Here is a 72089-nt window from a genome sequence, read left to right on the forward strand (position 1 = left end):
TAAGGTGTAAATGACAGCAGACCAAATAGGGTCGTCACGTTGAGATTTGGCTAAATCTCGCAGGGAGAAGTTGTGAATTGCTGCAACAGCAACTATAGATATATTTCGTGAAAATGCATCAGCAACATTGCTTGCATGTCCTGGAATATGCTTAAAGACTGGATTGAACTCCTCAATAGTAAGAAACCATCTGTTTAGGTGGCCTGAAAGATTTTTGCCCTTGAAAAGTTACGTGACAGTAATGTTGTCTGTGTAAACTGTGATAGGATAACTAAAGATGATGTAACAAAAATGCTTTAGAACCCACACCACAGAGTAGCGAGACTCAGCATGATTGAGTATGCTGCTAGCATATGCAATGATATTTGGACAACGACCAGCTACTTGCTGCATTAAGACAGCTCCAATACCTTAACCAGAAGCATCAGTGTAAATGGTAAAAGGAAGACTATAATAGGGGAATGCCAACACAGGCGCCTGAGTAAGTGCATGTTTCAAGGAGTCAAAACTTTTCTGGTGAACATCATCCCACTGGAAGGAAGCATCATTTTAGAGGAGACGAGTAAGAGGGGATGCAATGGAAGCAAAGTATCTTACAAAAGCACAATAGTATCCTGCCAATCCTAGGAAAGAGCCTACTTGGTCAACTGTCATAGGTGTAGGAAAAATTCTTACAGCTTTGATCTTATCATTTGTAGTATGAATCCCATCTTTGTCTACCACATGACCTAAGAATTGGATGCTGGACTTAAAAATTAACATTTGGGTAAATTGGGCTTCAACCCAGCTTCAGAAAAACATTGCACTAAGGGCAACTTATGGAAGTGACTTTCCACATCCTTGTAAACTAGAATCAAGTCATCCTGATACACAAAAAGTTCATTACCCACTAGCCTATGAAAATCTGAGTTGGTAAGGCGCTGGCATGTTAAATGAGCATTCCAGAAACCCATACGGTAACGGAGCCATTCATAATAACTTGACGGAGTCGAGAAGGCCGTGATCTTACGAGACTTTTCTTTCAAAGGAATCTGCCAAAAGCCAGCCTTTAAGTCCAAGGTGGTGAACACTGTATTACCTGTTCCTATGGACTGAAGATCACTCAACACAAGCAAAGGGTAAAGATCTGGAACTGTGACATCGTTGACACGCCTATAATCCACAAGAGGGCGGAATGATCCATTCTTCTTGGGCGCAAAAAGGAGCGGGGAGTTCTACTCAGAACGAAATTCTTGGATGACACCCTCACTCAACAACTCGTCAACTAAAACCTGGGCTACAAGTCTACGAGAATGAGGCAACCTATAAGAAGGTATGTAGATTGGACGCACCCCTCGTTTAAGATCAATGCTATGGACAACACAATCCGTAACTCTAGTCGTTCCCCAGATAAGGCCAGATCTTGACGATGTCTCACTAATAGTTCAATGAGACAGTATCTTACCTCAGGAAAATCAATGTAACTTACATATGTCGCATATTGAGAGGCTAAATGTGCTGTGTCACTTGCATGTGTAGACGATTGAATAGAAGCTGCTGTAATAGGAGGTGAATCCTGGACAATCTCAACATCAACATCAAAAGAACCCAAATGAATACCAAAAGAGAGTATGATGGGAGCACCAGCAACGTTGGTTATCAGGGCCGTGGTAACATGGTCCTTACGAACAGTGGAAAGAATACCCTCCAACGCAAGATGTCTAACACAAACAGAGTCAGGTTGAGATAAGACGTCAGAGCCAATTGGAGCATTTGAAATGCGCACCGGGACTCGAACTGCACTAGAAGTACTAATACAGTGCTCGCCTACAATAACAGCAGCACAAGAAAGTACAAGTGAGCCTAAACAATTTTAACCCTTAGAAGATAACTGCCTGGGTGAGATATGTAAAGAAACTGGCCTGTCCATTGCAAAAATTACATTGTTGTCGAAAGTAACTGTACGGTGCCGAGGAGATATATCTATGGCATGAGTTGCTAAAGTATTAAAGCCTATGAGACAATCACACATAAGTATGAAATCAGAAAATACCACAAAATTAACATGAAACATTTTAGCATGGGAAGAAAACCTTAAGGGAATGCAAATAGATTCAATAATAGACATGGGAGAGCCTTGTACATTCTGTCCCAGTGTCTACCGTTACAGAGATAGATAACTGGTTCATGAACACTGAAAGGTAAGGAGTTGGGAAGAGACATTAGTCACTAAAGGGACGATCTTGCATTGGTCACTTTTAGTCAGCCTTTGGGATTTTCATATGGGTGCTTGTGAAAATGGGACTGAGTATGCCTGGGGATTGAACTATTTTCTGTTCTAAGCTCCAGAGTCTTGGAGCACCGATCAAAAGAATGGCTACACTGTCCATGGACAAGACAGTAGCTAGATTGAGGCTGAAATGACATTCTTGAAAAGTCATGTGTGATGCTAGAAGAGGAATTAGTGAAACGTCTACGTACAGGAGTCTGCTTAGAATTTTGCTCATGACGCTTACGAAGGAAACAGAAAACACTAGAATGACCTATTTTGTTACAATACGTGCATGTAAGCACGTTAGGTGTCGAAGACTGAGGAGGTGGTGGAGGAGGAATAAGAACCTCCGGAGCCTGCTGTGAATGACTAGGTAGTACAAGAGCTAGCAAGGCACGAGGAGGCAATTCTTTTAACCTTTTAGAAAGCTTTGTTACAAATGTTAGTAAAGACTCATCTGTCTGATAACTAAGAGAAGAGGCAATCCTTCGCTCATTTGGAGCAAGGAACTAAACGTAGAATAGGTACTCCAAAACAAGCCGGAATCTAATGAAATAGACTTTTGATCAACTCACTGTGAATGTATCAATGAATATAATGCTTCAGGGACCACTGTGCTGGTTCTAGCCTGAGCACGCATAAAATTTTCAGTGTACATAGAGGAAGAGAGTACGTCAGCCAACCTGAAGTACCAGACAAAATTATCACCTACTAGGTTTGCATCAAACATTTTAAGAAAATTCGTCCTGAAGGTGGTATAATCATAGTTTAAAGATCTAGGGCTGACGCATGAAGATGACATCATCTCAGAGGCTAGTGAGTTACGTACAAGTTGAGACCTTACAAAAGAATTTCTATCTAACCTTGTAATGACGTTAGTGTTGATGACATTATTCTCACGTTGTTAAACAAATGCAGATCCTGAATAATTAGGATCCTCACCCGAGAATTTTACAACGGAGGGGTCCTGGTGCAATAGAGTGACAGTGGGATGACTGATTGAGCCATGACTAAATCTGCCAAATGGTCACCATATAAAAATGAAGAAGCTTTGTCACTGGATATATTGAAAGAATCACTGACAGATATAGGGGCAGGTATGGTTCGTCCGCTCCTGAGCAACATATATATCAAATGAGAAAGACGTTATGTACAGGCCAGGGATAAAATACACATAAACTCTGGAATCGTCTGCTTAGAAAAGGGTATACTTGCGTCCTGAAGGAATACCTTTGTAAGGCAGGACAGGGGACCACTGAATGCAGTATGACTCTCATCCACACAGGGATTAGCTGCCGATCAACAGCTACGCACGTGATCCTGGCTCACACACATCTACAAAATCATAGAATTATAAGAAATTATATAAAAGGTCACTATTGTCTATGTGAAAATAGCCTCGGCACAGAATACGAAGAACGATAGAAAACATAAGTACTAAGAAAGGGGTGACCATGATATACATTAATGATAATATACACACAATATAGCGGAGAACAACAACACGCCAACTACGCTCTCCCACATGGACTCGGAAACAATATTCATCCGAAAACAGCCACGTGCACAATAAGGGTGTTGCTGGAATTACTGCAGCAATACGTTGAGAAGCCTCATAACACAGTGATGATAATAGTCTGGGACGATGTAAAGGTAGCTAGTGGCGAAGAGATGTGTCGGAGGCGAAATGGCACGAGTCGGTGTCCAACAGGATGATACTAAGCAGTCCACAAATTCTTTTTATTGCACTTCCGCAAGAGTCAATTCTTTGCAATCGCATGCACTGTAGGGTTTGAACCTAGCTGTAAGAATGAGTGAGAGAAGAAAGGAGAAAATATACGCGCCCAAATTCCCGCAAAATCATATAGTTCACTTGCGCACAAGTCACAAATAAATCGTCACTGAAATGTCTCACAAAGAAATATAAATTCTTTATCCGCTGCTACTATTTAAGAAAATATTGACAAGTTTCTTGTAAGAGTATTATTAATACAAAAGTATAGTATTAGGGAGAGCGACGTGTTCTCTCGCCTAATGCTACCGAAGAACTGATGCCACAAGGCGTCAGGCAAGTTCATTAGCGAGAACCCGCTAGATGGTTCCACATGGAAAGAATGAGTGAAGAAAGATTAGTAAAAGAGGTGTGGAAGGCACAGGTGTGGGGAGTGAAGATGATGGGGCGACCAAGGATGAGATAAAAGGATGAGGTAAAAGGGACATTGAGAAAGAGGGGAATATCTGTTGAGGAAGGAAAGGAGGAGACAGAAGATAGGGACGAGTGGAGAATAGTTGTGTATGAATGACGTTGAGATGCATGGAAGGGAGTGGGTGGGGGGATGGTGGGGAGGTAGTATGTTTGAATATTTTTTACGCAAACCGAAGGGACTTCTCTCCGTCTTCTCTTTTTTCTGCTTGAGGGGACGGAGAGGGGGGGAGGTCGCTGATTAAATGAAGCGACCTTGCTGTAGATGTGCCGTGTTTTGCTACATTGCCTCTAACCCAGTGCAGTAGGGGCGATGCAGAGATGACCTGTCATTCAGGAGGAGCCAAGATAAGAGGGAGGGAGGGGGTGAATGGGAGTGGAGTATGTGGGGATGGAATGGGTGGGAGTGGATTTTATGCCTTTGTCTTTTGGTTACCTCCTTTGTAAGGGGGGAAAAGCCGTTGGTATATGTATGTTCTGAAAAAAAAAAACTGCGAATCTAGTGAGCAGTAAACTCAGACTAAGACTCCTGTGTTCCCTGCTCCCACTTAAGGCGCGTTTAAACCGTTGCGCCTTGCGCCTAGTTGCCGTGCGGCTACGCATGCCTTTCCGCATGCAATACGCACCTTCACGCATGCCATAGCCGCATGCCTCTGTGCTCTTGCCTGTTTCTGTTCACTCCGAGAGTGAAGCAGTCGTCAACACGTCTGCTCTCGACCAAGCAGTTGCTGCTGCCGCAGCTGGTGTTATTTTAAGACAAAGACGAAATTTTACCGAATCCTTTTGATATTTGTAATTCTATATTTCATGTGTACATAAACATTAATAAATGTGACCAGTTCATTTCTCCCTGATTTGTAATTCAAAAACAATGTGCACTGAAAACTCACCGCACTCTCTGTTTTAAGACTGAAAGTTTCTTTCCCAGGCCTCTTTTCTTTTCCATCTAGAATGAACAGAAGATACTTGTAGAGGATCCAGGACGAATGTGGAACATCTTCAGCACCAGAACCGCTCTTCCTCTTGGTCATGTAGTCCTCGCATACTCGTGGGAAGTACGACCGAAAGCATTTTATTTTGTTTTGGACTGCCTTTGACGTCCCTAAATCACACTTAGCTTTTAGAAACAGCAGGGCATCACTCCGTTTGACCCTGTCTTTATAATTATCGGAGTTAGCCTTCCACAGACAAGTAAAGGAACGATAATCCTTAATAAAGTTAATATTTTTTTTCGTTTGACCAATCCACCATACTAGCAATAGACGTGTATATCGAATGGTGGCTGGCGTGCGACTGGCGACTGTTGCACGAGTCTCCCAATCTGGGATGAAGAAACACTTGCGCCTACGTGCGTGTCAGCACATTGGCCTGTGCGCACAGATTTGAGGCATGCCTCCCCTTGCGCAGAGGCATGCCTCTGTTTGCCTCTCCGTGAAATAGGCGCATGCCCCCTGTGCGCACGAAAAGTTGCACCGGTGTAATCTCGCCCTTAGGTCAACCTGTCACACATACATACATGGATATACCAAAGGTTTTTTTTCCTTACACGGGAGGTAGCCAAAAAGAAAAAGGCAGAGAAACCACTCCCACCCTCTTCCCTCCCTCCATTCCCAGATGTCTATTTCTCATTACACTTTTAATCCACCAAGGCATTTACTCGCTTCTCTCAATCTACATTCTACCTCAACCCCCACCCCTCCCTTTCCTGCCACATTCTCACCTAAGTATCTAAAACTATCCACTTCCTCCAGTCTCTCTCCCTTAATACTCACTTCCAGTCTGCTGCCACCCTCTCCCCTTGTACATCACATGACCTTATTTTTTCCCACATTTATCTTCAGCTTCCTTCTTTCACACACCTTCTCAAACTCTGTCACTAACTTCCTCAATCCCTCCTCCGATCCTGCTACTAGCGCAGTGTTGTCAGCAAACAACAACTGGCTTATTTTCCACTTTTCTCCATTTTTTAACCATCGCCAATTCCTGACCCACTACCCTTGCATTCACCTCTCACACCACCCCATCCATGTATAGTTTGAACAGCCAGGGCGACATAACACATCCCTGACGAAGTCCCACCTTTACCTCAAACCATTCACTCTCTATTTCTAATCCTAACACAAGCTCTTCTACTCTTGTAAACACTCCTGACTGCTCTTAACAGCTTTCCTCCTATCCCATATATCTGCAGTACCTCCTACAGTGCCTTCTTGTCTACCCTGTCGTAAGCCATTTCCAAATCCACAAAAGCCCAAAAAACATCCTTACCTGTTCCTATTGCTTTCTCACATATCTGTCTTACCACAAAAATCTGATCTATACATCCCCTAACTGTCCTAAAACCACACTGTTCCTCTCCTAATCCTCTCAATCAAGATCCTCCCCATAAGCCTTCCCAACTATTCTCAACAAGCTGATCCCTCTGTAACTACTACATTCACACTTGTCCCCTTTTCCCTTGTAACGAGGAACTATACAGGCACTCCTTTAGTCCTCCGGCACTCTTCCCTCTCTTAAACAAACATTAAATAACCTCAACAGCCAGTCCACCATAACTGTACCTCCTTTCTTCAGACATTCTGCATGGCATCCATCCAATCAAAGTGCCTTACCTGCTCTCATCATCTTAACAGCTGCTTTCACTTCATCTTTCCTTATTTCTCCTCCATTTTCCTCACTCATCACTCTCATTTTCTTAGCGCTTCCCACTGCAACTGCCTTTCCCTCCCTATCCTCCTTCACATTTAGCAACTCCCTAAAATACTCTGCCCACCCTCTCACTGCCCTATCTTCCATTATCTCCTCTCCATCTGCACCTTTTTACCTTTTCTTCTCTACTTGATTCGCCTACTCTTCCTCTTTTAATTTCTTTCCAGAACATCTTTTTATTACATTCAAAAATTTCTGTCATACTCTTACCCCATTTCACATCTGCTCTCCTCTTTGCTTCCTTTATCTTATGCTTAACTTCCCTTCTCTTTACTTTGTACCTCTCATACGATTCCCTCATCCTAATTTGTAGCCAATCTATGAAAGCCTGCTCTCTCTTCTACACCCTTCTTTGCTTCCTCATCCCACCACTCACTACCCCTCCTTCTATTTCCTCCCACCCTCCTTGTTCCACACACCATCTTTGCACACCTTATGACTCCCTCCTCGAACCATCCCCATTCCTCCTCCACTCCTAGTTCTACTCCATCCATCACTCCCTCCCACTCCTCTCTCAGCTTCTTCTTATACTCCTTCTCCTTTTCTTTCTCATTTAAGCAGTTCACTCCAAGTACCTCCCTACCTTCTGCCCTTTTCCTTTCTCCACCTATTCTCCACTCTCAATTTACCTTCCACCAGGAAATTATCTGATAGCCCCCCCACTCTCTCCCCTTAGAACATGTACATCCTTAACTCTTCCTACCATACTCCTGGTCACCACTATGTAGTCCATTAATGCTCTATCTGCCACCCCTCCATCCACCACCCTCTCCCATCTGTACTTATGCTCGACTTTCATCAACTCTCTTTCAAGACAAATATCCACCATCAATTCTCCACTACGATTTTTACCTGGAACTCCATACTTCCCAATCATTCCGTCTATTGCTTCGTTTCCTACCCTAGCATTAAGGTCTCCCAATACAACTACATTGACATTTCTCCCTAATCCCTCTATGCACTCACTTAAATCTACCCAAAAAGCCTCCCTTTCTTCTACACTCTTCTCACTACCAGGCCCATACGCACTTACAAAAACCCACATCTCCCTTCCCAGCTTCACCTTCATCCACATCAACCTTGATGAAACCTCCTTCCATCCACTACACGTTTACCTATCTCTTCACTTACTAATATAGCCACCCCTTCTCTCCCTCGTCCCTTCTTCACTCATGAGAACCTCCCAACTACACTCCCAAACTCACATTCGTCCCTCCCTTTCATTTTAGTTTCACTCAAAGTCAGCACACCCATCTTTCTTCTCACAAACATACTGCCTATCTCTTCCCTTTTACTCTCATTTGTACCACATCCACGCACATTAAAAGACCCAAACTTTAGGGTACTGGTTGGAAAACTCCCAGACCCTCTTATGCCTTTACTTTTTTTAGGAATATCCCCTTTGGGGCTACAGGTAGCAGGACTCCTAATCCCATCCCCCGCCCCCCCCCCTTTTTTCGCCTCTTACGACTCAAGTGGGAAGATAAGGTGGTAGCATTCTTTTCTCCCACCCCAGGGTAGACGAAAAAAGGAGATGAATATTCAGAGAAATGGTACAGGACAGTAACAAAGGGTTGGGGGACAGCATAACGGAGGGACAGTCGTAGTATAAAAGTGTCATCATTTCTCTATGAACAGTCTTCCTCTATCACAGACAAAATGATGTGTGGCTCTGGTCCGTAGGGGCGCCCCATATAGACCCTAAAGTATCAACTACATGCTATTTTGCCACAATAACATGCAGCCAATACCCCAGACGGGGATGTCATTATACATACATATATACATATATATATATATACATATATATATATATATATATATATATATATATATATATATAATGCATATATACATAAATACATATATGATATATATGATATATATATATATATATATATATATATATATATATATATATATACACATTATATATATATATACACACATATATATATATATACATATATATATATATATATATACATGCGAATAAATCACAAAAACACGTGATTCACAAAATGTGTAATAAAACCACTTGGAAAATAAAACGAAAAGTGACCGAACGTTTCCATCTATTTAAGACATTTTCAAAGGTACAGAGTAAGGAAATAGTGACAATATATATACAAAAGAAGCACACTAAGGGGGAATTAGGACAGGTTCATTGTGACCCCACTCTCTCAGCACTGCCGGACGTTTGAGCCGGCTACTCTCAAAAATTTTGTATGTTATGAAATTATCTAATTTATACATTCGCATAATCATATTCATGTTGTTCTCAAATGAAGCTTTTATATAACATAATTCCATGATATTCCTCTCCTTAATGACCTTATTTAAGACAATTTTCTTTTTGTTATCCCAATCAATGCAATGATTAAAATCCCTTAAATACAAAAACAATCCACTTGAAACTTGCCCTGTTCTGATGTTATATTTATGTTGGTTTATTCTCAATTTTAAATCCTTGCCTGTTTCTCCAATATAATCAAAGTTACAATTTTTACAAGGGATACTATAAACACAGCCTTCATTACAAGCAGGTGAATATTTAACCAACCTGTTTTTAACAGTGTTGTTATTTTTAAAGACAACTTGGACACCAAATTTATTAAAATTACGAGTTAAACTAACAAAATTCTTTTAAAATTACTAGTGAAAAGAAAAATGCATTTCATAAAGCAATGCCTGACGCAGGTTACACAATACACATGATGGGCCCAGCTTTTATCCTGGTCCCCCAAACGTATAAAAATCTCACGCAGTGTTCCCAATCGCTTGATTGAAATTTATCCCACGTAACACACGTAATGTAACATACCGTGGAACACAAAAACTGTGGGCGATGGAAAAAAAATTACATTATTTTTGGATTCTGCATGCAAAAACATACAAGATACAGCTACTGTTTTCCTTTTGACAAATTCTTTGTTGACCAGTGTTATCAATACTATTAGCATTACTATTTTCCTTACTATTATCATTACTATAATTTCCATTACTATTGTCATTACTATCACCATTATCATTACTATTACCATTATCATCACTCAATATTATCATTACAATTATCAGTACTATCAACATTATTATCATAATACTTGTAGACTCATTCGAAAGACAAACTCGTCCAATAGATTCTTTCAAATAATGATCACACTCTCGAGTCTATTCTGCACTATCAAAGATCTTGGTCAAAGAAATTTCAACGCCACGGCAAGTGATCCTGGGATCGCTATCGGAGAAGAGAAGAGAAAAGGAGAGAAGAGAGTAGAGAAAAGAAAAAAGGGAGAAGAAGAGCAGAGAAGAGAAGGGAAGGGAATAGAAGAAAAGAAAAAGGCAGAGAAAGGAAGAAAACGGCAGGGAAGAAAAGATAAAAAAGAGAGAAGGGAGAAGAGAAGGGAAAAAAGGGAGAAGAAGAGCAGAGAAGAGAAGGGAAGGGAATAGAAGAAAAGAAAAAGGCAGAGAAAGGAAGAAAATGGCAGTGGTGTTCACTTGATGCCACTGTTAGTAGTGGCGGTGCCCATAGGAGATCAGGAGTGGTGTGTGTGTGTGGGGGGGGGGGGGGTTGCAGCCCTCAACTTCAGGCGGCGCCAAGGGGAGAGTGTGCCACAAGAAACTGAGTGTTGCCTCAGAAAGGGAGACGGTGAGGTGCCGCGCCACCTCTGCCGTGGTGAGTGGTGGACTGACCTAGGCGAGGAATGGCAGTGACTGCACTCTAGCAGGTAATGGTGATGTTGCCCCTCGGCCCCACAAAATTTGCTGCATTCGTGGTTGTCTCACCCCGCGCGTAACACTTGCCACCCACAACGATATCCAAGGTGGATCCTGTGGACAATAGATTCCGTCCTTCTACAAGGAGGCAGGTGGACTGGCTCGTACCTAATCACGAGGTAAGACCCCCGTCACACATTCAAGGTTCTTGCCAAATGTTGTGATTTTGAAAAGCTGGAAAACGACTTCGCTTACGGTATTCTAGACTTCCCTAAGTCTACAATTCAACAACGTGTCTAGCATTCGTATAGGTTTAACTTTTCTTAGTTCGTCATTCAGGTTCTCAATATATGACGCAAAGGTGATTTAAGATTTGGAGATTCGAAAAATAGAATATTGTAAACTAAATCGTTTCTACTCAAACGAACTCACTTGAGTCGCGTATGTGTGACGGCTGTAGTACTGCAGCGCCGATTCTGAGGTATGAAGATTACTGCTGCTGTTGTCGATCCTGGCCATCAATCTGGCCTTCTTGATGATGACGCCCTTGATCTGGGTGGTCGTGGGTCCCAGGGGTAGTGTGATCCCGTTGAACCTCGTCGCAGCTTAGGCAACAGCATCCGCAATATTTTCCCCTGGAAGCCCAATATGATTGGGGATCCAATGAAACTTTGCAGACCTCTCATGTTGGTGCAAGAGGTTCAGTGAGTGCTGGATTGACGTCGTTAAGTAGACGTCATCCGTTGTCTTCCCCGACCGGATGATGTCAATAGCACTCCTTGAGTGTGTGGATCACGACTGCCACCTGCCCAGCAGAGAGGGCGTGATTCAGAGCCTTGGAGATGGCAGCAACCTCCGTCTGAAGAATGGAGCCTCCGTCACTCACTCTCCATAGCGCGGTTGCAAAAACCACGCCACACCCTCCTGTGAGGGGTTCCATAAAGCCGTTAATGAATTACGACGAGCTCAAGGACCATGGCTCAAAACCGTACTGAGTCGCAGTCAACTTTCCTTTTGTTGAGGTGGAAGAGTTGGAAGTTGGCGCCGGGAGAGTGCCACGGAGGAGGGTTATAGTTTGGACGAGGTCTGTCCAGAGCACATCGCAGAGCAAATTTCCGGACTTCGAGGGCGCGGATCGCACTCAATGCTTGGGCCTTCCAGTCGTGACCAGTGGGGTCGCCCTCGACACCTAGGGCACTCAGGAAGGAAGCCTCGACTTCACTCTCCCTTGGGACAGTCAGAAGTCGGACGAGGAAACAGGAAGAAAGCCTCTCCGCCCGCAGGCAAAGGGAGATAACTCCCGCCTCCTGTCTAAGATTCACCACACTGGTCCCTGGAGGGGCCGCAGTGATAGCGCGGAAAACTTGGTTTCGGGGGACCTTGAGCTAGTCCAACGACCTGAGACAAAGGGAGATCAGAGCCACAGTGGTATAGTCCACCACCGAACGTACCGCTTGAATATAATACGTCCGGAAGATTCAAATTCCGGTACCCAGACGGACTCTCGTCATGAATCTGAGGAGATTAAATCTCGTCTTCGTGGCTTCACTGAGGTGCCTGACCTCCGGAGTGAAGGGGAGCCTGGCGTCGATCCAGATACCCAGTTATTGATAGGTGGGTGCCCAGGGGAGGATGTCGCCTTGAAGAGTAAGATGAGGGCGCTGCTTCCGAGTCCTCAGACTCATTGCTCTGGTCTTGGCCATCGAGATCTTCAGTCCCAGCCTCACACATTCCTGGGAGAGGCTATTGATTCCCAGCCGACCCCTACGAAGGAGGCAGCCGCCCCCAGTGATCACCAGCACCAGATCGTCCGTAAAGCAGAGGTGAGCATCTTACCCTAGATCAAGAAGAGCCAGGTTCACCACGAGGACGATGAAGAGGGTAGGACTAAGAACGCTCCCCTGCAGGATCCCATTTTTCATCCTGTGGTATGAGGATAGGTGTACCTGGAAGCGTATACTCTCGCCACCCTGCCCGTTAGATAGTCTGCAACCCTGGACAGGAGGCTGCCTTAGACCCTCTTGGTATTCAAGGATTCAAGAATGGCAGAAGCACTCACTAAAACGAATGATTTTCCAAATCCAAAAACACCACAACGGCAGGCTGACGACCAACCAAGACCAAGAAGGGTTGCCACACAGTCGGTTGCTGCCACTATCTTTATATATAAAAAAAAAAACATACATGTTGCAATGGAAGGGTATCATGTACCTCAGGAAGCGATTGAGGACCATGCGCTCAGCGGTCTTGCCAATGCAGAGCGTGAGGGGTATGGGCCTGTAGCAGTGTGGGTCCCTGGGCTTGGGAATCAGCACGACATCCGCATTTTTCATTTTCGTAGGAAGTTGCCTCGCCTCTCAGGAACCATTAATGAGTGCCAGTGCTGCCAGTTCCCCAGCTGGCCCCAGTTGCCTCATGAAAGAATATGGAATATCATCACTACCTGGAGCAGTATCCTTACTCGTCTTACGAACCCGACGGAGTTTCTTAAGTGTTAAGGGGTAGTCCGTTGGGACAGCTTGTGCCATGGCAGTGTGGACCACATCCTCTCCACCCTGTCGGAGCAGGTGCATCTCCTGGGCAGAGGAAGTGTGATCTGCATATTGCTGCGCCTATTCTTTGGGTTGTAGGTGAGTAGGAGTCCGGGAGACTGCAACTGTTGCCAACCACAGTTTCCTCTAGAGGGCGCTAGCGGTGGTTTGAGTAGAGGAAGTGGTACACCATTGCAGCTACTTTTCTCCCCGGACCTTAGGTACTTACCTAGTTGTATTTTGCGGGAAGGGGAGCTACGCTCGTGGTGTCCCGCCTTTGTATCTCGCAGTGTCTAGTTTGCTTTTAAACTCATGAATGGTTTTTGCGCACACTATTCCTTGTCCAGTTTGTTCCAAGTGCCTACCACTCTGTGTGAAAACTGTTTTTCTTCAGATCTCTTCTGTAGCTGTTTTTTTTTTTCTGTCCATGTCCTCTTGTGCTTCTCCTGTCCCAGTTTAACAAGTCCTCTCTATCAAGTATTTCTGTGCCTTTCATGATTCTGTAGATGGTCAGTAGGTCACCTCCTACGCGTAACCGGCCCCCGCGCGAGACTGATGGCAGAGTGCAGGAGAGCCCGTGCCTCGTGGGATGGATGACCCCCGCAGAAATCTACGGAATACGTTGACTCGGTGATTCTGCTCCTGTACGATGTCGGTATAGTACCACAGGTCAGCGTACCAACTGAAATCTGACTTCGTCCTAGGGATGGCTCGTTCCGCTGCGGCTCGGACGACGGCGACGAAGTCCTGATATAGGTCGTCTATATCCTGTGGGTTGACGTAGGACTGGTAACAGGGGTCTGACTCCTCCTGGAAAAAAGGTCCAGTTGGTCTTCCCTGTATTCCATCGTCGAGGTGTGTGTGTGGGGGGGGGGGGACGTCCACGTCTAAACTCGGGTTGGATGTGGGGGAGAAACACCCCGCGGGGCGGAGGGGCAATGGCCTTAGGGAATGTGAATTAGTCGTAAACATTTTGTACAACCTTCGACGGGTACCCAGTCGTGGCATAGTCGGTTATCCCGATACTTCGTCATGGCAGTAGCCACTGTGGTGCTGAATTTCAGCATGTCCTGTTTCGTCGTGGAAGGAGGGGTGGACAGGTAGGGGCTGGGGTAGGGGTGGAGTCCCCGCGGACCGGTGGGGGGGGGGGGGCTGGGAAGGAACCAGAGCACTCAGTCTCTGATGATTAACATGTATTCCACCATTCTAGTTACACAACCACCGGATTGACTAGGGTAAGGCCAAAATAGTGTAAAGTCCAGTTGTCATTTCAGGAGATAGTTGAGTCCGCCCTAACAGAAGAATGTGCTAATCTTAACTTCTCCAAAGGGCAATGGTCTCCGAACATTATCTCACGTTTAGCGGCGTTTCTCCTCGTCAGTAATTTCTCCCTCTTGAGCCCTCGCTTGGCCCCACACTTGACCCCTAGTCTAGGTCAGCATACAGTATTGGCATCGGAGTTACATGCCACATATAGTACCTTAAGATTTATGTAGAATATTTTTCCTTGTAACTTATTTATTCCCATTTTCTTCCTTCTTTATTTGAAAATTTCACCTGTCTTCTTATACCTATTCATACCTATTTCATCTATTCATAAGCTTCTTCTCAGATTGTGGGATATGGTCAGTTTTGTATTTTTCCAGTAGATACTAAGTTACTCTGGGATTCTAGATGAAGTTGCTGATTTAGCAGCTAAGGAGCCTACTTTATTGGAGGAGATTTCATCATTGGACTTTGAACTTTCAGAAGACTTGTGTTTGGCAAGGAGCAAGCTAAGACACGCCTGGTTTAATCATAATATTGTTCAAAATAATTCCTTTATTGGTAGTACATACATATACCAAGGCTTTTTCCCCCTTACAAGGGAGGTAGCCAAAAAGGAAGAGACATAAAATCATTCCCACCCATTCCATCCCTGAATACACTCCACACCCCTCCACCCTCCCGCTTATCTTAGCACCTCCTGGATGACGGGTCATCCCTGCACCTTGTCCACTGCCCTGGGTCAGAAGCAGTGTCGCAAGACACAGCACATCCACAGCAAGGCCGCTTCATTAAATCGGCGGCCCCCACCTCTCCGTCCCTCCATGCATAAAAGGAGAAGACAGGGAGAAATCCCTTCGGGCTGCGTCAAATTTTGCTCACACATACTACCTCACCCCCTATCCCCCCGCCCATTCCACCTCATGCATCACATCATCATCCATATACAACCATTCTCCATAACCCGTCTTCTGTCCTCTCCCGTCCTTCCTCAACAGACATTCCCCTCTTCCCCAAAGCCCCCTTCACCCATCCATCCACCTCATCCAAGGACATCCCCTCATGTTCACTCCCCCCACATCTGCCTTCCATACCTCCTTTACTAGTCTTTCTTCACTCATTCTTTCCATGTGTCCAAACCATCCTAATACTCTTTCATCAACCCTATCTCCCAACTCCCTTTCCACCCCCGTTCTTCTTCTTACCTCCTCATTTCTCACTCTATCTAGCCTAGTAACCCCCATCATACTTCTCAGACACCATCTCAAACACATTCAAACTCCTTCTCTCTTCCTCTCCATGTTTCTGATAATAGTTTTAATTGGATTTAGATTTCTACTAATGTCAGGAGATGGGATACTATATTGGCTCAGCTTCATAATTGTCTTGTTGCCTTAAATTTTTATTTTTATACAATTAAGAAAGTTAGTTCCTTGCTTTGTCCATGTTGCCTTACAGTGGAGAAGAAAGTTGCACATGTCTTGTTTGTTTGTCATTATATGTCTTATCAGTTTAGGAGGTAGGATACTGTATTGGCTCAGTTTCACAGTTGTCTTCTTGCCCTAAATTCTTATTTGTGCAATTATGAAAGTTAGTTCCTTGTTTTGTCCATAATTGCTCTACAATGGAGAAGACAGTTCCACATTTCTAGTAAGTTTGTCCTTATACAGAGTGACTCACAATCTGCCTATATATTTTGAAAGTTCTATTATAAAGCGGTGGTTTCAAACCTCATATTCGCCATTTCATATTCTGTTGTGTTCCCCATTTTATTGACTCTACTGGCCGCTTTTTGTAAATCTTTCCCTACTGTTTGTATCTATTGGAATCCTGTAATGTAGTAGTTGAACTTATTTCATTGTAACCTATAATATCTAGATGTACTGTTTCTCAGTCCTTTCCTTTTCCTGGTTCTCCTTTATCTAGCGTTTCCTTTCCCATCCTGGTCCTTGATCTCTTCTAAAATTCTCACATCTACCATCTACTGTACATGTTCTCTATGTGAGATTGCTATGTATTGTCTTGGCTACTGTGGATATACAAGACCCAAAGTTACCATGTCTCCTGCCTATCTGATCCACTGATACTGACTGCATCAGTGAATACATCTACTCTTAACATACCTATGAGAACTGCTGATATTGACTGCATCATCTGATACCTCTACAGTTAACTTTGTGATATTTAAGTGAAAACTACTTTCCCATTATCTACTGGTGCTGACTACATCTTTGGATACCTCAAGGCCTTCTGTTTCAAGCCTCTTTTGCTTCAACATTGACCTTAAAACTTGAACAAGAAGAAGAGGAAGGTCCCCATCCATTCTGGTAGCACAGCTCATCTCTTACCTTACTAAAGTGACCGTCATGTGAAGTCATCAATCATGGAGCGCCAATTTCCCCTATCTTCCGCCAGCCTCACCATATGTGCCCCCCATCCACTCTCCTCCAATGTAGTTTATGAGAATGTTCATAAATTTTATTCACTGCCTTCCTCTTACTCTTTTCCCTTCCAATCTTCCAAGTAAACAATCTAATTCTCCACCTTATAGGATGTATGCCATAAATTTTAACTCTCTCCTTATATCTTGTATCAGGCTGCTTTCCAAACCTGCTCTCCTCAATACCTCCTCATTCATAACTGGCAGTCCAAGGGATTCTGTACATTCTTCTGTAAAACCACATTTCTGTGGCTTCCAACTTTTTTTTTGTCCAAGCCTCGCATCCACACATAAATGTCAACCACACAAAACACTTCAGTATCCTTTTTCTAATACCCATGTTCATATTCATGTTTGACAGCAGTTTCCTTACTTAAATGCCCCTTTTGCTATGGTTATTCTCTTGCCTATTTCTTCTTTAAGTCAATCTGTTCCATTATCACCCTTCCCAAGTATTTAAATTTCTTCACTTGTTTTATTCTCTTTTGCTATAGCAAACTATATACTCTTCCAATATCTTCCACAATATCACCATTCCTCAACCTTAAACATTCTCCTCAGCAACTTTCAGTTTCACATTTAAAAGTGTCCCACAGTTCTTCAGGATCCTTAAGCGTGCCAAGTACAGTTACACCTCACCTTAAGTCATTAATTTGTTCAAGGAGACACGACGGAAGTTGAAAAACAACGCAAGTTGAATTTGCTTATATATAGGCTAGGTAGGCCTGGTGTAGTCTAGGCTAAACTGCTAATAGCCATTCCCCAGTACTGTATTTTACTTATGAATGCATTTTCGATAAAGTTAATAAAAACCTATTTCAAGTTTCCAAACAGAACATGTATTTATTATTTTGTAATTAAGTAAAAAAAAAAAAAATAGTACCTGTACTTTAACTTTACCAATGCGTACAATTTGGTGATGTTAACATCGCTAAAAGCTATTTCGCGGTGCTGTACTTTATGAATGCATTATCAATAACATACGGTAAAACAAAAAACAAATACATACATACATATACCAAGGCTTTTTCCCCCTTACAAGGGAGGTAGCCAAAAAGGGAAAGGCATAAAATCTTTTCCACCCATTCCATCCCTGAAAACACTCCACACCCCTCCACACTCCCTCTTATCTGAGCACCTCCTGGATGACGGGTCATCCCTGCACCTTGTCCACTGCCCTGGGTCAGAAGCAGTGTCGCAAGACACAGCACATCCACAGCTAGGCCACTTCATTAAATCAGCGACAACCCCTCTCCGTGATTGGGACTAGGCAGCCTTCTCTTTGTAGCCCCACAGGAGACATTCCTAAACAAAAAACAGAAGGCATAAGAGGGTCTGGGAGAAAAAACAAATAAAAATATTTTAAGGATTACAAAGGATTACAAAGGCGGAGCATGTCGACAGGAGACCTTTTGATCCATATCTAGGTCGGACGCTAAAAAAAAAAAATCATATTAATAATAAAATAATAAATAAAAACTATAATAATGTAAACAACAAATAAAATACATAAATAAATGCATAGGTATAGTTAAATAATAAACAAACAGGTAAATAGTAAATAATAATAAATTGACATAATAAATGAAAATCAGACAGACAAATGATAACAAAACAAAAACAAATAATATAAGATAAATTATAATCATTACAGCATCTTACTTAGGTATTTATCTAAATGATTCTTAAAGCTTCGAACTGAACTACATTGCAGGAAGTTTATTCCATTCATTAACTACACGGTTGGCAAAGTTGTTTCTACCTACTTCCAAATTGAATCTATTTCCGGACAGTTTGAGACCATTGTTTCTTGTCTGATTCTCATTCAATGTGAAAATTGTGTCACTTTTGATGTTATCAATTCCCTTTAAAATCTTACAGACCTGTATCAAGTCACCTCTGAGTCTACGCTTTTTTAGGGAAAACAGATTCATGTGTTTTAGTCGATTTTCGTATGATTTATTTTTGATATTTGGAATCAGTTTTGTGGCTCGCCGTTGTACTTTTTCCAGTCTGTCAATGTCTTTAACGAGATTCGGTGACCATACGGATACAGCATATTCCAAATGTGGACGAACTAACAAAGGAAGTGAGTGGGGGATGAGGGGGAAGTTAGGGAGTATGTGATTCACCTTGGTCTTTGTGTCACGTGTTGGACTCGTGATCGACAGCTATTTCCCTCCTGGAAGAGAGCTTAAAGCTCGTATGACCGATCTATGGGTAATGCTATGACCTTACACAGACACACACCCCCAGCTCCCTGCCCACGAGAGTTGGAGTAACGACTTGAAGCACAGCAATACTGAAATAATTGCAGGCCTGAGCAGGATTCGAACCCGGTACCGCCGCACCGATTGATATTTTGATGCAGCCTGAAGGGATTTCTCCCCATCTTCTTTCTCTGCATGATGGGAGGGGTCGCCAATTAAATGAAGTAGCCTTGCTGTAGATGTGCTGTGTCTTGCTGCATTGCTTCTGGCCCAAGGCAGTGGGTGAGATGCAGGGATGACCTGTCATCCAAGAGGAGCCAAGAAAAGAGAAAGGGGTGGTGAATAGGAGTCGGTCGAGTATGTGGGGATAAAATGGGTGGGAGTGGATTTATGCCTTTTCCTCCCTCCCTTGTAAGGGGGATAAAGCCCTTGGTATATGAATCTTTTCATTCCATATGTATCATTCTATTCCAATAAAGTTCTTTAAAATGTTCCATATGGTAGTGAGTTGGCTGTGGCAAGTGGCCCTGCTACTAAGTTTGATGGCCAGTAGGCCACAGCAAGTTTCCAGCAACCAATTAAGCAACAGCCAGATGGCAACAGCCAGCTGTTCTAGACCTATTTTCCCTAACTCAGTCAATAACTGCCTTATGCTACGTCCACACGGTCGAGCACTGTCCTCCGGGCACGAGGGCTTTGCTCGACAACAGGCAATTTCATCGGGCAAACCATCAAACTGTCCGTTCCCGGCGCCATTTGCGGGCAGTGAATGGAGGGCTGACATCACTGCCAAACGCACAAGGTGAGGTGCGAGCAAAGTTAGCAAACTCACTCAGTACAGACCGAAGTTACCTTACTACCATGTCCGCACCTAGTACTAGTGTGTACTGGTCACGACAAGACGTGCTATTGGTGCTATGCTTTTCCTCATATTTGTCTCTTGCCTTTGTATATATGGCTCCACTTTCGAAAGGCGAACAGAAAAGCTGCTTATGTTTATTCTCATGTAACTGCAAAACAATTGTTCATTTTCATCCTGCAATTCACGTAGGATTGTCACCGAGTTTCCCATTAAATCACCTCTTTGTAACCATTCCCGGCACCAGACATGTCTCCGGGATTTCTTGTTTTTCTTTTTAATGCAGGCAACAATTATAATGCTGTAAAGTGCTACCTTCTTTCCAAGTATGGCGGGAACCATGGATATCGTACCACACTGAATCACTCCCTCCCAACCTCTGCTAGCAGCCAACTAACCTCCAACCACCATCATCAGCAGTGTGGACACTTTGCGGGCAGAGTCTGCAGACTTTGTCAGGTAAGGGCAAAGTCTGCCAGGCACAGCTCAACCGTGTGGACGCGGCATTAGACCCTCCTCAAACCCAGCCACATCAGAAAACATGGACTGGTTCTCCTACCACTTCCCTCCACTCTCACTAACTATCTCCAATGCCCTGACCATCACCCTTACATTTGTCTCCAATACCACCTCCATCCATGTGCAGATTGAACAACCTTGGCACAGCCCTACCTTTGTCATAACACTCACTGGTCCTAACCCTAACACAAACTCTACTCAATTCAATTTAATTTTGCAAAACTCCCCTTATCAGGAGGCTAGGATGGTACATCTTACAGAGGGCTTTGTAGCATGGAATTTAATGAACCATGCCCTTGGTTAAATTCCACAGTGACTGTTCAAACTGCCATCACCTCTACTTCCTTGCAAGTTGTGATGCCCTGACCTACATGGCTAGTGAGCATCCTATAACTCTACTATCCATGTAAAAGCTTTAAAATGCAACACCTTCTTGTCAAACATCAAGTTTTCTCTAAATCTATGAAGCCCCAAAAATTATCCCTTCCTTTTCCCAAGAAATTCTTGCAAGTCTGTCTCACCACAAAAATTATATTTATGCACCTTCATATCTTTCCTAAACCCACACTGTTCCTCTCTTAACTCTCAACACCTTCACATATGCATTTCCAGCTACTCTCTAACAGATCCCTCCAAAACTACTATATTCATATTTGTCCTGTCTTCCTTTGTAAACCCCCATACTGGAATGCTGACTACACATTATCCTGCAGTAGTGACTACATAGTAATATGTGGCCAATGGTTCAAAGACGGTTTTGGGGCATCCCTACAGACTGGAGCAACATCATTTGTCTATATTGGAACAAAACCTCTACACAGAGGGATGATGCTGTTATTGAACTATGACTGTCCCTCTATAAAGTTCCATCATACTTGTCCTTAACTGCTTCTATGACTCTTCATTTTATCTGAGGTGTAGGGGTGGGGAGGATTCTTCCTTTGTAATTCCCATGAGAGTCATAAAAGGTGACAAAATGGTACAGAGTGATGTGACTAGGGATCCTGCTCTCTGTATGTTCATCCTACTAGAAGTCAAGGCAAATGAGGGTGTGGGAGAACTTCAACCAGAACCCTAAAAATTGGGTTTTTAAATGTGCATGGGTGTGGTACAGGTGAAAGCAAAAGGAAAGAGACTGGCAGTATGTTTGTGAGGAGGACGGATGTGTTAGTGTAAAGTGAAACCAAGTTGAAATGGAGGGTGATTTTGAGTTTGGGAGTGTGGTGGGGACTCTCGAGAATGAGGAGAGGCAAGGAAGGGAAGGAATGGTTGCACTGGTGATAGAGAAGTGCATGGTTGAGTGGAGGAAAGTGTCTTTAAGGTTAATGTGGGTGATGGTGAGACTGGAAAGGGAGATGTGGGTTTTTGTGAGTGCATATGGACCTGGTAGTGAGAAAAGAGGAGAGGAAAGGAAGGTTTTTTGGACAGATTTAAATGAGTGTTTAGAATTTTGGGAGGAATGTCAATGTTGTGGTGTTGGGGATCTTGATGCTTGAGAATGAGCCAATTTTGATGTGCCAGTTAAGAATATGTGTGGAGATATAATATTGGGGGTGTGCTTGGAAAGGATGTGGTTGAAGATGATGATAGTGTATAAGAATATAGCTAGGCATAAATATACTTAAGAAAAGAGATTGATAAGACATTAATGGATTATGTAGTGGTATCAAAAGGAAGGATGGGAAGAGTTCTTGACATATGTTCTCAGGAGAGAGTGGAGGGGGGGGAGTGTTGATTCTTTTTTGGTAGAAGGGAAGTCAAAAGTGGACATGGAAAAGGGCGCCAGGTACAGAGGAATGATGTGATACAGAAACAGATAAGGTACAAAGCAGATTGGAAATGATGGGAGCTGGTAAGGTTCCTGGGATGGATGCGTGTCATGCAGTGTCTGACAATGGGAGGAACAGCTCTAGTGGATTGGCTGGTGAGGTTATTTAATATGTGCATAAGGAAGGGTAGTGTGTTGGAGGACTGGAGTGCATATCTAATTTTATTTTACATGCATATACCAAGGGCTCTTTCCCCCTTACAAGTACAGTGTAGTCAGCAAACAACAACTGGCTCACCCCCTCACTTTTCTCCATTTGCTTCAACCATTAATTTCTTTATACCATTAATTGATGGAGGGAGTGAACATGAAAGGGTGACCAAGGATAAGATGGATGGGTGGGATAAAAGGGCCATTGGGAGAGTGGAATCTTGAGGAAGGAAGGGAGAAGACAAAAGATAGGGGTGAGTGGAGAATGGTTGTGTATGGATGATGCTGTGATGCATGGAAGGGAGTGGGTGGGAGATGGGGTAGTGAAGGAGTATACAGGGTCTAACAGATAAATCCGTACAACTTCTTATCACATGTTTTAAGATTAATATCTCGGGTTATAATAAACAGAGTTATGAAATTTTCAGTATATTTAGAAAAGGCAATAAGAACAATGATTTCATTCAATGTAACCACCTTCAGCTGTTATGACGCTTTCAACGCGTTTACGAAACTTGGATACAGCGTTGATGATCTCAGACTTTGATAATGAACCCACAGCTTTCTTGATGCCTGTCTTCAGGGTTGTTATACTTCTGTGTGGCTTGTCACATGCCTTGGCCTCAATTCGCACCCAAAAATAATAATCTAAAGGGTTTAGGTCTGGCGAATTTGAGGGCCACACCTCTTTGTTCCAGAACTGCACATTTGACCCTTCGAGAAGGTTGGTGGTCCTCTTCGCTGTGTGGGCTGGAGCCGAGTCCTGTTGGAAGACAAACTGGTTGCCACTAGCCTTATCTTTCATCCAGGGTATTATTTTCTCTTCTAGAACTTTGCAATAGACAACGGCATTGACTTTCTCCTTGTTGTTGAAGAAGTGAGTGAAGACCTCCCCCTCAGTTGACACCACACAGAGCACCATGACACTTGCTGGTTTCTTCGTCGTTGTCTTGTGTTGAACCTCTGAGGATGAGGAGGCTATCCAGCGATCATTCCGCTTATTGAAAGTCGCATCAACCGTGAAAATCTTCTCGTCGGAAAAAAAACTTGATGACTGAGCCATTCGACTTCATCCAGTTCAACAGCTTTTGGCACCTGGTCAAGCGGATTTCTTTCATTTTTCGTGTCAAAAGATGTCTTTTTCCTTGTGAGAATGAGGTTAATCCCAATTTCTTTAATGCTCTGTGAATTGTCATTGTGCTGACACCTCTCTTCTTTGCCAATGTCGATAATGGTAAGGCTGGATTTGCATTGACACTTCTCTTGAGACCAGCTAAAAAGCGAGGTGTTAGAATTCTGCCCCTTCTGGGCTTGTGAGCAGCTCGTTGGTCTTCGCCGGTCTCATCAAAACGTTTACAAACATCGTAAACAGTTTGTCTGGAGTATTTCAGCATCCTTATTATGGCGCTAGGAGTGTGACCCGCACGACGAAGTTCGCATATGGCTGAACGTTTGGCTTGTTCCATTGCTTAATGTTTATTGCACCGGTGCTAGTATACAACTGGCTAAATTATTAGACAAATGGAAGTATCTGGAAACAATCAGAATTGCCATATGTTACTTTTTAAGTGCTTAAAACCTCTTCAAAGTTTGTACGGATATATCTGTTAGACCCTGTATGTGAATGATATTTTGATGCAGCCCGAAGGGATTTCTCCCCATCTTCTCTTTTTCTCCATGAGGGGACAGAGGGGGGGTCGTCAATTAACCTCTTCGATACATTGATGCCTACATAGGTGTCATGAGGTGTGAGTGGGTATACGAGAATGCCAATATTGGCGTCTTGATTATATCTATTTTGTAGTTGTAGCTGAGTGACCCCAGAATTCTGTGAACTGGTTTGGTCATGTTTTCTGTGTTTACTATTACTCCTTTTTCTTTTTGCCTACCTCCCTAGTAAGGGGGAAAAAGCCTTGGTATATGTATGTATGTACTATTACTCAGAGTGAAAGAGAATAAGTGATACAGCAGTGACTTTATATTTATAACATGAAGAATGTGATGCACTGTATATTAGGTATCCGATACTGTGGATGTTCTATGTCTTGCTGCCTTGCTTCTGACCCAGGGGGTGAGATACAGGGATGACCCATCATCCAGGAGCCAAGACAAGAGGGAGGGAGGGAGGGATGGTGAATGGGAGTTGAGTATGTGGGGATGAAATGGGAATGGATTTATGCCTTTGACTTTGGCTACCCCTTTGAAAGGGGGAAAAAAGCCCTCGTTATATGTATGTATACCAATTAATACATATACCAATGGCTTTTTTTACCCTTAGAAGGTAGATAGCCTAAAACAAAGGCATAAATCCATTCCCACATACTTCACTCCTATTCACCACCCCTTCCTCCTTTTCTTGGCTCCTCCTGGATGACAGGTCATCCCTCCATCTCACCCACTGCCCTGGGTCAGAAGCAGTGCAGCAAGACAAAGTACATACACAGCAAGGCCACTTCATTTTATCAGCGACCCCTTCTCCGTCCCCTCATGCAGAAAGAGATGGGGAAAAATCCATTCAGGCTACATCAAAATATCATTCACACATACTCCCTAACTCCCCCCCCCATCCCTTCCATGTACCACAGCACAACCATTCTCCACTCACCCCTATCTTCCGTCTTCTTTCCTTCATCAATAAATATCCCCCTCTTTCCCAACAGCCCTTTGAACCCATCCATCCATCTCATCTTTGGTCAACCCCTACCATACTTCTTAAGACATTTCACTCAAGCATATTTAAACTTTACACTTAAATCCAAGGCATTTACTTGCTTCTCTCAATCTACATTCTACCTCCACCACTTCTTTTCCTGCCAGTCTCTCTCCCATAATAATCACTTCCAATTTGCTGCCATCATCGTCACTTGTACATCTCATCACCTTACCCACTTATTTTCAACTTCCTTCTTTGACACACCTTCCCAAACTCCATCACTCCCTCCTTTAATCCCTCCTCTGATCCTGCAGTGTCATCAACAAACAACTGGCTTATCTCCCATTTCTCTCCATTTTCTTTAACCATCTCCCATCCCCTGCCCATTACCTTTGCATTTACCTCTTGCAACATGACACATCCCTTGCAAAGTCCCACATTTACCTCAAACCACTCTCTCTCAATTTCTAATTTTAACACAGGTTCTACTATTCTTGTAAAAACTCTCGACTGCTCTCAAGTTTTCCTATCCTATATATCTGCAATACCTCCTACAGTACTTTCATGTCTACCCTGTCATAAGCCTTTTCCAAATCCACAAAGGCCCAAAATAAACATTCTTACCTTCTCCTAAACCTCTCTCACATATCTGCCTTACCACAAAAAAATTATTCACACAACCCCTACCTTTCCTAAACCCACACTATTCCTCATCAATACTCCCTGTTCCTCTCGATCAAAACCCTCCCAAGCCTTCCCAGCTACACTAAAACTGATCCCTCTGAAACTACTACACTTGCACGTGTCCCATTTTCCTTTGTAAAGTGGAATTATACATGCTGTCTACCCTCTTTTAGACAAATATTAAATGACCTCACCAACCAGTCCACCATCATTGTACCTCCCTTTTTTAGACACTACATGAGACCCATCTAACCCAGGTGCCTTACCTGCTCTCATCATTTTAATGACTGCTTTCACCTACCTTCTCATTTCTCCTCCAATTTCCTCATTTATCATTAGTATATTAACCAATAATTTCCTTATACCATTAATTGGTATAATACACATACCAAGGGCTTTTTTCCCCCTTACAAGGGGGTTAGCCAAAGTCAAAGGCATAAATCCACTCTTCACCATCCCTCCCTCTTTTCTTGGCTCCTTCCCTACATCTCGCCCATTACCCTGGATCAGAAGCAATGCAGCAAGACCACTTCATTTAATTGGTGACCCCCTCCCATCTTCTCATACAGAAAAAAAACATGACAAGGAGAAATCCCTCCAGGCAGCATCAAAATATCAATCACACGTACTCCTTTCTATGCATCACAGCATCATCCATACACAACCATTCTCCACTCACCCCTATTTTCTGTCTTCTTCCTTCACAACCAAGTATATAAAGCTATCCACTTCCTCCAATCTCTCTCCCTTAATACTCACTTCCAATTTGCTACCATCCTCTCCCCTTACTTTTACCCACATTTATCTTTAACTTCCTTCTTTCATACTTAGGAGTAAAGGTATAATACACATACCAGGAAGTGGAAACCAGAATCGGAGCAGGAAATCAGTTACTACAGCCTAATATTATTGTTTAAAAAAGGTCAATATCAAGAACAACAAAACTGAGACTTTACAACTCAATAGTGAGAGACCAGTCATATTGTACGGCTGCAAAACACAGGCCCTTGTGAGTATTTTAAGACACGTGTATGACAACCAAAGGCAAATATGAAAAATTAGACTTAACCGGGAAATTCGAGAACAAACAAAACCCCATATCAAAAAAGTAATAAGATTAAAAAGATTGAAATGGGCAGGGCATGTCACAAGGATGCAAGAAGATAGATGGCCAAAGAAAGTGCTCAATAGTGGAGTGCGTGGACGACGACCACTTGGACAACCTAGAATAGACTGGAGGAGATGCATTGAAGAACATGTGCAGATATGCAGAATAGAACCAAGAGAATGGAAGGAGGTGGCACAGGACGGAAGGAGGTGGCACAGGACAGAAAGACATGGTGAGACACTTCAAAAGTGGTTATGGATCACCAAGTGGCCCGAAGACCAGCGGAGTAAGAGTTCCTCCTTTCATACACCTTCCCAAAATCTGTCACTAACTTCCTTAATTCCTCTGATCCTGCTACAAGCAGTGTCATCGGCAACAACTGGCATATCTTCATTTTCTTTAACCATCTCCAATCCCCAGCCCATTACCCCATTCATGTATAAATTGAATAGCCTGGCAAAGTCCCACATTTACCTCAAACAACTCTCTCCATTTCGAATTCTAACGCAGGCTCTACTAATAATAAAAACTCACGACTGCTCTCAACTTTCCTCCTATCCCATATATCTGCAATACCTCCCACAGTGCCTTCCTGTCTACCCTGTCATCAGCTTTTCCAAATCCATAAAGGCCCAAAAAAACAGTCTTACCTTTTCCTAAAGCTTTCTTACATATCTGCCTTACCACAAACCCATTGTTCTCGAACCCATCCCCATCTACACTCAACAAACTGACCCCTCTGAAACTACTACATTAACTCGTCCCCTTTTCCCTTGTAAAGCTCAACTATACAGGCAGTCCTCTGGCACTATATCCTCTTTTAGACAATCATTAACCCACCTCACCAGCCAGTCCACCACCTTACCCACGTGCCTTACCTGCTCTCATCATTTTAACTGCTTTCACCTCCTTTACTTTATTTCTCCTCCATTTCCCTCATTCATCACTGTCACTTTCTTAGTGCTTCCTACTGCAACTACCTTTCTTCATGCTCCTTCTTATGTAGCTCAACACTATGCCCATCTTCCTTATTGCTGTCTTCCATTATTATCTCCTGCACCTTTTACCTTGACAGAAAATTTTGAAAATAATAAAAAGATGTTTTGGAAAGAAATTAAGAGGAAGAGGAGGCGAATCAAGTAGAGAAGAAAAGGTAAAAGGTACAGATGGAGAGATGATAATGGAGGAGAAGGCAGTAAGGGGAAGATGGGCAGAGAATTTTAGGGAGGGAGTTGCTAAATGTGAAGGAGGATAGGGAGGGAAAGATAGCTGCAGTGGGAAATGCTAAGAAAATGACTGTGATGAGTGAGGAAAATGGAGGAGAAATGAGGAAGGATGAAGTGAAGGCAGCAGTTAAGATGATGAAAGCAGGTAAGGCACCTGGTCTGGATGGATGCCATGCAGAATGTCTTAAAAAAGGAGGTACAGTGATGGTGGACTGGTTGGTGAGATTATTTAATGTTTGCTAGAGAGAAGGTAGAGTGCCAGAAGACTGGAGGAGTGCCTGTATAGTTCCACTTTACAAGGGAAAGGGGGATAAGTGTGAATGTAGTAGTTTCAGAGGGATTAGCTTGTTAAGTGTAGTTGGGAAGCCTTATGGTAGGATCTTGATCGAGAGGATTAGGAGAGGAACAGAAGGAGTAATTGGTGAGGAACAGTGTGGATTTACGACAGGTAGAAGTTGTATAGATCAGATTTTTGTGGTAAGACATATGTGAGAAAGCTATAGGAAAGGGGAAGGATGTTTTTTGGGCCTTTATGGATCTGGAAAAGGCTTACGATAGGGTAGACAGAAAGGCACTGTGGGAGGTTATGCGGATATACGGGATAGGAGGAAAGCTTCTCGGAGCTGTCAAGAGTTTTTATGAGAGTAGTAGAGCTTGTGTCAGGATTAGAAATGGAGAGAGTGGTTTGAAGTAATGGTGGGACTTCGTCAAGGATGCATTATGTCACCCTGGCTGTTCAACTTATACATGGATGGGGTAGTGGGTCAGGGATTGGAGATGGTTAAAGAAAATGGAAAAAAGTGGGAAGTGAGCCAGCTGTTGTTTGCGGACGACACTGCGCTTGTGGCAGGATCGGAGGAGGGATTGAGGAAGTTGGTGACAGAGTTTGGGAGTGTGTGTGATAGAAGAAAGCTGAAGATAAATGTGGGTAAAAGTAAGGTGATGAGATGTACAAGGGGTGAAAGTGGCAGTAATCTGGAAGTGAGCATTAAGGGAGAGCAACTGGAGGAAGTGGATAGTTTTAGATACTTGGGTGCAAATGTGGCAGGAAAAGGTGGAGTAAAGGTGGAGGTAGAATGTAGATTGAGAGATGCGAGTAAATGCCTTGGTGGATTAAAAAGTGTAATGAGGAATAGACATTTGGGAATGGATGCTAAGAGGAGACTGTATGAAGGAGTGATTGTGCCAACAGCACTGTATGGAGCAGAAACATGTAACATAAGAGAAGAAGAGAGAAGGAGTTTGAATGTGTTTGAGATGAGGTGTCTGAGAAGTATGATGGGGGTTACTAGGCTAGAAAGAGTGAGAAATGAGGAGGTGAGGAAGAGAACAGGGGTGGAAAGGGAGTTGGGAGATAGGGTTGATGAAAGAGTATTAGGATGGTTTGGACACATGGAAAGAATGAGTGAAGAAAGACTAGTAAAGGAGGTACGGAAGGCAGATGTGGAGGGAGTGAATATGAGGGGACGTCCTAGGATGAGATGGATGGATGGGGTGAAGGGGGCTTTGGGGAAGAGGGGAATGTCTGTTGAGGAAGGACGGGAGAGGACGGGAGAGGACGGGAGAGGACGGGAGAGGACGGGAGAGGACGGGAGAGGACAGAAGACGGGTGCATGGAGAATGGTTGTATATGGAAGATGTTGTGATGCATGAGGTGGAATGGACGGGGGGGGGGGGATGGGGGGTGAGGTAGTGTGTGTGAGCAAAATTTTGACAGCCCAAAGGGATTTCTCCCCGTCCTCTCCTTTATATGGGGGAATGGAGAGGGGGGGGGGGGCCGCCGATTTAATGAAGCGGCCTTGCTGTGGATGTGCTGTGTCTTGCAACACTGCTTCTAACCCAGGGCAGTGGACAGGGTGCAGGGATGACCCGTCATCTAGGTGCTAAGATGGGAGGGAGGGTGGAGGGGTGTGGAGTGTTTTCAGGGATGGAATGGGTGGGAATGATTTTATGCCTTTTCCTTTTTGGCTACCTCCCTAGTAAGGGGGAAAAAAGCCTTGGTATATGTATGTACCTTTTACCTTTTCTTTGATTGATTTATGAAATTTTTGGCTCGAAGGCCAAGCGCCAGAGCCGGTAGGCCATTCAGCGCTTTTATTTGTTTCATCTTCCCCTTCCTCTTAATTTCCTTCCAAAATATATTTTTATCATTCAAAATTTTCTGCCATACTCTTGACCCATTTCACATCTGATCCTCTTTGCCTCCTTTATCTTATGCTTTACTTCTCTTTGTACCTCTCATCCTATTTTGTAACTAATCTGAATGCATTTCTTCTCTTCTACAACCTTCTTTGCCTCATCACCCCACCACTCATTACTTCCTTCCATTTCCTCCCATCCTCCTTGTTCCACACATTGTCACTCCCTCCTTGAATCATCCCAATTCCTTGACCACTCCTAGTTCTACTCTATCCTTCACTTTCACTCTGCTCTCAGCTTCTTGTACTCCTTTTCTTTCTCATTTAAACAATTTACTCTAAGCACCTCCCTACCTTTTGTCCTTTTCCTCTTTCTCCATCTTCCACTTTCAACTTATCTTCCACCAAAATATGATCTAATATTTCCCCAGTCTCTCCCCTTGGAACATATACATCCAAACTTTTCCTACTCTTCTCCCAGTCACCACTACTGTATTTTACGGCTTGCAAGACGCTGCATCTTGGAAGACCCACCCTAATATTTGAAAGAAATTTCTAAGAAAAAAAAGAAGTCACTCTCATACAAGAACACATTCACCATATACCCAACCACTGAACACAAAAACATAAGAAGCAAGGATGACATGTATTGGACGTATTGTTTACGTTACGAAATCACTTGTCCGATTTTGTTTGTATGGCGATGATACTGGTTCGTGATTAGTAAATATACTATACATTTTTCATTGTCCATGGGTGGTTTTATTTTCATAAAAATAAGATAAAATTTTCAAAAATATGGATGTATATATATAAAACTCCACTGCCGAATCATTTTTTTCGGTAGGCGGTGGTCCAGTCTTTCTGCTGCTCTTTTACAGTGTTCTTTGGCATATCATACAACTCGTAGCTTGTATGCGATAGTATAACTAAACCGTTTTGATGAACTAGCCATGGGTGATAATTTCCAGAACAAAAAAAATCTTATGTCACGTGTGATAGCCTGTTGGTAACTGATAAAGGCACCTGGCATTTGCGTGCGTCCATGTGTATGTGTATGTGTATGTGTGTATGTGTATGTGTGTGTGTGTATGTGTTGCTATGAGACAAGGGAACGGCCCGTTTTCTCCACAAACAGTAGGCTCCAGGAAGGATTATGGTATTGGAAATACTTGTAACAGCTAAGTACTGAGTTTACATAATATAAAAGGTTGAATTAAAGAGAACTTAAGCTAACATTATAATGTAATGACTCAACATACAAATCCAGGTCGCTATTGGTCAAGTGCCCAAGCTTACATGAGCCTGGGTGTTGCCTTACAATACAACATTCGTCTTGGAAGACGCATTAGCATTTTTCAGGGCATTTTTTAGGAAAAAAGTGCGCCTTGTAAGCCGAAAAATACAGTATATAGTCCATTAAAGCCCTACCTACCACCCTCTCCCATGTGTACATTATCAACTCTCCAGACAATTTTTTCCTGGAAATCCACATTTCCCATTCACTGTTTATTGGTTCATCACCCTACACTAGCATCAATATCTCCCAATATTACATTGACATTTTCCCTAAACTCTCTATGCACTTGTTTAAAACTATTCAAAAATCCTCCTTTCCTCTATTATTTTCACACTAGCAGGACCATTTACTTAAAAAAATCTCCCTTCCCAGTTCCTTCATCCACATTAACCTTGAAGAAACCTTCCACTCCACCACACTTACCTATCTCTACACTTACTAGTATATCCACCCCCTTCCCTCGTCCTCTCTTCACCCTCCCAACTCACTCACCCATCCATTTTTCTCACAAACATACTGCCCATCTCTTCCTTTTTACTTTGTGCCACACAGACCCAAACTGGATTCTGGTTGTAAAACTCCTAGACCTTATGCCATTGCCCCCCCCCCTCCCCTTTTTTAAGGCACGCCTTTGGGACTACTGAGAGAAGGATGCTTAGTCCTACCCCCATTCCATTTTTGTCACCTTTTATAACTCCAGTGAAAACACTGGTATTCTTCTCCCCTAGCACTGGGTTCTGTGAAAAAGAAAATGAGCATTCAGAGATGTGGTACAGGACAGTAGCATAGGGGACAGACACAGTATAATGTAGCATCATTTCTCTGCGAATAGATTTTCTATATAAAAAAACATGTTGCTGCATGCTAACCCCACAATAATGTGCAGCCAATACCCCAAACAGGGTATTGGTATAATACTTCTGTTTCAAATTCCTCAATTATGATCTATTATCAATTTCACATACAAGATGAAATGTCTGAGAAGTATGGTAGAGGTTAGGTTGGATAAAATGAGAAACAAGGTGGAGGACATGGGATGAGATGACATAGGACTGATGAAAATATTGGTACAGTTTGGACACATGGAAAGAACACATGAAAAAAGATTAGTAAAAGAGATCTGGAAAACAGAGAGGGATGCCTACTGAGCAAGGGAAAAGGCAGAAGATAGGGGTGAATAGATAATGGTTGTATATAAATTATAGTGATACAAAGGAGGGGTGGGGAGTGGTGTTAACCCTGGACAGGTAGCGTTGTGTCAGATCCGCACCAGGACGCTGCGCAAAACGCGTTTTTTGGTTTCTGGGCATAGACGCCTGGCATGATCTCGCTTGTATTTCAGGGACCGTTAGTTATTCACCGGCCTCAGTGAAAGCAACATGTGTGTCACCTCTGCTCCGCCACCGTCACCCGCTATCACCCTCCAAATTTGTAAATGGTGCATATCTGACACCACGCTACCGTTACTCGGGCAAGTCACGCAATTGCCAAAGTTTTGCATTTTACATTACTGCATTATTACTTAGTGAAATAATTTTATTGTGTTTATCAGAAAATATCAGTGAACGGCGTAGCTACCCGTACCAATTGCCATATTGGATCGGAGGGCAGCAAAAATTTGATTTAGAGGCTAATTTCTAATTTTCAATTTTTTTCTATTATCAGATTTCAGCATGGCAAAGAGAAGCCTGACGGAGGAAGATTATTTGCAGGCCCTTTTCATGAGTAGCGATGAAGAGCCTTCTATAGTGACTTTTGAGGCATATGCCCTCTCTGCCCTTCCTCTTCTAATGCCAGGACCAAGCTTTTGTGTGCAGTGCCATAAACCTGCATGTCAACTACATCTGTGACCAGTGCCATCGCGCATGGTAAGCTTCACGAATTATTTTTTTTTTACCAGTTTATACTTAAATATAATTTTTAATATTTTTTATCCTCATCTATGGCCATTGTAAATTATTTTGCAACATTTCATGCATATCCATCAATTATTAGTACTCTAAATATGCCTTTCTTTTACGTAAATTGCGCAGTGACTATAAACTAAAGTTTATAGTCACTAGATACAATTTTCTAAGGTTTTGTCGTCATCTAGGATTATTGTAGACGACTTCTGGAAAATTTCATCCAGATCTAATAAGTATTACTATTATAGATATAGCCTTCCTTTCACACCAAAAATTTTAGTGATTTTGTACATAAAAAAATTAACCGCTTTTTCTTTTCTTTACAGATTTTGCAGTTTTGCTCCAATCAACAATGTTTTTATTTCAATCAACTCGGGAACTCTTCTACTTTCAAGAAAACACTCGTTATTAGTGGAATTTGGTATTCTAAAGTGTACAGTGCCTGTTATTTGACCAAATGTATTTTTACGAATTTTTTCGTAATCATGTAAGTAGTGTTATTTATATATTCAGCATTTTTTTCTCCTTCACCAGTAGAAAGTAGTCTTTATATTATAAAAATATAATAAAATAAATAAAGAAGGGCATAATGGTAACTGGGTATAAGCGCCCAAAGTGAAAGTAACAGATATGACACCACGCTACCTGTACTGGGGGAGTTTGTCCACGCTACCTGTCCAGGGTTAAGGAGGGGTTGTGTGAATATTTTGATGCATCCCCATCTTCGATTTTCCTGCACAAGGGAACGGAGGGGAGGGACACCAATTCAGTGAAACTGCCTTGCTGTGGTCTTGCTGCATTGCTTCTGACCCACGGCAGTGGGCAGGATACAGGGATGACCCATCATCTATAAGGAGCTAAGATAACCAGTAGGAAAGGGTGGTGGATGGTAATGGAATGGGTTGGAATGAAATGGGTGGGAGTGGGTATACGCCTTTTGACTTTGGCTACCTCCCTGGTAAGAGGGGAAAAAACCCTTGGTATAGAATGACCATAAGTTTTCCACCTCTTTTCATGTTTGATGCCCAAATTTCTCTTCAGAATAAGTTTGTGCACATGGTTACTAATGTACTTCATAGAAACGACCGAAATTTCTCATCAATTTCTTCAATCAGCCACTTGAAAAACATTTAAAAAAAATTAAGTATAAACATAGCATCAAGTTTTACTTCAATGGGGCAAATCATCCAGGATTAGCTGCAAAAAAGACCAGATACCACCACCTAGGCTATCCCGATGATCTTTCATCAGTAACCAAACTCCCTATTCACCCCAACAGCTGTTCCTCATAACCATTGCCATTTTGCTTCTTTCTGCTCTTCTTGAACTCCAAGTCTCTGACCATTAGGTCATACACAATCATTCCATCATATCTCTGCATCCATTCCTATATGCCTACTTCTCACGATACTTTTCAATTCCAGTACATGTTTCTCTCAACGTTGTTTACCCACATTTCCTACCAAATATTTAACTCCCAATTCCTCCATCCTCCTCACTTGTAAATCTTATCAACTTTCTATCGGATACCTTCCCAAACTCCATTATTGCCCTAGTCCCTTTCTTACTGCTGTTAAGTTAATATCCAAACAACATACAGCAAGGCTCAATTTGCACTTGTGAAAAACCTATTCTCAGTTCCACCATAGAGTAAAAGCCTTAAATTTTAAGGATATGGAAACTTTATTTTATTGTAAAGTTTAATGAAATACATCAATGGACAACATTATTCATATATTCATACATCCAGTCCAATTCTTCCAAGTTTTATACATTTCAGAACCTCAATTTCACTCACTACAGACTTTCACACATCCCTCATTCTCACACCCACACATGCCCAAAAAATATAAAGGAAAAAAAAAATTTAAAACAATTGAACACCTATCCAAAACTGTGTATGTCATTTGGTAAGCTAACCTAGCTCCTGTATCAGGAGAAAATTGCATGTACTAGATTTGAAAGGAAATTCTACAAAACTGTTGGATAATTGGTTCCATTTAACATAGAAAACATTCACCTTCTAGGTGCTACTCAGGAATCTAATGCTTTAGTAATGAAGCCTCAAAATAAGCCTAAGGACCTTGATTGAAGAGGTTATTCATTTTGACACATATGTAGAACAATAACCTTGGAGACTCTTATGATGTAGCTTCAAACCATTAATACCTGCAAGGAAAGAAAAAAAAAAAGTTAGGCTGCAAAAATGCAGTGAAACCCAGGAAAAGCATACACATATAGAATGACCTGTGCTGGATGCGGCGGGAGCATGACTCATCTGTTTAAGCAATGAAAATGGTTTCCTGTGATCCACCACAGGTTTGGTTCACTTTTGTGCATTGGAGTCGGTAGTAGTAACATCGCCATGATCCTACCTGCAACTTAGGACCTGGAACGAGAACGTCTTCTGTACTCTGGAGTCTCACTGCGGCGCCGGTAGTCATCATATCTGTTGTGAAGGAACGGTAGAAAAATAAAGATCTTTACCTCATTCCCAATGAAAAAGGAGCTAGTGCGCTACCTTTACCGCCTAACGACTACATACCAACCAACCAATCACCATGAAGTCTACCCATGGGAATGAATAGAATGACACTTGACTACTGAGCTTATTCCCTTCTAGCAGAGACCATACACCAAGAAGCTAATTCACTGAACAATACTTTACCTAGGAGAACCACGGCGGGCATACCTGTGAAAGAAGGAGAAAAAGATGAATAATAACATACAAGCAAGCTAAGATACGTTGGTCTCATTCTTATGTGAATTTTAGTCAAGTTCATTTTAATTTGGCAGTAATACCCTTGAAAGTTGAACCATTAGTCTATTTGCATCTTTCCTATCAACCCCCCGTTAACTATCCAATGCCAATGCAAATGAAACTTGACTATAGCTTCTTGGCTTTTGATATTAAATCTAGCATGCATTTCCATGCAAACTATTCAGTAGTTTCAAATTGTAAAGCAGTTAGCCAAACCCACAGCATATCAAGAAGTTTCTTTAGAAGATGAGGTAGAGTGCTAAAGGAACACCAGCTACATCCACTACATTAAATGTTCACAGCACAGCATTTGCAAAAGATTAGCAAAGAGCAAGATTAGCATGCATAATGTCCTCTTGACTTTTTTCCACTGGGAAGTTACTTCCAAACCAGCAAGCTACAACACCTACACCTACAAACTATTGATTACATCACTTGTATGACCGATTGCAAGTCAGCATCCTTATATTCTCTCTTTCTTCTTCATGAAAGATTTGGGATTTGAGTAGTCTAGTGAGGTTCTTGACTGAGCCGTAGAATTCTTGGCTCCCAGTGGAAAGGTATAAATGTAACTTGACATTTGGGTCACCAGGCCCAAATAAGCCTCATGTCAAGAGGAACATTGAAAGTACTGACTTGGGCACGGACCTTGGGGAGCCAGACACAGACCTGGGGGATCGCGACCTTGACCTCTTTGGTGAACGTGACCGGGAGCGGAATCGGCGTGGGCTGCGAGATCTGAAATGGGAAGAGTGATCACACAGGGTACAACCACAAGAAAAACCTGGAAGTGGGCAAAAATCACCTACCTATTACATGATACATTTCAACAACATTTTCCATTTAGTTGCTACAGTGATTTTCCAAGGTTAGTAATCCAACTCTTTTAACCTAGATCAAATAAATGGAAAACGTTTCATATCATCTACTCTGCCTGACCGCCATTCTACTTCGCCCCCGCAGAATATGACCCAGGAAGAGCGCAAGTTATAAGAAACAAAACTCACTTAAAACTTCTCCCACCTTTCAGCTAAGGATCATCCTAAGTAGAAAGATGAATGGAGAGAAAAATAAAAACTGTGTCTGCTATAAACAAACTTAAGTCTGTGATACTTGATCAAATGCTCAAATAATGAAGAGTGTACCGTCACAGCAGGGTAGTAGTCGCTTGGACGAGGCGAGACGCGATGAATTTAAGAAAGTGGAGCGAGCGTTGGAGGGTCATAAGAGACCCATGATGGTGGTGGGTGGGGGGGCAGGCCTGACGGTGTGCAGGCAGGCGGCGGGCGGGCAGTGGGCGTAGGGTAGACGGCAGACGGGCGGGGAGAAGAGTAGTAGAGGGCAGTGAGGCGGTAAGGGGTCACTCTTGCCCTGGGCCTCACCGCTGCTACTGCTGCCGCTGCTACTGCCGCCAGGATGGAGGGCACCCCACAACACCACCACCACCACCATCCCCAGCATGAGACACTACTGATGCTTTTACCTTACACCACTGACTGACCAAGCACACACTGGTATTTATGACACTTAACCTTATGGCCAATTGGAGTATCATTGTTGAGTTTGCACAATATCAACACCATCTTCCAAGATGTTGCTTAAAGCAGTTCAGTGTCAGGTCAAGCACCAAATAGCAAGTTCTTGCACCCAAAGCGGGCGATGCTCTTCTGTCCTACATAGCCTTCGCTTTGGAAGCAGCCTCAAGGAACCTAGTCCCATTACTGAAGGTGGTGATGGTGGATGTTGTGGAAGTGGAGCTTGTGGTGGTGGTGGTGGTGGTTGTGGTAGAGTTGGTGGTGGTGTGGTAGCAACAGTAGGAGGAGTAGATGGTGGTTGTGGTGGTGGTGGTACAAGAAGTAATTTGGGCGAGATAGTCCTGTAAGGTGCCACACACCACAATTAACATGATGTATCCTCCAAGATCCCATGGCCATCTACCACCTATGCCTGGGCTAGGCAACTCCATTACAGTCAATTCTAATTCTTTAGCAAATTGAAATTTATAAAAAAAATATAAAAAAAAAACTGGAGGCTCCTGCCAACAGCAGTGCCCCAGACTAATTAAATGTCAGTGGCATATAGCAAGAGTATATATGAAATGGCACCATAAGCAATTACTTACTGATGCCCCTTAGTCCATGTCAACTATTAGCAGTCCCCTGTCTAAGCAAATTAGTCATGACAAAAAAAGCCATCAATTCTTTCATGAAGTTTAAATAAAAATGGTTAAATGTGGTAAATACAATTAAACCAATGTCAACCAAACTTAAAACTAAAAAGAACAAGGTCCCACAAGTCATAGGTATGTCTTGAGATGTTTATGAAATATACATTCATTTATTATATTAAGTGAGATTGAACATCAAAGCAAGACTTACCTTGAACGTCTTCCCCCCCCACCTCTTCTTGGAGGAGTGCGGAATCGTTCTCTTCGAGACCTTCCTGTTGACATCTCTACACGCACGCGCACTCCACACAGTCGACTACAGAAAAATACAATTGCAAGTTTAGTTTATGACTATAGCATTCATGGTAATAAATTTTTTAGCAAAAAATACAACTGCAAGTTTAGTTTACAAACTATAGCACTCATGGTAATAAAATTTTAGCAAAATCTCTAAATTTCATAAAACGTAGTTTGTTACTTACGTGCCATCCAAAGCTCTCACTGCATCTTCTGCATCTCTTGGGTCTTCAAATTCTACAAAGGCAAACCCAGGAGGATTTCGTGCTACCCACACATTTACTAGGGGTCCATATTTTGAAAAAGCTGATTCTAGCTCGTGTTTGGCAGCATTATTGCCTAAATTACCGACGTACACCTTGCAATCCATTCGCATTCTGTATAAAAGAAATGCAATGGATTCATGATTTATCTCGTTATTTAGTAACACAAGTTACAGTAAACCTCAAAATAGCAAGAAAATTATTTAGGTTTACAATGGTTACTACCCCATTTCTACCTTCCTGCAATCTTAACAATAACAATTATAAAAATAAAATAAAATAAAATTATAAAAAATAAATGATAAAAAAAACCTGATCTAATAACCTAGGGAAAAGGTAATTATGGAAGATCCCAAAAATCGAAACTCGTACAAATAATGCAAGTCTGTTTTATTAAACCTACTGACTGGTCTTTTGAAACTTTGGCAAAATTTCGTAAGATACAATACTTACTTGACCATGGTTGACGGTTTCTCTTAATAGGGGCAAATTAAGGAGTGATATAAACAGGAAGGACTCTTGTAACCAAGAAGCAAGCTGTTTAGAAAGAGGAGAAAACTATCTAGAAACTGCTACCACACAATTAAATTTTCAAAGACCCCCCCAAATTTTCTATATGATCCTAATGGAGATCTTTCAGGGCCAAGCAACCAATACAAAATAAAAACTGAATATTAAATAAGCTTTTCTTTAACCTAGTAAATGAACTTAAACTTTACTGAATGAAGGTGAGCATAGAATTTATAGTATAGTAATTGGAACCTAACTACATGGATTTAAAGTATTCTAACAATTCAGGTCTTCATAAGCACAAATGTGTAAAATAAAATGCACAAGCCTAACCCTTCATTCGTGCCTACAAATTTGGAGTCCACACCTAATCCAGTAAAAGGCATCCCACTCCTATTAATCTCAACATACCAGCAAATTTTAAGTATGATGCATCATTCTTCTCAATATCTTGAAAGTACAATATTTTACACTTTTATATCAAGATTTAATTTGATAAAGGAATGTCTACATAAACAAATCAAGCTCCAACAACCCAAGTTTTACAATGCATAACAGCATCTATAACAAAAATGCATTGTCATTGATATTCAATATTCATTTATCTTTCATACCCTAAATACGGCACACCAAGTGCATTCTGGTGCATGTCAATCTGATTAAAACTAGGGGAGCCTTTGACCAATAGGGGTAAAAAAAAAAGTGACTACCAGCAGAATAAAACTTGTGATTTGCCAGTAATCTACAACCATCTTCATGAGGATATTGGCTACAAAAGCATCCTGCTTGCATCACAAACAGACATTGGGGCTTGTTCTAATAAAATGTCAACCAGAGTCCGTAAGACTTCTGAATGCCAGGTCCCTTGAGACACATGGAAAGAAATTTGTATGTGGGAAGACAATATCTAAAGGGAAATAGCCAAGAAAAAATATTTTCTTCACTATACCTAACTGCAGCATACAAGAAAGGAGTTATGCTCTTGGGAATGCATCTTTCTCCATCTACCTTACCTAGATTAAATTTTTCAATGACTATAGCATGGTTTGTAATGTCAGTCTCCCCCCAAAACTTTGGATTCTAACGTAACTAAAAATCTGCTTTCAACAAAGTACAATATTCTGGACCACAAAAACCCTGCTATCCTTATGCATGGTTTGTGATCTCACTACATGTGATCCATGTGGATGAGTACACTGCAAATATGCTTAAAACTGAGCATTTCAATCAACACTTTGGCAATTCAATTTTTGCCACTAACAGTCCTGTTCAGCAGAGCATACTCCTGCCCCCATCAACATAAAAAAAATTAATAAAAAATTCACACCATTAAAACCAATTTGAGGTAATTGGTACAGGTACATGTGCACACAAGCTCAAGAGCAAACAAGATAATGCTCTGCATCTATGGATACAAACCAATCAAACGATGTGTCAGGAAAACCCACGAGGGAAGTTCGATGCCACGGACAAGATTAAAGAAGCTGAAGGAGAAGTTGTTATGGAAGACAAGGATTTTGGCTTGCTATAAAGATGAATGGAAACACTCGAGCAATCCATTACATTGTTTTCATGGGGGGAGGCTGCCAGGGTTGACATTGAAGTACCTAAAATTTGAAAAGATGAAGTACTCCTTAACAAAGGTTTACAAGCCTAGAAATGCAAAGATAAATCTTTTCACCTTTACTCCTGTTGCAATAGTAGCTCATTATCTGTTTAGCACAATTAATAAAAATTTAGGTGCCTTCTGTCCTGGCACAACCTAAAATAATTTATTCATTTATCCCATCTGATTCTTTATCCTCTCCCAACTTCTGAACAGATTCCTAGCCATATTGTTCCAAAATACCAACAAATGCTGCTTTGTAATAAAGAATGCATAAGTCAAAACACCATTTTTTCCATTTTCCATGTAATTCTTTGCAAATAAATTCCAAGACCCTACTTCATCTGAACCAATGCAATCACAGCATTGACAACTCGCCTAATTCCCCATTCTAACAAACCTACCAGTGATGATTATCACACTACATTTTGCATGGTCTAAAATTTTTTGAGTTACTTACTGCAGAACTCACCCCCCCCCACCAAGTCTTCAAGCCATTTGCCAAAAATATAAATTGCCAACCTAAAACAATGCAGCACTTTTTAAAACCTAAATAATACTTATCAAAATTTACCTTCTTTCAAAGGGTTCACATTCTGCTTATCTCCTTTACTCAAAGATTTACCGACCAAAATTCTACAGCATTACAAAATACAATCACTGCTACTGGGCATTACTAAATCAAAATACAATGTGCTAGATTATCAAAAAATACAATTGTTTTCCGGCAGTGCAATTAAGATCCAAGGAACTCCACAGTGCACAACACCCGGGAGGGAGGGAGGGAGGGAGGGAGGGAGGGAGGGAGAGAGGGAGAGAGGGAGAGAGAGAGAGGAGAGAGAGAGAGAGAGGAGAGAGAGAGGAGAGAGAGAGAGGAGAGAGAGAGAGAGAGAGAGAGAGAGGAGAGAGAGGAGAGAGAGAGGAGAGAGAGAGGAGAGAGAGAGGAGAGAGAGAGAGAGGAGAGAGAGGAGAGAGAGGAGAGAGAGGAGAGAGAGGAGAGAGAGAGGAGAGAGAGGAGAGAGAGAGAGAGGAGAGAGAGAGAGAGAGAGAGGAGAGAGAGGAGAGAGAGAGAGAGGAGAGAGAGAGGAGAGAGAGAGAGGAGAGAGAGAGAGAGAGGAGAGAGAGAGAGAGAGGAGAGAGAGAGAGAGAGGAGAGAGAGAGAGGAGAGAGAGAGAGAGAGAGGAGAGAGAGGAGAGAGAGAGAGGAGAGAGAGAGAGGAGAGAGAGGAGAGAGAGAGAGAGAGAGAGGAGAGAGAGAGGAGAGAGAGAGGAGAGAGAGAGGAGAGAGAGAGAGAGAGAGAGAGAGAGAGAGAGAGAGAGGAGAGAGAGAGGAGAGAGAGAGGAGAGAGAGAGGAGAGAGAGAGAGAGAGAGAGAGGAGAGAGAGAGGAGAGAGAGGAGAGAGAGAGAGGAGAGAGAGAGAGAGAGAGAGAGAGAGAGAGAGAGAGAGAGAGAGAGAGAGAGAGAGAGAGAGAGAGAGAGAGAGAGAGAGAGAGAGAGAGAGAGAGAGAGTTCAATGATGTGCAGCCTCAGTGGAGCCTTGAGCTTTTTATAAGATTAAAAATATTGTCCTAGATGCTTTCCCATTGAGTACTGTGGCATACATACTAGACCTCAATTACAATTAAGTGGAGATAAACTTGTATCCTTGGAATTAAAAGATTAACCAATTAAAAATTGTCAGAATTGAACCAGCTAAACAATTACAAGAACACAGCCAAAGGTACTAGTAACATGTTTCAATTCCTCAAAATTGTTATGGGCTAACAAGATTTATGACCTTATATTTGTCATAAAACTCATCAAGACTTTAGCTAGTTTGGTACACAGTACAAACCAAGTACATCAATGTTTGTGTTAGCTTTGATTACTGCAAAATAATGTCATACATCCTATACATGGAGCTCAGACTGCCAATGTTTAAAATGTATAATGGCTAAAAGTTTTTGTTCATTATTAGTTCAGTTTCATACTATTTCAATTTTTTAGCACTTCAGCCCTGCTATCATTATGGAAAAAAATAATGGTTGAGTAAAGGATAAACATGTTAAGATTCATTAATGACAGACAACTTTGGGGAGGGGAAGATGTTGCTCCTGTAAGATTCTTTAATGGTCAGCAAATCTTTCAAAATATATGCCAAGTGTACATTTAACTATTTTTCTGCGTGGGTTAACACTTCCACTAGTGCACAGTTAGATATTTAACTGTGCACATCCCTCCTTTGCACCTCACCCTGAAGCTACTCCAAACCTCCATTTTACCATTTAAGCTGGAGTAGCCAATGTAGTTGTCCTAAATCCATTAGACCATATTTTCTCAATTTTTTACAGTTCCCATTTTGGTCAATTTGCACACCTATTAACTTATCTCACCACAACAGACCAGGTTCCCTGCACATCTTATCTATCATCTTTAACCTAACCTAGTTTTCCTGTCATCCACCCCTTTGCAGTTTGGCATTTGAACAGGTAATGCGAGTTGTGAACACAGCAAGCAGCATGTAATTTCTTTTTTTTTTTACCCATCTCCCACCAATACCTTGGTTCCTTTAGGTCTTAAACTTTGGAATTACCTCTTTCTACATCCCCAGCAAACAGGCTCATCTAAAAATTGATCAACTGTTTGGTTTCCATAACTCCAAACAATGGAGAAATGACCCTCCCAACAATTTACACCAAAACTTTCATTGTACAGTTGCACAGCACAATGCATTAAACATGCATATGCAAAAGGTCTAGTAAAACTGAACATTAAACTGTAATACAGATGCTTTCCCTTAAGAAAATGGAAATCATGGTTTGCATTCTAAATTCCATAGGTGTTGCCCACTTCAACAATGAATTTGTTTGTTTCCAAAAAGGTGCTTCTGCACATACCTTGGTACAATTTCATCTAAGATGCCATCATGGGCATATGGGCTTACTTTCACATGTAAGAATTCATTAGTATTTGCCTAAGTAATACAGAATACCAGATACAAGCCATGCTATCAGGATCATGTCTCTGTCAACTTCACCTCCCCAATGTTGACTACTACCTATAATTTTACCAAGATGAAAACCTGCATTGCAACAATAGTTGCCAACAGTTCTTGGACCCTCCCACAAATCTCTCTGGGTAGAATCTTAGGACAGTTTGTTCTATTTGTGCAAGACTTTCCCTATCACCTGGAAAGGAGTGCGGTCACGAATTGCCAGCTCCCGTGTGAAAGAGCAAGAAATACAATCAAAGTCGAGACATTGGGCTCGGTCCATTGCCTGTCAGCCTCACAGGAATAGATATCCTGGTGGATGCAACAAGCTTGACAGGATTACAAGTGGCTTTGCTGCTAATCTTGTAGGACCACCACATGCACATACCAGTCACACCTCTTCTATGTTACTTCACTACCATTTATTCATGCAAATTAATCCATAACCAACATTTCTACATTAAACTATTACTTATGTTTCAACAATCTATATACCAAGGGCATTCCCCCAACCCCCTTACAAGATGGGATTAGCCATATCAAAAGGCATGTACCCACTCCCACTCATTTCAAACATCTACTCAATTTAATCCTGTCCTCTGGTTTCCACAATAAGTATTTACACATGGGGATCTCTTCTAATATCCTGACTCGAATTCATGTATGGTTTCAATTTGGATTCTACCCTTATTTCCCAATTATCAAACTTAAAATTTGAATTCCTGTATTGCTCCAGCTTGGGCTATATCACCCAAGCTATTCCAGGTATTAATACACCTGTACAAGAAACTGCACTTTATGTCCTTCAGATACAAGCCTTAAACATGTTCTACTGATCTGCCCTCCCACCCCTAATCAACAGACCTGCCAATCCAGTCCATAACCTTTCGTGCCCTGACATACATGAACAAGTGCGTGATGATACCTGCCTGCCTATGAGTGCATGTCTCGCCCTGCCTGCCTGCCTGCAAGTGCATGCGTCTGCCTTTATTTACCTAATTGTAGTACAAGAAAGAAGCAATGCTTGTTGGGTCCCATCTTCTCTAATTTTCTAACATACCTGGACTAAAATTCATGTACAGTTCCAACTTAATATACATCTTTAATTTCACTTTACCATATTTTAGATTTGAAATCATGTACTGTTTGAGCTTGGGCTTCACCTAAGCTATTTCACATTTATACATCAATGGAAAATTATTTCTTCACATCCTTTATTTGTTTCCATGATCTCTTGAAGCCCTCCCATTTTTAATCAGATCTCATCTATCAAGGTGTTTTGCAGTGTTAAACAAAGGAATACACAACCCCAAAAGTAGATATAGCTTAGGTTATGGTTTCTAGAGAAAAGTGTGCGAGAGACTTGGGAGTTCTAGCGAGCCCCGACCTTAAATCCAGAAAACTGCATTAGTGCCAGGAACAATGTTAACAGCATTAGATATCATTGCTAGGACAGTGCAGAGGTAATTATCAAATGATCTAGCATTAGTTATACCCATCTGTGATAATGCAGTACAATTTTGGTCTGTTCTATAGAAGACAAATTCCCTAGAATCGGTACAAAATGATACATAGGCTCAGAAATGTACCTTATTAGAAGAGGCATCTTATCTAACACCCTGAAAAGAGAGTGCAGGCTGATCTAACAGAGGTGCTCAAGTGGATCAAAGGCTCAAGGGTGACAAACAAGGTCATGACAGTGCAGGATTTTCAGTAATGAATTAAATTGGACAAATGTAGATTTAAGAAGACGGGCAACAACTGGTTTACTAATAGGGTAGTCAACGAATGGAATACTTAGTAACCATTAAATGAGTTATGAAACTGTTGTTTTCAGAAATTGTTACACAACTTTATGGTCGGGGATGACAGGTGGTAATAGACATGGAACTACCTAGTGTAGTCCTTAGGGTCTCTTGCATCCATCATTTCTATGTTATGTAATGCAATCTATCCCCTTTAATGACATACTCGTGCCACATTTTTCTTTGATCTTTCAAACTTGGAAGACCCAGTACTTTTAGCATTTCCTCATGTGATTTATCTGCCAGGCTGGGACCAGTATAGTTGCTGTCCTTTGTATTCTCTCAATCTTGCTTATATCCTTCATTCTGTATGGGGACCATACTATTGATGCATATTCCAGTCTTGGGCATATCAGGGATTATAAGAGTTTTTTCATCATATAATGGAACACCACTATCTTCTGCAGCAGCCCATGTCTCTCCCACAATCCTGCCATGTCTATCAAGTGACGGTGTATTTACTTGTATTATATGGGAAGAGCTATGCTCATAGTGCCCCTCTCTATCTTTCAGCATCAAGTTTCTTGAATAGTTTTTGCACACACTGTTGCCTTATCTATTATTCCAGGTAACAACTGTGTGGGAAACTATTCTTTTTCAGATGTCTTCAATAATTATCTTTTTTGGGTTTCTTTTCATGCCCTGTAAGATACTAGATGTGTGTGCATGTGTGTGTTTACCTAGTATCTTACAGGAATGTGAGCTATGCTCAGTGTCCTGTCTCTGCATCTCGCAGTGTCTAAATTGTTCTTAAATTCCTGTATGGGTTTTGCACACACTATCATTTTGTTAAATTTGTTCCATATATCCACCACTGTGGAGAAAGCCGTTTTTTTCAGGTATCTTCTATAACTACGGTTTGAGCTACGTCACCCTGTATTTCTCATATACCAATTAAGTCTTCTCTATCAAGGACTTCCACATCTCATGATTCTATAGATAATCAACAAGTCTCCCTTTTCTCTTCTTCGTTTCAGGGTCAGTAACTCTAGTTTTGACAATCTTTCTTCATATGACAGTTCTGACAGTGTGGGAGCCATCTTTGTTGTTGCTCTTTGGATTCTTTCAATTTTCCTTATATTCTTATTTGGTACTGGATGATGATAATGTTGCTCCATACTCCAGTGTTGTTCTCATCAGTATGATTAGTATTTTCTTCACTACTTCATCCAAGTAAGTAAATGCCACTTTTATTGATCTCAGCAAGTTGTAGTTTTCTCTGACAATATTGTACATCTATTTATCAGGGTACATGTCATTCGTGAATATTACTCCCAGGTCTTTTTCAAATTTCACTTATACTTCCTACCAATTCTATATTTTCCTAATATCCTGTTTTTACTTTGTCCAAATTCCATATTACATTTCTTAATGTTGAAGTCCATTTCCCACTTCCGACTCCATTCCTAAGGTTTGTTCAGATCTCTCTGCAGCAATTGAATCCATTTCAGTGCTCACTTTTCTCAACTCTGCATCAGCTAAGAAGCTCATGTAACTTTCCACACCCTCGTCCATGTCCTTCACATAAATAAACATTACTGGAGCCAGTACTGATCCCTGTAGAACTCCACTAATCACCTCTTCCCAAGTGAGTGAGTGAGTGTGTGTGTGTGTGTGTGTGTGTGTTTCACCATCTTTGATCACATGTTGGACTCATGATCATCAGCTATTGCCTTCCCAGAAGAGAGCCCATGAGAGTTTGAAGTAACGAATCACAAAACTGCAATACTGATATTATTTCAGCCCTGGGCAGGATTTGAACTCAGAAAGTTGTAGTGGCAGCCACAAATGCTACCACTGCATATTCACCATGATATTGGATCACGTGTTGGACTCATGATCAACAGCTACTACCCTCCCAGAAGATCTCAGCTCTTATATGACCAATATACAAGTAATGTGACCTTACACACACCCAAACACCCTCCCAACTCTGCCCATGCAAGTTGGAGTAACAACTCCCTGCATAGTGACAAATTATTTCAGCCCTATGTGGGATTCAATCTCGGACTGCCACACTGGTAGCCGCGATCACTACCACTGCACCATTGTGCTGTCTGTGTGTGTATACAAGTGCCCATATATATATATATATATGTATATGTGCAAGGTTGACCACTAAGAAAAACTATTAAAGCAGAGCGCTTTCGTGTATTCACATCTTCAGTGCAAATAATACATAGTTAAAGATACAAAGGTGCAGAATATATAGGTGGGAAACAAAGGGAACATGGAGAGACACATCCTGGTGAGAGAGGAGAGGTAGTAGACAGTCCATGGGTACTACCTCTCCTCTCTCACCAGGATGTCTTTCTCCACGTTCCCTTTGTTTCCCACCTATATATTCTGCACCTTTGTTTCTTTCACTATGTATTATTTGCACTGAAGATGTGAATACACGAAAGCGCTCTGCTTTAATAGTTTTTCTTCGTGGTCAACCTTGCATTTTCAAGAATACACGCTCCCAGTGTTTTTCTTGCATATATATACATATATATATTGCAGAAAAAACACTGGTAAATAAGAAACATTGTCCGAAAATTTTCGTCTATTTAATACATCTTGATGTCTTAAATAGACGAAAACGTTCGGACTATGTTTCTTATTTACCAGTGGTTTTTTCTGGAAATTATATTCATGTGTCATTTGTGAAATGCTGCAATATATATATATATATATACACACAAATATATATACATATATATATATATATATATACACACAAATATATATACATATATATATATATATATATGCAATAAAAACACTAGGAACGTGTGTTCACAAATGCGTAAGTAACCACTTGGAAAAGTAAACTAACGAAGCAGTTTTTATATAATGACATCTTCAGTGCAGATACAAAGGAATTCCTTCTTTGTATCTGCACTTAAGATGTAATTATACAAAAGTGCTCTGCTTTGTTAGTTTACTTTTCCTAGTGGTTACTTATGTGCACATGTATATATATATATATATATATATATATATATATATATATATATATATATATATATATATATATATATATATATATATATATATATATATATATACACACACACACACACACACACACACACACACACACACACACACACACACACACACACACACACACACACACACACACACACACACACACACACAAGAAATGAAAAAGCTTCATGTGTTAAGAACCAAGTGCTACACAGTGTATTGTAACAGCCAAAGATAACTGATGGATAACAGGGCCCCATGAGTGTAGCCCCATTCCTGTATACTAACAGATCTACATAAAACAAGCACACCTATTGAAACAGACACTGAATATCACAGCTGTGTTAAACGCAAGTCAATTATGTTCTAAGAATTACTAAATCTTCACATGCAGTCCATCTGTACAAAGGCAATTATTGGAAATCCACACTAGGGATGGGTCAAATATATATTTGCACATTTGCAAATTTCAATGGTTTGACATTTTTTTGTCTCGCCAGACTTAGTCAACAATGAAATGATACTCAAGAATATCTATAACATCAACTAGCACTGCTCAGACACACAGTCTAGGGAACGACAACATAATTGAAATTAATTCTCCAACCCCATATTACCGAACAAGATATTTATTTCTTCCCTAGTATAAAGGTGATAATCACTTAGGAACCAAGTTGCAGACCTTTCATAAAATTCTAAAACCAAAAGAATAGGCATCAACACAAAACCAGTGTTGTCCAATAGCTCCAAGACTAACTACCAAAGGAAAAAAAATCATTCAAATGCAAAAATGTGAAAATTTTGTACGATAACTGGACAATATTTTCATATAATTATTTTACTCGAGTACTCAAATACCTGCTATTAAAATGAAGATTAATTTTTCAACTATGAAAAATAAAATATAATAATAAAAAACACTAATCTGTACTGGACTGCAAATTAGTCTATGGGTATGCAGTTGCTTGTATTAGACATTATCTCACTACGTCAACCACAATTTCCATCATATAGAAAAAAATCATACAGTTGTGTCACCTGATAAATGCACATGGGGAAAACAAGATTACAGGGAAAGCAATTTGGTTTCAAGTCTTACAAACGATCAAATGCAGCAAGAGCAGAAGCATTTTGATCACAATACCCATCAAATCCTGATCTTATTTATCTTTAAATACCCTTGTATATAAGTTTGCCATGCATTTTTCATAAACTAATCCCCATACCTAACAGGGATCCTTTATGTGTACACAAGGAAGGGAAGGTCCAGCCACAAGACAAGTTTGAAAGTACTACGTCTGCCTCTATCAGAACTAGTCATGCAGTACTACCGTTTAAAATGCACTACCGGTACGCTTTATCTACAAGGTACTACCAGAAAAAGTTGTACCTGGTAGCCACTTCCTTCAAGACCATCTACGCAGCCAAATTTAATATCTTAGGAAAATGGATTTGAGTCCTACTCAGGAATATGTGGTAGAAAAATCAATCATGTGTGGTCCTATAAAGGAACATTCCTACGCATCCATTTATATATCAATCACATTTTATATCAGGTGCACATTTCATAGCTTGTACCCAATCTGTAGGCAATTACTGTGCCCTACACTCATGAGGCGGTTGAGCTGTTGCAAACGCCGGTCTAGCAAACAGACCAGCGTCACACGCCACGCATCCCATGATCATGGGCCATATGGAGTCGGTCGAAACCGGTAATAACAGTTCATGGACACAATTTACCATCAAATACACTTAAAAACAACTCTCACTTGATTAACTATATCTTATGCTTAATCATAAAATTCTAACACAAACTTTCTCCTACTTACAAACAGCTGAACAGCGATTATTTGAAAGAGCACCGGAGTCGTCGCGCGGGCATATGACAGTGGATGGCGAATGGCGAGAACGATGCGGAGGTCGTCGAGCGTGCTGCGGTTGTTTCCACCCCGCCCTACTTCTTGCCTTAAAATAACATTCGGCAACTTCAACTTAGCTTAGACAGTTTCCCTTTTTACAAAATGCACTAGGAAAGTAAATTTAATTTAAAATAACAATAAATTCACGGTAACATTCCCTAACATATACAAACTCCAAATATGGCAAGAACACCTTTAGAATTAACGCCATTTGCCCTGGCTGGTATCGCGCACTTATATTGTCAGTTCGATAGACATCAAGCAATGAAGATTGCAACCGGAAACTATGATAGCTTTACGGTGCAAAAGTTTCAATGCAAGATGCTTCCGTGCCACATCTATATAACTATTTTGATTACTTACGTTGGTCAGTTTGCCAGTATTCACGGAGAGTGGAAGGGCGTCTTCCGAAATCGAATGCACCGTGAATCTTCTTGTAAATTGTGACGTCAAACAAATTCAGGAACTTTTACGGAGGAAAATGCTTCATCTCACCGCCATTCTAATAGAATTTAAGTAAAATGTATTCATACTTTATTCTTTAGATATTAGTATTTTTATGATCAAATCACTTTATATTATCTTTGTCGGATTCAATTATATGTTTCTTCTAATCTCCGCAATATTACGACTCATGTCGCATATGGCCAAGACCAATGGGAACACAGAGCGGCGTTTACGATGACGCTTCCCAGGAACGCTGAATTTTAAATGTGGAATACAAATATCAGACTTGGTATCTCAATCAATAAACACGTGTGCTAATAAATGCAGTTTCTCTGTAAGATTTACTGTCATAATTAATGTTCTTGATGAAGAATGCCTTTGTACCCTGAGGTGATTCAAGAATAGCGTCTGTGTGTCGGTATCACATACTGTACTTTGTTTAGTTGGCAACTTGGCCTGTAACAGTTGTGACAGCCAAGTGAAATATAGGTGAAATTTTATTACTCAATTGATCATATGATATTTTCAAATATCTCGAAACTCCAGTGAAATGTAACATCGTAAACACCCAGTACATGATAGAACCAACAAGTGTGAAATTCCTAGACGTACTTCAATTTTATTGACGCAGAGCACGTAATGACGCAAATTACATCTGGTGACAAACCTTTCCTCATTGTTATCAGTTATCACATATATTTACAGTGCCACCGTGGTAACCTTACCCAGGGTGCTAATGAATCGATTAATGAAATGGAATAATGAAGATCGAGATCTAGGCTCTACAGGTGAAGGCCTAAAAGTCTGTGGATGTGGTGCAGATGAGAGTAAAAGAGAAGGGATAGGCAGTAAGCAAGAAGAAAATTACTTAGCATTCAGTGAAACTAAGATGTAAGAGAAAGGCAAGTTGTAGTCTGGGAGCGTGGTGGGAAAGCTGTTAGTATTGACAAGGTGGCGAGGGAGGGGAGGCGTACTTGGTAAATAAAAATAGTGCGCGGTAGAGTAAAATAGATTCGAGGATAATGTGGTCTGTGAAATTGGTGTGGGAGTCGAGGGTTTTTGTGAGTACATACGGTCCTGATAGCTAGAGACTTTTAGGTCCATTATGAGTGTATAGTTTCGGGGATGAAAATGTGTTGGAGGGTGTCACTGCTAGAGTAGATGAGCTTATAAACAGAATAGTATGAAAGTATGAGGTATCAGATGAGAAAGACAATGGTGGGAATATATTAGAAATGTATTTGGAAATGAAGAGGATCATAGTAAACATAGTAAAGAGATGCAAGCATAGGTATATGTGGTGCAGGGTGGTCGAGAGGTCGTTACTGGTATTGGAAGAGTTCTGGTTGTAAAAGTATTCAGGAGAGAACATAGGATTATCAAATCTGGTAGAAGGGGAATTAAAGTCGGATAAAGAGAAGGGGAGGGAGGCGTAAATACATATCGTATATACCAAAATCCTATTATCGGATATAAAAAATGTATTTTCTCACTTCTACAAATACATACGAGGGAGTTATTGAATAATAAAGGATTAAACTATTTTCCTCTTAGACTGCAGTAGAATTTAAAGATTACGACAGTGTCTCTCCAGTCCATAATGCAATTGAAATTACCGGTGCGACGAAACGCAATTGAGAAATCTTGAGCATATCTACCAGTATAGTCAATCGACTCTAACTTGAGCTCCTTTTGCGCAGCCTGGGGAACCCCTCCCCCCCCCCACATTAACATCTAGCGATGACCTCATTGTTTGTCAGTATGTTATCTATTTATGGAATAGATACATATCTATGATGCAGCTGCATGGTTTTCGGAATGGCTTGGGTTTGAGAGAAACACAACGAACCATAAACTTGGCATCGTGGCTCGTGCAACGTTGCCGCCCGAAATATATGTAAAGATGTGTGTATGTGTATGTATATATATATATATATATATATATATAGAGAGAGAGAGAGAGAGAGAGAGATGTAGCAAGCCCCTCTGAGAAGAATGGAGGGATGTGGCAAGAGCGCGGTCTCACCGAGCCGCGTTTAAGGCTCAAGTTAAAATCGATAGAGTATAATGGAATATTTGTGTTCTTTCAACCTAGGTTGTAGCTCTCCCAGTCTGTTATCGTAAAATTGGCAAGGTAATTCATAAACACCTAGGCTGCTGTCATCATCCTTAAAATCTTGATGGATATTTATATTTCTAAACATGCTATTAGGGTAAGTTGATCATACTACCAGACAAAATTCAACATGGAGTCAGTGACCAACATATGACTATGCGTTTGAAAACACACGTCCACATTATTATCATCAGAGCATATACCCCCAACCATGAATTGATCTGGCGAGGGGAAGGAGGAATTTCAGATTGTTTAATTGAAACCACACCACACACAGATGAACAGCTCCTCTTAGGTGACTTCAATAGTTGAGTTAAGTGTGGCCATGTTTCTTTGGACAAAGTCGTTGGTCATTATGACGTTGGCAAAGAAATTTCAATTGGCACCTTCCTGCTGACGTTCTGCGTTGTCAGGCAACTTGTCATTACCAATACACTTCCAACAGAAGGCCAACTATAAAATAACTTGAAGACAACCATGATTTAGCCATCGGTAATAAATTGATACGGTGTCAAGCTGACACGGGCCACTAAGGGTAAAACACACCTCTCACACCATATGCTACTTATTAGGAAAATCTAATTCTTCTTCAAACACGAAATACGCCAATGTACCCAGATGAGGAAGCTTAAAATGGCCAAGCTCTCCTTTCCAGCATTACAAGCCCAATTAAATAATCATCTACCAATTTCCCTCTCTGATGTTGGTAACAGACCTTGGACCACTTAATAGACAGGAAACATCTGTAAGCAATCGCTCCAGTCTGCTGCTGATGAAATTAGCTTTGCTGCACACAAATGCAAGGATTGGTTTGACCAGAATAACGTAGATGCACATTGTTCAACAATCTTATATAGTGCACATTGACTATTTCAATGACAGCAATTTTCAGCTTAAGGAAAATCATTAAAGTCAATTCAAGCAGTCCAAGTTCAGGGATACGAGAGACCTATGGTATCTATGTATGAGCCTCACTCTAGACTCTAGAGGGGCTGCCCTCTATTCGACCTAGGAGAGGAAACGCTTATCAGCTGTCCAAACTGCAGAGCAAATTATGAGGTGGCGCTCGTTGAAATTCCCCTCAGAGTCCTATTATTGAGGTACTAAGTGTTGTTCCCACTGTTGGAAGACGAGGTTAAGGCGATCAAACAGGTAGAGAGTGGTAAAGCTATCAGGGAATGACGGTATCCCCAGCAGAAGTTTATAAATATGGCGGGCATACACGGGCGGCAGAACAGAACAGGTTTAGAGATATCTAGCGTGAATAAAAATTCCCCCCGGGAACACAAAGATGGCTCCCGCACAACCACTAGGAAAACAATTTTAATTTTCCACAATTATTCCTTGTACATAGAAATTTACATTCATTCATATTTCATTTATACACTAATTCAAAATTTTATAATATTAATAATCTATCTCATTTATTCAACTTTCGCATTACAAAATAATTGATAATTAATTATGTAAACAGAATGGCAATTTGATTGTTCTAGAAGATTCACGCTTGCTACACGCATGCACGTATATACATACGCACTTCCAACTACGCATTTACTTGTATCTCCTACATGCAGGGGCGCCCGCAGGCGGACGCACCGGACGCACGTGCGTCCAGTTTGGACATTACAAGCATACACAGTTACATTAGTTTTCCCCTCAATAAAAGGCTGCAATTCACTTCTAAAATTAATGGACCTAAGTATGTCAAAAAGGCAACCAAAAAGTGGCAAAAACTCAAAACATTTCCGAACCCCTCAGGTGGATAAGCTTCGCTTGGTTGTCTCCCTATAGCCCTTTATACCTTGTGCGTCCACCACAAGAAAGTCTGTGGGCGCCCCTGCCTACATATATACAAAGTGCTGCAATTTATACAGGCATGCATGTGATAACGATCGAGGCTCAGCTGATCATTACTGGCAAGATTTTTGCGAGAATTATTACCAACCACATCATTTAAACACATCACTTCAGAAAGGCAGTGCAACTTCCGATCTCGGAAAGGACCTAGTGATATGATGTTCTCACTCAGACAGACCCAGAAGTAGGCTACAGGGAGCAAAACTGTAATGGTCTTTATGGATCTCACTTAAGCCTTTGACTCTGTCTGTAGGGAAGGTCTGTGGAAGCTTATGTCAAAGATTGGCTGCCCGAACTAGTTTGTTAACATCGTTACTTCATTCAACGGCGGCATAATGGTGAAGATGTAGGATCAAGGGAATTTGACATACCCTTTTCTAGTCACCATAGACACGAAATAGGAATGTCCTATAGATATTTTATCCGTCATGGTTCTCTCTGTCATGGTTCTCAACGCCTTAAAATTTTGTAACATGGGAGTCATCATCAAGTTCAGGTTGGATAAAAGTGTCCTCCAACGGTTGAAAGCACTCGCTAGAGTAAGGTTCTTGTTATTATGGGGGCTTCTTTACTCTGATAACTGTACTCTGATAGCTTATCCAGAATGTCACTCAGAGTATGGTTAACGAATCCTCTAGTCGCCACATGTTTCAGGCTTACCATTAGTACCAAGAAGACAGAAGTACTTTTTCAGCCAAAGCCAGCAGTATCACCTTAGGAGCCCATTGTCATGATCACCGACAAACAGCTGAAGGTGATAGACAAGTTTTGCTACTTGGGAGTTCTGCCCCATAATGCCAAGACACATTATGTCCTCACCTGCAACGGTAAGGGCAGAAACGTATATGGACGGCTCCAGCGTAAGCTGGGATCAGAACACGGAATAAAGGTCACTAAGACCACCGTCTATCACATAATCGAGCTGACCAACCTGGTATACGGGTGTGAGACCTGGGTATGGTACTACCAACACATGAAGAGGCTTGAACAACTCCAGATGAAGTGTCTTCGTGGGATGTGCAACATTTCGTGGAAGGACAAGATACCTGACACATTGGTCCTCGAACGTTGTAAAATTACAGGAATTGAGGCTTTTCTCATGAAAGTCCAGCTACATTAGTTTTGCTATATATTTCCTATGGATGACACGCCCATACCCATTACCCAAGGCCATCGTTTCCGGGGGGCCAGCACAAGAGATACAGGGATGTATTAAAGGCAACACTCAAGACCTGACTGGGAGGCCACAGTGATGAATAGGGATGGGTGACGGGAATTCTGCCACGTGGGCCTGGAAGACATTAAGAAGAATCGCAAGAAGAACAGCAGCGGAAGGTATGCCTCAATGCACCATAAGATTATATACCACCTGGCGATGACATTACTCGTATCTGCCCAAAGTGTTATACCCTGTCCGGTTCACGCATGAAGTTTGTCAAGTACCGAAGACGTAGTCATCCACATCATCAATGGTGCAAGAAGGTCAATTGGACTTGACGACCTAGTCCATTTTGCATAAATATCGACAGCGTCACATACATTGGTTGAGTAAGTCCATAACACAATGAGTAAAGCCAAACCTGCGAAGGACTTTTTGGCAGAACCCATCACTGAAATACATTATACTGTCAAGTTTGTGAAGTTTTCCAAAACCTCAGTGTCCTTGCCACACGCATGGGCAGACCGAAAGGAATCTGGTATGTGCGTGTGTGTGTGTGTGTGTGGGGGGGGTTAGAGTGTACAGGGAGGGGAGTTTCATTTTGTGGGGGAGTGAAATGTCACTCCCACGGGCTTTGTTTGAGCCCATATGGTGGGTGTTTATGGAAGACACACCTTGCAGAGATAAAGTGGGATGGTGTAGCTTGTCAGAGGAGCATGGAGGGGGGGGAGTGGAATAGAGAGGCTACAGCTATTAGAGCGGCGGCGGACACTCTAGTAGCTGACGGAGCTCATAGGGGCTTTGAAGGCGGCAGAGGCGGCTCACAAGACCTTCAGGGGGCGCCGGTGGTCCCCGTCTGAGGAAAGAGGTGGCGGGGCAGTCGCTTAGGTAGTGCAGGAGGTCGGCATTTTCGGCACGGCAGTGGTTGCACCGGCGGTCTTCCGTGGTGCACCTGGGATTCAGTTGCCAGAAGCAACGGTCCTCGAGACGCAGCCTGAAGAGCAGCTTTTCTACCCGTCTGGGAGTGGAGCGGGGGAGCACTAGGGGATCATATGCTGTCACCCTCTTGTACCACCTCGCCCGTTGGAAAATTTCTGCCTCCAGACTGTGTTGGAGGTGCCACTGCGTGCATGCTAATGCCCTAGTTTGGAGTTTGAGCTGGCTCCTACGGGGAGGGGGGGTGACCTGGACGTCGACCCTGGGGCGCTGGCGAGCAGCCGCGGCTGCCGCGTCAGCGAGGTCGTTGCCATGGATACCAACATAACCTGGCACCCAGTTGATAATGACGTTCCGTCCTTTGCGGTGTAATTTGTGCGCGAGCACAAGGATATTGGTGAGTAGATGGATATTGTCTCCGTGCTGTGCATGTTGCAAGCAGCTCATCAGGCTCAGAGAGTCGGTGTGGATAACCACGGAATTGGAGTGGGATACGATGGTGTGTTCTAGGGCCCCCTGCATCGCTACGGCCTCGGCTTGGAGAAATGACACGGAGTCACTGACTCTCCTACCAAAGATACATCCATCAGTTACGAAGGAAGCTCCGGCCGCGTGTTGGCTGTTGATTTCCACTGAACCGTCGGTGTAATAGACCGCGTATCCAGGTCGCTTCAGCGCTCGGATGTCGTTGTCTGCCGACACACGCGCACCGTCTGGGTGGCATGCTCCCTTCTTCCCTGGGAGTGATGTCATTTTGACCACGGCGGCGGGCATTCGTACTCCAGGTGGGATGTCGGTGTGCCCTTCTCGAGGAGAGGTTAACCTAACTGGAAGGAGTCCAGTAGCTTGGCCGCTTGAGAGAGCCAAGTGTTGGGGCAAAGCGGTGTATCTACACGCTCTAGGGAGGTAGATGGCCCAACTTGACCTGTCTTGCCGGGGGAATGGAGTGCGCGGGCAACAATGTCCGCTCCGAGCATTCTGATCCTGAGTGATAGAGATGGAAGTGAAGTTTCCCTCTGGAGGTTGAGAACTTTGTACCACCGTTGTACTTCCAGAATGACTCTAACCGCCTCATTCTGGCATGGTTCGAGCCGCTGTAGTTTTTCCGCGGCCACTGTGATGAGAGCTGGGGCAGCGTAGTCGACGAGAGAGCGCACAGCTTGTACGTAGTACATGCGTAGGACTTGATGTGTGGCACCAAGTTCCCTTCCGCACATGGCTCTCATCACTGTGGTTCTGGCTGTCATTCTGTCCCTGAGGTAGGATATTTCCCGGTTGAAGGTGAGGCCCTTGTCGATCCATACGCCCAGGTACTGGAATTGGGAGACCCAGTCCAGCATGAATCTCTGAGTAACAAGGGATTCCGTCCCCCGCCCAAGACCGAATGCCATGGCTTTGGACTTCCGTGGAGAAATTTCGAATCCGATCTTGATGCATTCCGCTGTAATGGCGTCGAGGCAGCGCTGTGCCCTGTCGTAGCATCACTGCTTCCCAGCATTGATAAGTGGCATGTCATCTTCGTAGATGATTTTGCACCCGTGGGGGAGAGGGATCTCCAGTACGTTGGAGATCAGCACGTTGAAGAGAGTTGGGCTGATGGTCCCTCCCTGTGGTGTACCATTCTCCAACGCTCTGGGCTCAGACATGTGATCTTGGAACCGCAGGCGCAGATCTACGTGACAGGTAGTCGCCTATCCAGGTGAGCAGTCTGCCTTTCACACCCTTGCGGGCGAGTGTCTTGAATAGCCAGAGGACTGGCTAACTGGAAGGCTTTTTCCAGATCGAGGAATAACGTGATGGAGGGCTCACTGCTCACTGCAGCGAGAAGGGTGGCAATGCTGTGGGTGGTACCAGTGTCCTTGCGATAAGCGTAGACATGTTCATGCAACGGACCTAGTTTCCATAGCAACCTGTTGAGTATCATTTTCTCTACTGTGTTCCCCATGCAACTGACCAAGCTGATGGAGCGGTAGGCACCTGGTTCCTTAGGTTTGGGAATCGGTACTATTGTGGCCGTCTTCCAGGCTGTGGGAAGTCTGCCAGTCCTGCAGGATGTATTGACTACGCGGAGAAAGGCCTCGTCTCCTGCAGGTCCGAGGTGTGCCAACTCGGAGTAGGTGACGCGGTCTTCACCGGGAGCAGTCCATGTTAGGTCTGCGGGCGGCCGTGAGCTCTTCGAGAGAGAATTCTGTGTTAGTCTCGTCTGGCTGGACCATCTTGTCCCCGACGTGTTGGATACTTCTCTCCCGCAGCTGCTGCTGCTGCGTCTTCTGGTCGCGCTGCGGCAGGAAGGTGCTGCTGGTTCGAGAGGTGGATTCCTCTACTAACCGCTGCGTCTCCTCGACTGGGGCATGATGGGTTAGACGTGGGCGAGAGCTGTTAGTGGCTACATGTAGGTTTCTCCAGAGCTCTGAGAGGGAGGTGTGGGTGTTGAAGCCCTCACACCACTCATGAAATTTGTTGATCCTGACACGAGGCGGAACATGCACACCCTGTGGTTAGTCTCTCTCATTTCCTCGTTGTAGTACCAGTGGTTCTTGTGTATCCGGGTGGGCTGTCCATGCAGCGGAATTGCACCACTCGTGGCAGCGTGGAGGGCGGCTGAGAACCCCGCCTCCAAGCTGTCGACGCCCCATGACGAAGGGTTATCCAATTGCCCAGGACGCCAGGGCGTTGGAGAAGAGAGGCCAGCTGGCCTTTGATGTGTTCCACCGCGGAGTGTGTGGCACCACCGGTAACGGAACCACATACCGTATGTACGAGTGCGTGCATATGGCAAAATGACTTTATCATGAGAGACCCCAAGCCATCGAAGTAATGGTCGTCAATCGTCTGTGTTTCAGCCCAGGTGCTTTCAATGAACTATACATTTTCACGAAAAAAATATGTTAAACAAACTGAACAAACAACACAAAAAACACACACATCGAATGTGTACTATAATGCGTCCTTTTTGATAACTTATAACTCGTTTATCCAAAGTTTCTATAAAAACCATTATTGATCGTAAGTTGTCTCATCGGTGATCGTCAATTGTTGACACATGGTATTATAAGAAAACTGGATATTATAAAAAAAAGAAATCGATAAAAAACTGAAAAATTTAAGCTATGTACTCAACATCTTTAGATAATAGAATATACGCTCAAACACAAATTTGACTCTTTCAAAGGCTTTGTCCTGAGCGGTTTTACGAAGGCAACGGGGAGGAATACACGATCAATAGCAGTGCACAACAAATCGCTGACAGTGCAGGGAGATTTTTGACTGAACCATGCGGAGGAGGAAAGGGATAGTAATGAGTCTACAAAATATCTAAATAATGGTTGTGCAGCGATGAGAAAACTAAAGAATAAGCAAGGGTAGAGATGTCTCAGTCTGCTTACATAAGCAAACCCTGGTGATCACATTGGGATGAACGGCATGCAGCGCAGTGCGCTAAATACGGTGACGGCGGAGGGGATGGGAAGCAAGAGGTAGATTTCTCTTTCATGCTGAAACACTACTACAGTAATTTACTAACCACTCCGCTCAAACATTCTCCCAATCGTTGACATGGGGCTAGTACTCCTAGTAGTCCTGTCTACTAGTTCTGTCCTTGTAATCTAGGTTATACTGAATATCTCGATCACTCTCATACCGTGTGGTATGTTTCTTTTTATCCAGGCTGTAACGCTTGTAAGACGATTCTTTTCAGCTGATAGGTGGAATTCAGACGACAGAAAAATAATCCCCATCAAGTGATTTGGTAGAAATTGACAAAAGGTGCATTCATGAAAAGTTAAATTGCTTGTTGAAATGTTTTGAAGATTTTCTTCTAGTATGAGGATATATATATATTTATATATATATATATGTGTATATATATATATATATATTTATATGTGTGTGTGTGTGTGTGTGTGTGTGTGTGTGTGTGTGTGTGTGTGTGTGTGTGTGTGTGTGTGTGTGTGTGTGTGTGCGTATGTGTGTGTGTGTGTACAAAGTAGACCACTTGGAAAAAAGAAACTAACGAAGCAGAGTGTTTTCGTATATTACATCTTCAGTGCAAAAAGTACATAAGTGAACACGCGTACCCGTGTTCTTAATATATATATATATATATATATATATATATATATATATATATATATATATATATATATATATATATATATATATATATATATATATATATACATTAAGATTAATCAAATGAAATGATAGTGATGTGTACCCTTAGTTGAAATATTTAATTATGACACTATAGTAAAAAAGAAAACCACACACAAAAAACATTCCCACAATTTGTCACGAGTCGATGTACCACGTGACCTTGCGTGTATAAGTTTTCATCCGACATAGGTATGCATGAGTTGCTTATTTCTTGATGACGATGAAAACAAACATATGCTCACACACACACACACACACACACACACACACACACACACACACACACACACACACACACACACACACACACACACACACACACACACACACACACACACACACACAGTTGGTAGAGCGCTGAACTGGGAAGCAGAAATGCTCCCAGTAACCAGTTCGAATCCTGCCCAGGGCCGAAATTATTTCGGTATCGCTGTGCCTCGGGTCGTTACTCTGACTCTCGTGGGCCGGGAGTTGGGTGTGTGTGTGTGTGCAAGGTCATAGCATTACCCATAGATCGGACCTACGAGCTCTGAGCTCTCTTCCAGGAGGGAAATAGCTGTCGATCACGAGTCCAACACGTGATCCAAAGACCAAGTGAATACAAGTGAATACAAGTGAATACACAAACTGTTAAAGAAAGTGGGTACTGAAACGGACTGTGATTCACTGCAGAGAGATCTGAACAGGTTTTGGGAATAGAGTCAGAAGTGGGGAGTAGACTTCAACATTAAGAAATGTAGAATAATGGAATTTGGTTAGGTTACATTATGTTACATTTGGCCAAGTTGTGTTAGATTATGTTACATTACGATATTCGAGTACATTAGATTACATTTTCTAATCTTAAAGTCTTTATGCTGTACAAACTTTACTATTCCAACCAGAATATTCAATTGCTAATACATTATAATGTGTGTGTGGGGGAGGGGGAGCACAGTTCCCAGATAATGTTCTTGCAAATCTGGCAAGAATGTGGTGGCCCAGAAGTACAGGCCCCAAGGTCCTAAGGTCATAGAGGTAAGTTGTGTACAAGGTTAGGTCAGGCTAGGATACACAATTTCCTGCGACGAACTATCTCGCCTGTTTGTACTTTTATTAATTACTCTGTTTGTCGCCTGGGGCATCCCTTTGGTAATGACAAATTTAATGAAAGCATTACATGGTAACGTGTCCAACGTAATTTATTGGTGAGAGCACTGCCATCTTGACAGTCCTCCCGATCCTATTTTTCTATAAATTGGTCAATACTTCCTTATGTGGTACCCCTGAAGTTCCAATTTCGCCTCTCATTTTCTTATTTTTCTGAACTAAAGCCACTACTTCAGCCGGGATGGCTTGTGTACAGAACAAAATGCCTACGTGAACCATCTCCCATGCCTTGTCAGTGGATGCCTGGGTATAGTACTTTCTTTTTCTACACCTAACAACCTGGTTTTACTAATAACAGCATATATACAATGAAAACGGACAACACATTCCTGAACTATGACCGAGTAACGAACAAGCGTTCAGAAACGACATTTTGCTCCCTGTCTTTGTCTGAACGAGGTTAAAAACAATGAAAGGAAAAGAAAAAAATACAATAAATTAAGAAAAGAAAGAAAAAAGAGATAAAAATTGGAATAGTAAAGAAAATAAATAGATAAGTGAATAAATAAATAGGGTATTTTGCAGAATTTTTAGGTTAGGTTAGGTCAGGTCAGGTTAGGTTTCAGATTAATATTCATTTCTTACCTCTCTTAAGTTGTTGAAACCAACTGGATGCCGTAAAATGGAAAAGATCCGATAAATATATAAGTGAATAATTCAATTAATTAATAAGTAAATAAATAAATTAATAAATGAATAGAATAGAAAGAAGTAAAAAGAAAGAAAGAAGAAAAATTACCACTAAAGAACACACAAGAACATAAGAATGAAGGAGACTGCAAGAGACCACAAGGCCCACACTAGGCAGTTCCATGTCCATGACCACCTGTCATCCCCATTTATAAAATTGTCTAACCTCTCCTCTAAACAACATATAGTTTCAGCGCTCACTACATAGTTACTGAGCCTATTCCATTTGTTGACCACCCTATTATTAAACCAATTCTTGCCTATTTCCTTATCAAATCTAAATTTTTCCAATTAGAAATAAATAGAAAGAAAAAAGAAAATTAATAAAAAGAAAGAAAAAATAAAGGACCAAATATTAGTAAAAAGAAAGAAAAGAAACAAATAAATAAAGAAAGAAACTGATGAAAAGAAACAAATAAATAAAGAAAGAAACTGAGGAAAAGAAACAAAACAAAAATAGATGAACAAAGAAATAGAGGAACAAATAAATAGCCTAAGTAAAAACAAAAACGGGGGCGGGGATCAAACCATCCAGTACAGCCCGAAGAGCTACAATTGCTAAAATTAGACGAACCGAATACAATGAGAACAGATTATTTTTTATTACAAGTTATGCACATTTTCTGGGTCCATGATTAAATAGTCTGCTGTGAGGACTTGCCCCGTCGATTCTGTTAGTTTAGTGACATTTCAAAGCCTGTGCCCTTTGCAAGTCCCCTCGTGAGTCACTCTTGTGTAGCCTCGGCGTTGTCCACCGTGGAGGCGTCGTTGCCCAGGATTTCAACTCCTTTAGTGGGTTTTTATATTTCTTCTTTTTGTTATCCTGGTTGACGTCACGTCGCTCCATTCGTCACCATGTCACCCTCATTGGTACTGAAGGAACTGGTGGCGTCGTCGGAAGCGTGTTGGTCTAGCAATTGCTCAGTTGTGGGTTCGAATCACGAACTTCTCTCCGATTCCCAGCAGTGAATGACGGTTATCTGCCCCAACGGTCGCCTAGAAGTGACGGCTTCAGACGCAGTTATTCAGCGCCTCCTGAGTATTTCAGCGGCTTTGGCCCATCGTTTTTCGCTCATATTTCCGAAATAATCATTCACATCAGCATGGTATATTAGCACAGCCTAATTCACACCCGGCCATAATTTTTGACGTTATAGTGTATTCACAAGTGTATTTAATTACGGTGTTTACTCTTGATATTGTGTGTGTCGTAGCCGACACCCGTGAAGTAAATCGAACAAGTGAAGTTGGGATACACGAGGTAGTTTGTGATGACGTCACGACTTCACCTGTTCGATTTACTTCACGGGTGTCGGCTACGACACACTTAATATCAAGAGTAAACGCCGTAATTAAATACACTTGTAAATGCACTCTAACGTCAAAAATTATGGCCGGGTGTGAATTAGGCTGTGCTAATATATCATACTGATGTGAATGGTTATTTCGGAAATATAAGCGAAAAACGATGGGTCAAAGCCGCTGAAATACTTAGTAGTAGACTCTTCACCATTATTCCAGCTGATATTTTCATTTTCCTCTGAAATAAATTAAAAAACAATACACCAGCATCTCATTTCGCATTAAAAATAAATAAACAAATAAATAGATAATTGTGTCATATGAAGATTTTTGCCCACCTCAAGGTTATCTTTTCAATTTTCGAGGCAAAAAAAAAAAAAAAAATCTTCACGGTTCACTGCGAGAAGACAGCGTGAGTTACATTCGAATACGTTTCAAAGTCTGTAAACGAACGAATTGGCAACTCATGACGCACGCCAAGCACTCCCGTGGCAATGTTTTCGCTTCGCTTTGAATGCGCACTTAGGGTTTGTCATGATGGGATATTTTTTACTCCAACCTCCAATTAATCAGTGATACCGCCCATCTCCAGAACTCCCCCCCCCCATAGAATCACTATGGCAAACTATTTCGTTTTCTCAACAATTTACATGGAATGTCATTTGACCTGCTGGAGAGAAATGATTTTCTCCAGCAGATCAGATTTCTTCCCGAAAGTTGTGGGCTGCAAATGTGCTGCAAATGTGCTCCAACAATCGGAGAAATTAGTCTAGTATGATATATATATATATATATATATATATATATATATATATATTATATATATATAGTATATATATATATATTTATATATATTTATATATATTTATACATATGTATATATATATATATATATATATATATATATATATATATATATTTTTTTTTTTTTTTTTTTTTTTTTTTACACGTACACCATGCCCTCCTCTACTGCTGAAGGAGATGAATAAAGCAACAGATTATATTTTTATTGAATGATGGTCAGAGATCATGGAATATCAGAAACAGAAACGGACACTTCAGAATTTCATGAAAAAAATAATCCCATTTGTTTAAACCCCATGACATACTTTGTTGTCATTGTCGCCAGGTGATTTTTTTCTCAGGTCAGGAATTCTCTTGCGCAGTAATATGGTTAAGGTTGATAATGGGATTACTCACAAAAAAAAAAAAAAAAAAAAAACGCGCAACGTTTCTGAAAGAAAAGCCATACAAATCGATCGGATTACGTTCGGGTGGAGGACATGCACGCCTTTCGCATAAACAGATGCAATGCACAGTCGCAGGCAGACAAATATATATAGATATGACGGGGGAAGAGTGATATATATATATATATATATATATATATATATATATATATATATACACTGTGTGTGTGTGTGTGTGTGTGTGTGTGTGTGTGTGTGTGTGTGTGTGTGTGTGTGTGTGTGTGTGTGTGTGTGTGTAGCCATTTTACTACAGGAGCAATAAATGTCAACATACTCCCAATTAGCTCTAAATAATGTTTTTACGCAATAAAATACTGAGGCACTATTCACTGCTACCGCATAGTCAAGGAAAAAATGCGCGGTTGTGTGTGAATGCTTCCATTGACTTACATTGTAATTGAACCGCAGCGGTTTAAACCGCTAGTGTGAACAGGAGCCGAGAGTAAAACAGTTGAGAATAGAATAATGGGTGACAAAAATAACATTACGTAGATAAACAAATGAATAGAGGAATAAGTACATATACCAAATGATTTTCCCCTTTACAAGTAATTAAAGAAATGCACAAATAGATGAATACATTATGGATTGCTCAGAGGGACCCGCGATCAAAGCTCCATACTGACAGGTTTGATTAATTACATGAATATGTGCTTAGATAAATGAATTAAGAAAACGTCACCAGACGTGATTCTCCTCTCTTGTTCTGTCAGAAATTTTCACTTATGTTTCACAGATGAGCACGCTGTTTGTGTTCACGGTTCGTGTAAATTTATACACGACGTACATATTCAGTATCCTCTTGTACTGGGTTGACAGAATTTTTCCTTTCAATCATACTGCCACTCAGCTATCTTATCTCCTCTGTGTAACGAAGATTAATACTTTTCCTGCTACCAGGGCTGTCTCCCGGTTTTTTTTTGTCATCTCTGTAGCAAACTCACGGTCGGTAAGAACTCAAATGTAAATTTCTAAAGAGCATGCGAGCCAGAAATACCTCTATTGTCGTTTTCCACAATGCATTGCGGCGAACGCTGTGTTTGACCCATATGTATGAACAGCTTCAGGCCAAGTGAATTATATCCTTGAACTCCTGTGGACTAAAGTTCTAAACTAAAGATCATCGCGTGTCAAATACATCTAATCTAGAACAAGCAACGAATACAACATGACTACACAATAGGTGAAGGAAACACACAGTATATAAGCCTGTATGACATGACAAAGCGAGATTGTTTACAATGATAGAAGCGTCGTTAAAGAAAATATGTTTAGAGATTAGTTTTCATTTAGCAGTCGGGTACACAAATATAAAAATACAATGCATAAAATTACGAGAATGACACAAAAACCATTTAAAACTTATTTCCACTGTGGTCCTCATAACAATAATCCAATAAAACAAAATAAAAGGGAGTAAAAGAGAAATATAAGATCTAATAAAAGAAGATGGAAATTAAATATTTTAACTGTCTCTCTCGAAGACCAACAGCTGGAGAGGGGCGAGGGGGTAACACCTGTGTGGAACCTTATTACCTCGTAGACGCGCAGTAGGCACTGGGAATAATTCCCCAGATGTCTCGAGCCAAGCTGTGCCAACTTTATTGGCGCCAGAACACCCGTTGGCAGCTCTTAGCTTATGTACTCTTTTTCCTTTCTTCCTTGGTTTATCTTTATTTTGTTTTATCTATTGCGATGTTAATACTGCTACCATTGTTGCGTTTGTATACTCAGCATGCGGTGATTAAGTTATTGCAATATGGAGGGTGTATATATATATATATATGTATGTATGTATGTATGTATATATATATATATATATATATATATATATGTATATATATATATATATATATGTATGTATGTATATATATATATATATATATATATATATATGTATGTATGTATGTATGTATGTATGTATGTATTTCAAGATTATTGAAGGGAATATTCAATATTTTAGATGTCTAGCGTGCACACGCGCGCATTTAGTACAGGATGGCGCGTCCGACGTCTTCAGAGAACTTCCAAGGGACCCCTATTGTGTTTGACGTCACAGCGGTCATTTGGGCCAAACGCATCTGATATCACGCGGCCAGCTGGGCTGAGCAGCTGGACACCTGGTCCAACATTGCCAAACTACAAAATCATCTTATGTTCCCATTTCAAAATAATCCATGCATAAATATTGAATGTCCATACTCAGTTCATGCATTGCACATCGTAGCAATAAGTGTAAGGCGTAGATAGTAGAGAATGAATTGCATAGAGCTAATTGTTGCGGCAACAGCCACCATGTGCATGTAAATACACGTATCTATCCATTCTTTTACTAAACTACTTCCCAAAGATCAAATCAGTGTTACTTTCAATTATCCCAATAGGCTTTTCAAACAGGTAGTAAATGTCCACCACCGAACAAAAACGGACAATAGCCCCGGCATATACAAATTACCGTGCAGAGATTGTAACGAGGCCTATTGGGGACAGACAGGTAGACATCTTTCTACTAGAATGCAAGAGCATAGAAACTCGATCAGATACGGCCAAGAAATTTCTGCAATTTTCCTTCGCACCGACACGAAAGGCCATTGCATGGACTGGGACAATGCAACCATCATTTACAAATAACACTGCAATTTTAGAAGAAAAATAATAGCATCATCCTTAATTAAACATTACCCTAACTTCAACACCTCTACAGGACAATGGTCTCCAGATTGTATAACCACATTGGCAGTAAACAAATTACTTCCCACGACAACAGGACCTGACCTTACTAGCTGTCAATCAAACTCCTCACCCCACCAGGGGCATGTCATTTGAGTCACTCCCCATTTTTTTTTTTTTTTAATCATCCGAAGTCAGGATACATTTGTGCTCTAACCATCCTCTGAAATGGAACACATTTAGTGGTCGAAAGAAAAGGATTACTTCACTTCTGAGTTTTATTTTTCTCTGAAAGTGGGTTGTAAGTTTAAATTTTACTTGTGTGCTACTACATCACGTTACTCTAATATATATATATATATATATATATATATATATACATTTTCTAAATAGAAATGTAGTAGCACATTTGTAAATAACACACAGGAACCCACAGTCGGAGAAAGAATAAACTTCGAAAAAAAGAATAATCCTATATTTCGGCTATCAACTGTAGCCCTCTTCAGGAAAGTACATAAGATAGAGAACAGAGGGGACTTATAAACTACAGTAAGAAGAGATGTGGACAGTTGACCTCACTCAGGCGCGGGGCAAACTGGGGTAGCGGAGGAAGGAGGGGGTGAGGAGAGGGGTGGATGTAACGCGCAGCAGTAAGCAAGCTGGTGCGGACGTTACATCCTCCCCTCTCCTCACCCCCTCCCTCCTCCGCCACCCCAGTTTGCCCCGCGCCTGAGTGAGGTCAGCTCGTCGCCATCAGAGAGGCAGTGCAAATTGTACTCGCCCTTCCCCACCCACCACCGCAGGTAACGGTGCTATCAGACTCGAAATCTAGTCTAATAGCTATCCAGAACGGCAGCTGTGCGTCACGTCCCGCCATCCTTAACGACGTCCTGTGCCTTCTAACGGAGGCCGGCAGGGCAGGAGTCCACTTCCGATTCCAATGGGTCCCCTCGCACGTGGGCCTCCTTGGCAACGAGATGGCAGACAAAACTGCCAAAACAGGTGCCACATTGCCTAACAGCAAAGTCACCTCAATCCAACCCTCTGCACATGACTTCTTTTGCAAAATTGACCGCGCTGCCTGGGACATCTGGAAATTGGAGTACCACTCTACTGCTGTTGAACGTGGATGGCTCCTTAAGACCTGCCTTGGACCGACCCCCCCTACCTTCTCCTCTCTACCCCCGTACATTGCGGCAACAGTCAGCAGGATACGGGTGAATCACTGGCGGACCAAATATACCACTTCCCGCTGCACCTGTGGCGCGGTAGTATCTTTCAAGCACTGCCTCTTCTTGTGCCCCGAATTGGAAGCCCACTTCTGGCCCCTAAGGTCAAACTTCAATGACCCTGCCACAGCCCTCGAACGCCTCATTGCGGACTCCTCCTCCAAAGTCGACCTCCTCGTCCTTGCAGCCAACCTCGTCTGCTCCTCCCCAGTCGGGGGACTGCTGTAAACACCCCGACCACCCCCACATCGGGTACGGACAGTTGCTCACCGGATAATTGCTCACCGGACAATCGCTCACCGGAGAAGTGACAAAGAGGACACTTGCTCACCAAAGATTTTTTTTACTTTTCTTGAACTTGATGACAAACAATATACAGGATTTTTTAGTTATATTTAGGTTTATTACAGCAATAATACACAAACAATATCCAAACTTTCATATTTTAGTTTTTAATAATTATAAAATTCAATACAAATTTCTCCCATCAATATATAGTAAATTTGTATTGAATTTTATAATTATTAAAAACTAAAATATGAATGCTTTATAATTATTAAAAACTAAAATATGAAAGTTTGGATATTGTTTGTGTATTATTGCTGTAATAAACCTAAATATAACTAAAAAAAATCCTGTATATTGTTTGTTATCAAGTTCAAGAAAAGTAAAAAAAAATCTTTGGTGAGCAAGTGTCCTATTTGTCACTTCTCCGGTGAGCAATTATCCGGTGAGCAACTGCCCTACACCCCCCCCCCACATGCACCCGCATGCCCACAAGCGAAAACCAAAACTCTTACCCAATTACACAACTTCTCAAATCACCCCAACACTTCCCTAACATCTCCAATTACACTATTTGAAGCCACCCAGAAACTACAAGCCAGTCCCTAAATCGGCTAGCTCCGCTGGGACTAAAATCACAAAACTAGAACTAGAACTATCTTATGTACTTTCCTGAAGAGGGCTACAGTTGATAGCCGAAATATAGGATTATTCTTTTTTTTCTCGAAGTTTATTCTTTCTCCGACTGTTCCTGTGTTATATATATATATATATATATATATATATATATATATATATATATATATATATATATATGTATATATATATATATTGGTAATATTGATATGGCTCTAAGGTGAACAGAACGGGCAGTGGCGAGACCAGTAGTGAAGGTCGGGCCAAATTGCTGGGGCCAACATTATGTTAACTGTATCGAACCGACTACAGCACACCGTTATAGGATTATTTTGATGAGGCTGGATTACCTTGTGGTTCATCTCTTATTGCAACACATGTTCCTGTTGAGTCGCATGGACTTGAAGTGAACGAGATGTTCAATGCCAAATTGGCCTAAAGTCTACCAATATCCACCACGGCGACACATTTGTTGCTTTGGAGGATTTCATTGCGGCTACTGACACCGACAGTTGGCTATGAAATATACTGACCCCCGTGGCTCTGAAACCAGGGGTATTAACAGCTTTCTTCTTCTGAATTTTAGGTCTATGATACTGAGGATTGCTAGTTCCTGTTTCCAAAGACACCGATGGATTTGATATGGCAGCGTCGGTGTGGCAAAGGAGATCGATCGTATGCTTGTTATTTTTAGTTTGAGAATGCAACAGAACTTCACGGTTTACAATAGTGCTGTTTTTTTTTATCTTATTTGATCTATTTATTTACTTTACTTTATTTCTTTATCTATTTATTTATTTTTGCCACGTGGTCCAACTCCCTGGGGTTGCATCCCACTTACATTGTTATGAGTGGAAAAGCGGTGAGCTAAACACAGAGAACAGTTGGAGTTTATTCACTTTTACATTGTTATCCCCACAAGAGACAATTCTTAGGGGAGGTGGCGAAGGGAACGCCCGGAGAACTCATGGCTGCGGCAAGTCGATCGAACCTGACGAGAGCTGTTTGAAATGGGAAGTGTGGATGCATGGGAGCTTGCTCGAAGAGACCGCTGGGATTGACATCGGCGTGTGAGTGGATCGACGCGCTTCACGGCGTATACTGAACTCCCAACTGTTGATGGTTATCGCAGCAAAACTTCGCAATAAAATCCTTGCACATGATTACGCCTTGGGAAAAAATGCTCTCAGGTTCCATTGAATCGTCAGTGCTTGAGGGTTCCTCTACATCT

The 72089-nt window shown here is 41.7% G+C and overlaps 1 protein-coding gene across 29 annotated transcripts; it reads right to left on the reverse strand.

Moving 5' to 3' along the window:
• Positions 1-14946: 14946 nt before the first annotated feature.
• LOC143037630 (RNA-binding protein 1-like) lies at positions 14947-51493 on the reverse strand. 29 transcript variants are annotated; one of them, XM_076206219.1, is made up of 9 exons: positions 51338-51491; positions 50885-51020; positions 39641-39724; positions 39110-39301; positions 38839-38943; positions 37130-37198; positions 36368-36391; positions 36075-36148; positions 14947-18422 (listed from the first exon to the last, which is right to left on the reverse strand). In XM_076206219.1, exons 3-8 carry the CDS (start codon positions 39646-39648, stop codon positions 36082-36084), a joined length of 465 nt encoding a protein of 154 aa, XP_076062334.1. In that variant the 5' UTR covers positions 39649-39724; positions 50885-51020; positions 51338-51491; the 3' UTR covers positions 14947-18422; positions 36075-36081. The 29 variants fall into 29 exon arrangements, 20 of the variants coding, with proteins under 20 accessions (XP_076062334.1, XP_076062310.1, XP_076062369.1 ...); XM_076206195.1 differs by having other exon boundaries at positions 37109-37198; XR_012967494.1 differs by lacking the exons at positions 14947-18422; positions 36075-36148; positions 36368-36391 and adding exons at positions 35382-35868; positions 37606-38336; positions 41117-41304 and having other exon boundaries at positions 37109-37198; positions 51338-51493.
• Positions 51494-72089: the final 20596 nt, after the last annotated feature.

The sequence above is a fragment of the Oratosquilla oratoria genome, chromosome 2 (genome assembly GCF_046742065.1).
Source record: "Oratosquilla oratoria isolate Oo_2021 chromosome 2, ASM4674206v1, whole genome shotgun sequence".
NCBI classification, from domain to species: Eukaryota; Metazoa; Arthropoda; class Malacostraca; order Stomatopoda; family Squillidae; genus Oratosquilla; species Oratosquilla oratoria.

What these genes read in the sequence shown, in the direction of transcription:
- LOC143037630 (XM_076206176.1), bottom strand. An exon ending in TCTGTGTCTGGCTCCCCAAG is followed by an intron (nt 36,392 to 37,108) that starts GTCCGTGCCCAA and finishes CTTCTTTCACAG; the next exon opens with GTATGCCCGCCGTGGTTCTC. An exon ending in GCCCGCCGTGGTTCTCCTAG is followed by an intron (nt 18,423 to 36,367) that starts GTAAAGTATTGT and finishes TTTTTTGTTTAG; the next exon opens with GAATGTCTCCTGTGGGGCTA.